Source organism: Lepeophtheirus salmonis, chromosome 2 (genome assembly GCF_016086655.4).
Source record: "Lepeophtheirus salmonis chromosome 2, UVic_Lsal_1.4, whole genome shotgun sequence".
Classification (NCBI taxonomy): domain Eukaryota; kingdom Metazoa; phylum Arthropoda; class Copepoda; order Siphonostomatoida; family Caligidae; genus Lepeophtheirus; species Lepeophtheirus salmonis.
In genome coordinates, this window is record NC_052132.2 from 1,017,870 (window position 1) to 1,089,958 (window position 72,089).

At 30.6% G+C, this 72,089-nt stretch overlaps 7 protein-coding genes and 1 long non-coding RNA gene across 10 annotated transcripts; 2 read left to right on the forward strand and 6 right to left on the reverse strand.

The window, feature by feature from the left end:
• The first annotated feature begins 1,960 nt into the window (after positions 1 to 1,960).
• Positions 1,961 to 2,919, forward strand: LOC121132272 (uncharacterized). 2 transcript variants are annotated; one of them, XR_005869292.2, is made up of 3 exons: positions 2,051 to 2,110; positions 2,155 to 2,654; positions 2,710 to 2,919. It is a non-coding gene; the product is annotated as an uncharacterized lncRNA (long non-coding RNA). The 2 variants fall into 2 exon arrangements; XR_011784410.1 differs by having other exon boundaries at positions 1,961 to 2,654.
• Positions 2,920 to 5,421: 2,502 nt separating this feature from the next.
• Positions 5,422 to 9,647, forward strand: LOC121132270 (chymotrypsin BI). Of its 2 annotated transcripts, XM_071894156.1 has the most exons (3): positions 5,422 to 6,664; positions 6,702 to 8,362; positions 8,589 to 9,647. In XM_071894156.1, exon 3 carries the CDS (start codon positions 8,690 to 8,692, stop codon positions 9,455 to 9,457), a length of 768 nt encoding a protein of 255 aa, XP_071750257.1. In that variant the 5' UTR covers positions 5,422 to 6,664; positions 6,702 to 8,362; positions 8,589 to 8,689; the 3' UTR covers positions 9,458 to 9,647. The 2 variants fall into 2 exon arrangements, with proteins under 2 accessions (XP_071750257.1, XP_040583570.1); XM_040727636.2 differs by having other exon boundaries at positions 6,702 to 9,647.
• A 7,648-nt stretch (positions 9,648 to 17,295) lies between these two features.
• Positions 17,296 to 18,144, reverse strand: LOC121132273 (chymotrypsin BI). Its single transcript, XM_040727639.2, has one exon. The coding sequence runs from the start codon at positions 18,122 to 18,124 to the stop codon at positions 17,360 to 17,362; it is 765 nt and encodes a 254-aa protein (XP_040583573.1). The 5' UTR covers positions 18,125 to 18,144; the 3' UTR covers positions 17,296 to 17,359.
• Positions 18,145 to 23,262: 5,118 nt separating this feature from the next.
• Positions 23,263 to 24,110, reverse strand: LOC121132274 (chymotrypsin BI-like). The gene has a single exon (XM_040727640.2). It carries the CDS (start codon positions 24,089 to 24,091, stop codon positions 23,327 to 23,329), a length of 765 nt encoding a protein of 254 aa, XP_040583574.1. The 5' UTR covers positions 24,092 to 24,110; the 3' UTR covers positions 23,263 to 23,326.
• Positions 24,111 to 27,648: 3,538 nt separating this feature from the next.
• On the reverse strand, positions 27,649 to 28,488 carry LOC121132276 (chymotrypsin BI-like). Its single transcript, XM_040727641.1, has one exon. It carries the CDS (start codon positions 28,465 to 28,467, stop codon positions 27,703 to 27,705), a length of 765 nt encoding a protein of 254 aa, XP_040583575.1. The 5' UTR covers positions 28,468 to 28,488; the 3' UTR covers positions 27,649 to 27,702.
• A 3,539-nt stretch (positions 28,489 to 32,027) lies between these two features.
• On the reverse strand, positions 32,028 to 32,865 carry LOC121132277 (chymotrypsin BI-like). The gene has a single exon (XM_040727642.2). The coding sequence runs from the start codon at positions 32,844 to 32,846 to the stop codon at positions 32,082 to 32,084; it is 765 nt and encodes a 254-aa protein (XP_040583576.1). The 5' UTR covers positions 32,847 to 32,865; the 3' UTR covers positions 32,028 to 32,081.
• Positions 32,866 to 36,401: 3,536 nt separating this feature from the next.
• Positions 36,402 to 37,241, reverse strand: LOC121132278 (chymotrypsin BI-like). The gene has a single exon (XM_040727643.1). It carries the CDS (start codon positions 37,218 to 37,220, stop codon positions 36,456 to 36,458), a length of 765 nt encoding a protein of 254 aa, XP_040583577.1. The 5' UTR covers positions 37,221 to 37,241; the 3' UTR covers positions 36,402 to 36,455.
• Positions 37,242 to 41,226: 3,985 nt separating this feature from the next.
• LOC121132279 (chymotrypsin BI) lies at positions 41,227 to 43,438 on the reverse strand. Its single transcript, XM_040727645.2, has one exon. It carries the CDS (start codon positions 43,397 to 43,399, stop codon positions 42,641 to 42,643), a length of 759 nt encoding a protein of 252 aa, XP_040583579.1. The 5' UTR covers positions 43,400 to 43,438; the 3' UTR covers positions 41,227 to 42,640.
• Between the last annotated feature and the right edge of the window lie 28,651 nt (positions 43,439 to 72,089).

Genomic DNA, 72,089 nt, shown 5'->3' on the forward strand with positions numbered 1-72,089 from the left:
CCAACCACCCAAACTGCAATCCCTTTGACTTCTACCTGTGGAATGCAGTTGAACAGGACCTGAACCGAACCTTGTGGAACACGGCGGCAAAGTTAAAGGAGCGCATCATCATAATGTTTAACAAGTTGCCCATGTGCCAGGTTGAGCGCGCCTGCAACAGGCTCTGGTCCAGGCTGGAAACGTCATCGCCATTGAGGGTCTCTTTTTTGCATACAATTCGAAGCCAGAAGCCACACCTTTCAAATATTATTTTTGATTTAATAAATTATTAAAGACTTTAAGCATTGTTTTGTAAATTCTTTGATAAGTGTCAAAAATATTACTTCGACCCTGTAGAATAATGTGAATTTCACTTTAAGTCGAAATTCCCGAATACGAAGATGATCTTGGATATTATCAATTTCTAATTAAATATTTAGAAGAATTGTTTTAATCCTCATCAGCATTCTCCTGATGCAATTAATCTCCCTAAATTATGAAATTGTATGTGTAGTATGGTCATCCCTATTTTTTACTCATTTTCAGAATATTATAATATTCAAACAAGGGATGAAATAAACTGAAATCAAAAAATTTGGTATTCGCCACAAACAATTTTGATTCTAAAATAAACAAAATCAAAACAGTCATTGGTTAATTACTAAATAAATAAATTGAAATGAATTCAGAAAAAAATTATTTAAAAGGACCATATGGATATTATCATGAATGGTCAGAGTCAGTGATTAGTTTCAGTGTATCTAATTCAAAAATACTAGAAAATATACAACAAAGTATTCAAACATAGTTATTTAATTCCCTTGCATAATAAATCAGAGGGCTCCGATGAAATACTAGTATTTAGATTTCTTAAAATTGTACGAAGATAAATTCTTTATAAGTGTGTACTGCTGTTGTTATTATTGACTTTCATGAAAAGAAATGTTGTCCCTTTCCTCAACTTTGAAAGTAATTCATGAATGGTCTATATTCGTAGTATCTGAATATATTCTGATCCTAAAGGATGATGGCTCTTCGTTATTTTGATGAGTCAGTCCTTGCTCATTCAAAAAACAGATTCCGAGGACTGAAGTTATTGGACATTAACTTCAAAATGAGGAGAGTCAGTCCATACTCATCCCCAATCCCTTTCCAAAGAAAAAAAAGACATTTTCCTTATTGCCTAACCATGTAATTGTAACATTGACAAATAGATTGTTTACTTTTAATGGATTTAAATGCAAATTGTAATTCAAGGACTACTAGCAAGAAGCACTTCATAATTTTACTTTTAATTAAATTATCAATTAATAAAAATTAAAATACCTGACTAAAAATTAAAATGACATTACTAAAGTCTCAAATAATAATGATTAATAAAATTAAAGGACTTTTGTCAACAGGGGATTCAACGTCTTACGTCTTTCTCAGCTAGTAGCTAGTATTCTTTCGGGGTAATCATAATTACTATTCAGAGAGGTTTATTATTTTCCCCAAATGTTCGCTACTTAATGTGTTTATAAAGAATATAACTAAACAATGCACATGCCCTTTTGTACTCTGAGTCCAAGAACGACTTAAAATGATACTCTAAAGGGCTCGCTCCGTGTTTTATGAGCACACACGAACGTTGGAAAGTTTTGAATATAATTGAATCAATTTAGAAAAGGAAAAACTCTCAACAGGAATTAAATTATAATTAAAAAAAGAAAATACCAATTACATGTTCTAAAGATGTCTTAAAGAAAATTAAATTAGTGGAATGAGAGAGTGTTTCTAACATTGAAATAAAACCCCAAGTTCTGTTTTAAGTTCTCAATTATAGTGTTAATTGCTTTAAATTGGACCTTAAAAAGGAAATGTATACCATCGGAGAGGATCTTCTTCTTCATCACCATTGTTAAGAGCTGTCCCTCTTACTTCCTAAAGGTGTGATTTAACACGCCACACATTGACCTACCTGCAAAGGTCAGGAGAATAGATAAATAAAAGGTAGGGTATATACTTTTAATTTTCCTCCAGAAGAAGGAATGCACTCCCGCCTGACAAGACAATAGATGAGATAGATGCGGAGGATGGATGCAATGGATGACTGTAAAGAAGTAGACATCGACTGTTGACACAAACTATGGTAATTCTGTAATAAGTCCTTCTTTTTATATGACCCTTACTCAGACAAGTTTAGGATCAACTTTGAATTAATTCCAGACAATGTTTTTACAATATATGGAGTAGGATTTGTTTTTACTTCCTCTCCAACCCTTTCAGGGCTGCTCACAGCTAATATAATGAAACGTCCTGACAGTTGAGCTGCTCTTCTCAGCAACATTCTTGAAATTGTCCGGGTTACCAGGTGAATTTTTTGTTTTTCTTTTTATTTAGCATACCCATGGATAGCATTTTGAAACTCTTTGGACAAATACTATACATTTATCTGTTGGAATGGCCAAGGTGCTAACCTACCCGCATTGAGTTCAAAAGGATTATTTAATAAGACAAGTCGAGAAACAAACATATCAACATCAATATTGAGGATTGGGAATATTGTCTAAATTGTAGTAAGCATAAGAGCACCGCCCCAGAGATTGTCAAAAAAAATTTGTTAAGTTTGAGAGACGACATATATGATGAGAGAAGTCATTCTGAACTATCGTGCCTCCTTATCCTGCTGATCTGTAAGAACTTTTACAGTAAAATAAATAATTAATGAAAACTTCATATTTTTATCAGGGAAAAAGTAAATGTGTATGTTTCACTTTATTACAATCATCCAATTAAACCCAAGTATGATTTGTTTTGTTTTATAACTTGTTGCCAACGGGAATCCACCTTCATTAATTAAAATTACAATAAACACATTTCTACAGAAATAAAGAGGTTTTGTAATACACAGTTTTCATAAAAATTCCGCGTTTTGAGAACAATATATTTTTTACATCATATTGACAGATTTTGTATAATTGGGAGTTCTGCGTTCACCTTTTTGGGATAAATTGATATATTAAAGAATGTTAACTATATTTTAGAGCCTTTATTTGATTTATGAACCATAATTAAAACCCGATATGTCCTTTTAAGTATAACTTGTCAATCATTAATTTTGTAATTGTGAAAATATATTTTTGCTTTTGGAAGGGCAAATTGCAGGACTTCCAAGTACGCCTTCTATAATAAATAAATAATAATAAATCTATGGATTTTTTACTGAAAGTATAGAATCAATATATAAAGAGGAAGAAAAAAAACTACTTAATGGCACACATGATGATTTCTTTTACCATAATTTAAAATGGAAATGTGCTCATAATGTTTAAAAGTAATGTCTTGAATCAGAATAAAATTCCAATTATATACAAAATGAATTGTGATATCCCATTTTTCAAAAATTGTCTTTGTCCTCATTTTCACAAAAAAAAGCTAGAACCAGATGGAAACGCAAAATTGGGGCCATATAGTTTATATTTACAAAATAAAACGCCCGAATTTTCAATTAACCTTATAAAATTCAATCATATGGCTTTATAAATAAAAAAGACTTAACAAATGCATTTAATACTACTTGATGCCAATGATAAACAGTAATATTTGAATTAAACCAAGATAGTATGTATTCACAATCCCTTAAATTAAGCTTACTATAGTTCTAAAAGAGCTTATAAAAGAGTCATAGATCTAGAAAAATGTCATCACTGGGGAAAGAAATGCACAGAATTGGATTCTCAGCATGCCTGAAAAGCTGTAATTCAACGTCAAAAACGAAAAATAATTATACATTAGATATTTTAAAAATAACAAAGAAATTTTTTATTAAACGATAACATGAAAAAAATGATTTGCCTCATTTCTACACTACCAGCCTCCAGGGGTCCAAGGAAGAGAAAATTATTGGATGAAGAAAATTATTTTAAAGTGAAGAGCCACTCATAATGGTTGAAGAAAATTGATTGAGCACTCGTGAATGAAGTTTATAACTCTTTTAAGAATTTAAAAATAACCAGGACATAATAAACTTGCCCCAAAATTTTTTTAAGAATTTGTTAAACCAAAACCATAAAGGAATAACGTTTCTATTCAGATTACCTTTAAGTTTCTTATGTTCCAAAGATTGGGAGTTGAAGCAAAAGTTTTCAGTTTAATCAAAACCAAATAAAGATGATTATTCAAACCCCAAAGCATTTCGACCCATAACATTGGCAAACACAATATTCAAAGGAATGGAGAGACTTATTTATTGGTATATTGAATCCTTACAACTAAAAGTTCCAATGTTCTTATTGCTATTGTTGTTTTCTTTGACAACTTCCCATGCCACATAATGGAAAAACATTTGGAACAGAATTAAATTGACTTTTCCACAATTCAATGATACAATCATTTTTTACTGAGCTGGGAAATCGTTTGTACGCAACAGGGAATAAAGATGTATTTCACTCCCACCAAGGGCTGTTCTCAAGGAGGGATTCTTTCCCTATTGGTATGGAATTTTACAATTCAGCATACAATTAGGCCTGAGCCAAGTACATTGCTCACAATTGGATTTGCTATGAGATAGCCCTTATTATATACTTACGGTCTATGGTTGATATAATCTAAAGACGAGTTAATGAAATGACACACCAAGTCTCTGGAAATGGCCTTCAATTTAGTGAGTCAAAAACAAAAGGAATGGTATGAACCCGAGCCTGCAAAGTGATATATCCAAACGTTAAAATCAACGAGAGAACAATAGAATTGGTAGATCTGGACAAATATCTTGGATTTATTGTAGACTTCAGACTTAGATTGGCATCCCATGTTTAATATATTATACAAAAAGCAAAAAAAGTTTTATTTGCCAGCAGGAATTTGATTGGACAAAAGTGGGGCCTTCGGCCTTACTATATTCAATAGATTCGGAATCCCTACCTGAAGCCTATTATTTGTTATGGAGCAGGGATATGGGCACCTCGAGTTATTGAAGTATACTTTTTTATCCAAATGATCAGGAGAATCAATAGGATTGCATGTCCTTTGATGTGTCGTGCAATGAGGTCTACTCCTACAAAAGCCATGGAAGTCATGTTCGAAATGGAAATACTCCATTTAAGCATTAAAAAAGAATACATTTAAGACAAGGCTAGGAACTATGGACGATGTTTCAATATCGTGGATGCCCTGCCCTAGATCTAAAGGAGCGGCAGAAATACTCCAAGAAGAATATAGAGTTTGCCTCGGCAAATTTAGTGAACCTATAGAAAAGACCTTTTATAAACCTTATTGGATCAGTATTGCCTGAATGTTTTCACAAACGGATCAACATTGATGATAAAGTTGGTTATGGAGGGTGTATTTCCATAGGAGACTTTCGACGGATATGGAAATCAGAGCTGGTTTAAGACTCTTTTCAGGCCGAGTTGGAAAGTATTTATCAAGCAACACGTGCTCTAAATGATATGGATGAATACCTCAAGTCCCCTGTCATTTTTCAACTTGACATTATGGAAGCTATTGAATGCATGGAACGGAAAGGAGGGTCCTTTACAAAACAACAAGGAATTATTTTGGAAGAGATTGGAATTTCAAAACGACCCATAAGTATAAAATGGGTTAAGGGGTCAGGACGGCAAGACTGGGAAATAATTTGTGGATGCCCTGGTTAAAATGGGGTGTCAAATGTCTTATCAATCACATATATAAGTTTTGCATACAACGTTGGAGTTTGAAATGAAAAAAATAGTAACTGCTAAATCAGAACAGGATTGACAGAATTATCCAATTTGTCTTCAAAGGAAACGGTTCTTTACAAGTCCTAATCATGGATAGAAATTGCAATCACATACAATAACATCTCTTACAAAATTTGTGAGCTTTGTTTCTGGATAAATTCCAATGAAAATGCATCTAAAAAAATGGGATTGGTGGATTAGGACTCATGCAGACTATGCAAATAAGGGTGAGAGTCTCCTATCCATTTTCTGACTGAAGGTGACAATCTTGCCTGGTCAAAAAGAAGCCGGGGGAAAAATTGTGTGGATATATATTAGAATAAAAATGTTGTAGAAAATTATCTGGGTCACATAACACTCTGAGGACGTTTTTCAAGACCATGGCTGCTCGTAACCTCCACAATAAAAAACCGTTACATTAATTTATTTTATTTTTTAACTAAATATTATGTATATACTTCATTTTTGTTTCCTTTATTATATTGTGTTGTTCTAGATGGTCAATATTTTTGTTGTCTGTGGTTGTTGTTGTTTTTTCTTCTTACTTTTATTTTTAAAAAGCTCCTGTTGTATTAATGTGCCTTTATTATTTTGTACAAAATAATTAAAATGTTTAAGTTAAATATATCCCACATCAAGGGTATATGCATCACAGGTTGCTGCATTAAATTGCAGTTTCCATGACCCATGAAGTGTGCCTGAGTGTGTATGCTCCTTGGGAAATGATAATGGAAAAAAAACTATTAATTACAAATTAACGGGCCTGCTAAAAACACACCAGATTTTCATCATTGTTCGTATACATACATATACTATATACCTGTCCCCAGGAATGTCCGGGGAGCAAGCCTACGTCTCAAGAAAATAATTTTTCTCCAGCGCACTGTGAATGAACTAAAATGATTCCACAAAAACTTTCAATTTTTAATTGAGGAGTAGAGAATAATGATGAAATGAGTCTTTAGATGAAGATAAGTAAGGTATTTTATTTGAATAATACTTGAATAAGAATAAAAGTGAAAAATTGTTGCTGTGTTTATTTTTTTACTCATATCATTGTAAAGGATAATATTTTTATAGTAAAGCATTATAATTTTATTCTTTTCGCGCTCTTCGAAAGTCCCATTGGTAGATATTTTTGGTGCTTGCTGCATAGCTGCTGTTTAATAAAGAGGGATAGACAATATTATTCAAGCATAAGTTTATTTTCTCTCACTTGATAAAATATTTTTTATTTTATTTCTTCTATAAAATAAACTTTTACTTAAAGAATAATAGTATTGTGAGGTTCATTGAAAAACTAAGCAGTGACGAATTCAATAATTAATTAAGGTTGAGTCATTAAAATTTATTCATATTAAGGAATTAACAATTTCTTATAAACAAAAAAACCCAAACACTCTAGCTTACATAGATGTAGTTCAGCAACCAGTTGCAATAGGGTATGTCAATAGAATAAAAACAACTAGAAATATGAATTGGCTACACTAATCATCGATGTAGCTCCCCTTGGCTGCAATGATAGCTTCAAGTGGGCAAGGAAGTCCTTTCAGCCATTGTAGATATAGTTCTCAGACATTGTCTCCCAGTGCTGGTTGACATTGTCCCTGAGATTGTTGATATTTTGTTGACAGACGGTGCAGACCTTGGACTCAACATCCACGAAAAAGAAATTCCAATGGGTTGGAATCTGGAGAGTAAGTGGGCCACATTTTATTTGGCCAGAAAGGCAACCACTTCTGGACCTTTTTTGATTTATGTACAGGTGCACCCTCCTGCTGGAACACCGCGTTCATGACCGGTTAATTGGTCTGGATCCATGATAACAACTTCTCCTCCAAAGCCTGCACGTAGTCGGCCCCTGTGCGCCTGTACCCGATCAGGAACCAGATGAAGGGAATGGCATTGCTATCTGTGAAACAAAGCACGGGGACATGACAAATGCAGGGTGCTTTGTGGTAGTGTGACTCAAGAGAGATTCATCCACAACCATAAAGGACAAATATCTTGTCATTTTGGCAGTTTCGTACGGGGTCCACTGTCCATGTCTTCTCATGACTGAAGATGACAACCCGACAAGCGTTGGCCTACTTGAGATCAATTAACACAGCCTTGCAACGTTGGAGATGGGTCTCTGTCATGGCTGGTGTTATAAGGGGTATCTCCACCCTCACAATAATCTTACCCCCAGCCTTTTTGATGGTCCTAAGAACAGTTCTGTCCGAAACGCCAAAGTCCATGGCGTGATCCTAAATCGACATCAAAGGGTTAGCCTTGGCAGCCTACTTGACTTCTTTCATTTTCAATTTCATTTTCCTACCCGAGCTAAGCTTCCTGTCCAACGTCTCTGACTTCATAACGGCATAGACGGTTGGCCTGAAGATCCCCCACTGCTTTGCAATCTACGTTAGTTTCTTGCTAGCGTCCAAAAGTGTGCACAAAGAAATTATTTCGTCACGTTCATAAGGTATTTTCTCGACTTCTAAGACACTTATGAAGAATTTTTTTTTGTTTATTTTTAGTATTTGACCGGAACAATCTTACAACATTCCCAAAAACCTTGATCTATGTAGTTAAAAGTAGTTGTTGAAAGAGGTTACAATAACAAAAACAATTCAAATGACGTAGTTTCCAAAAACGACATGTATCTACTCTTGTTACCATAAAAGACCGATAAGGTATAGTCTTAGTATTAATAATTTTTTTAGAACTCCAATGAAAGACTATAGCCTTATTAGGTTTTTTTTACCGATCTAACACTATGTAAAGCATATTAACTCTTAATGCGCCTGTAAAATTATTTATAGACCATTGAACTTATCGAAAATTTATTGAAATTTTAATTATACAATTTTATTAATCAAAAATATCCTTTATATGTAATATTTATGCTCTTACTTATAGGCATATTTGGATTTGTTTGATTGATCAAAACAGATAACAATATCTTTATCATCATTTTATTCTATATAAATATGCGTAAGTAATAATTAATTGATATAATCATGTTTTCATTCTTGTTACTGACAATCATTGGATCTGTTTTGGCTAATCCCAAATATCCACATATTTGTGGTTTGGAAAACAAACCTTTTGTGGATTCTAAAATCATTGGAGGACATGAAGCAGCAAGACATCAGTTTCCATGGCTAGCTTTTGTCACTACCGATGGTCATTGTACTGGTTCTGTTTTAGATGAGAATTGGATTATAACAGCTAAGCATTGTATTGGTTCTGTTGGTGTTGCTACAATTCGAGTTGGGGCTCATAGTAAATGGGCTACTGAGGTACATGAACCAAATATGCAAATCCGAACAAGTTCCGAATTTTACGAATCACCAACTGGAGACTTTGCTTTGATCAAATTGGAGAGTCCTTTGGAATTAAATAAATATGTCCGGCCAGTTTGCTTACCAACACGTGCAGATGCTAATAAAACCTTTGTTGGTGCATCAACGACCATAACAGGATGGGGTGTAAATAGTTTTGATAAGGCAAATTATCCCGAATTATATTTTGCTAAAAATGTAACAATCATTCAATGCAGTTATGAAGAAAATATTATCTGTACTGATTCAGATCAAGGAAAGGCTATTTGTTTTGGTGACAGCGGTGGCCCTCTTAACTACGAAATGGAAGATGGGAAGTATATGCAAATTGGAGTCAACCAACTTGTGACAAGTGGAAAATGTGTAGGAGGTGTCAATGGATATGCACGTGTATCAACTCATCTAGACTTTATTCAAGAAATAACTGGAATGGTTATCGAATAATGAATTTATTTTATTTCTTAGATAAAAATTTAATATAAAAAAACTAACAAACTCTAATTAATAAGACTATTGAGCCCTATATAGCTCCAAATTTATAAGAACACTCTTCCTGATATTACTACATGTACATGTTTTTTATTAATAATATAATACATTTCTGCGGAATTTAACACAATATTGATAAAAATGTTTACAAGGGTTACTATCATCATAATTATTAAGAGATCATGTCTGCTTGACTCAAGGTCAGTTCACTGATGGGTGCAAATAAGTTTTCATCTCTCCTCTTTTTATTGTGTACGATTTTTTCCTAGACATATTTTGTGTATATTTTAAGCAACCTGGCGGAACTGAAATTTGCATTAGAGCCTACAGCTCTGCAAAACTTGAAGATGAAACACATAAAAAATCCAATTATTTTTTTCCATGCGCCCAACAGCCCCAACTGCAATCCCTTTGACTTCTACCTGTGGAAGGCAGTTGAACGGGGCATTAACCAAACCGCATGGAACAGGATTGCAGAGTTTAGGCAGTATATCATCATCATTTTTAACAAGTTGCCCATGAACCAAGTTGAGTGCGCCTGTAACAGGCTGAGGTCCTGGCTGAAGAACGTCATTGCCGCTGATAGTCTCTATTTTGAGTAGAATTCGAAGCCAGAAGCCACACCTTTCAAATATTATTTTTGATTTAATAAATTATTAAAGACTTTAAGCATTATTTTGTAAATTCTTTGAAAAGTGTCAAAAATATTCCTTCGACCTTGTAGAATAATGTGATTTTGACTTTGAGTCGAAATTTCCAAATACGAAGATGATCTTGGATCTTATCAATTTCTAATTAAATATTTAGAAGAATTGTTTTCATCCTCATCAGCATTTTCCTGACGCAATTCATCTCCCTAAATTATGAAATTGTATGCGTAGTATGGGCACCACTCTTTTTTTAATATTCAAACTAAGGATGAAATAAACTGAAAACAAATAATTTAGTATTAGCCACAAACAATGGATTCTAAAATAAGGTAAATAAAAACAGTTATTGAGTAATTACTAAAATCTGAAAATTGAAATGAATTCAGAATACAAAAATATATTTAAAAGGACCATATGAAAATTATCAATAATGTATTAAATATTAACAAAAATAAAAAAGTCCCAGTGATAAGTATTCATTCCAAATTTTTACCCTCAAGTGCGTTGACCATTAATAGGAACCGGTGGTAGTCACTTGACGCTATGTACAGACTATAGGGTGAAATATAGGTTAACTTATTATACAAGCCTTACTTGGAAGTCCTGCAAATTGCATTTCTAGAAAGTAAAAATATATTGTCTGAATTACATGATTATCACAAATTGATAAGTTATAATTGAAAGGTCATATCGGGTTGTAATTATGGCTCATAAATTAATTAAGGTTTTAAACAATAGTAAACATTTTAGAATATATCAAATTATCCCAAAAATGTGAACGCAGAGCCCACAATTGACCAAAATATGTCAATGTAATGTAAAAAAAGTAATATATAGTGAAACATAACACCTTATTCTCAATATGTATGAAAACTGTAAATTATAAAATCTTTTTCTTTCTGATAGAAATATGTATATAGGCATGTTAATTCGGCCCTCTAATGTGTGCAACTCGACTGTCAAAAACTGGGAATCGTAAAGAAGCGGCCAGTATTGGTGAATACTCTATTATCTAAAATATCATCCATATCTTTTTGAAAATCCATTTCTGAAGCCCTTGGATCCCTAACATATTTACATGCTGATAATTTAATGATCCTATTAAACTTTTTAGTAGCTTGCTTGGCAGAAATATTTGAATCAAAAGAGTCGACTAGTCTAGTTTTCATGGTCCCTTGAAACCCTTCTTCTTCAAGAATCCATTTCGGTATTTTGAAACTTGGAGTTCCTAAAAGGATGTAGAAAATTCAATTTCAATTATTTTATGACCGGAACTAGGTTCCGGACAATACTTGGCAGTCTTAATTCTTGACAAAAATGATGGAGGTACGAGAGCATGATCAATTCCTGAAGAATGTATCCCCTTCCTCCAGGAAACTGTTTCCCCTGAAGGTGTTACCTTCATAACATCTACTTAGTTAACTTGCCAGATATGTTTATTTAGAGTAGGCTTATTTGGTAAGTATCCATCTTCGTCCTCCAGATCAACATTCAAGGAATGTCCTCATTTATTTGTCTATTAATAATGGACTGAAAGAAGGTTAACGATTTATCATTAGGGCTGTTATTACTGAGAATCAGTAATCAGCATTATAAAAAAAATTTGTACCAATCACTAGACTGAGAATCTTGCTTTTCGACCGAAGATTCATTCAATCTTTTTGACACTAATATTAAAACACTCCCTTTCTTATCTAAGCCGGTAAAATAACTTCTAAAACTCCTGGGAAGACACAGAGGGCAGAAAAAGTTACAAATTGGTTTGAAAGCGGTTTTTACATCCTGTAAACATATCACATGCCGCTTCATTTATATTAAACGCTTTATAAGGGCGTGACGAGATTTACGGGCCTTGCCACCACGAACATTTAAATAAATCAACCCACTAATGACCATATTTTTCTTAGTATCATTCGTTATAGTCTTGGTAAAAAATTCATTGACTTTCAACTGAATTTGAAACTTTTTACCCTAACTAATAGTATATTTAACTTAAAATAATCTTTTTTTTATATATATTTAGTAATAATAATGCCTAATTTTAAATTATTTCACAAAGGTCTTCTTTTTAAACTATATTTTTTTGTATTTCCTTCTTGCTAATATTAATATATATAAATCCTTTTTATTATCAACTCTTGAGCATACAAAATATAGCTAATCATGATAAAAATATGGTTTTTACAAATCCAATGACCATACTTATAACAAAACTCAAAACATCTATAAAGGTTATATCTGTTTGATGCAAAAAAAAAACTCAAATGCAGGAAACTAAAGTTTCATAAAAGTTGTAATTAATCGGTTTGACACGGTAAAGGCAGGGATAAAAAAATGTATAGAGCTAATTGCCCATAATTATGGTTGCTTTTAAAAGATTAAACATCCTCTTTTTAAAAATCCATCTTGTATCATTACGAAGTTTGGGAGCATTTACATTTCTGAACAAAAATATTATTACATCAAATTTTAATGACAACTGATTTGGAAGCATTCTAAGTAGCTACGGAGAATTAAAAATCTCAGTTGGATTGTGCCGTTTGTATCTAATACCTGGTCAACTACTAGATATATTTTTATGGAAATTTCACCTAAACGATCTTTATTGATTTTATCAACGTATTGATTCCTTGGTGCTCGAATTGCTACTTCTTATAATCATCTAATTTAGTGCTGTAGTGCTAAAAAAAAGAAACTTCCCTTAAATTTCTACTAAAGAAAACATTTATTTCCATAATGCTGACTTTTTTTTATGTAAGATTGATCCAGACCGGATATTCTTTTAGACCAGCTCAGACCAAACTTCTTTAAATGCCCAAATTAGTTCGGTCTTCTAAAAATCATAACGGTCTCAGACCGACTTAGGATTTCCAGACCGAAACCCAACACTAATATATATAATTTTTTTGAGTATTTATATAATAAAAATGTGTAGAAGTAAAAATTTAGTACAATATACAACTCAAAAATGAGATGAATAATTTTAAATGAAGGATTTACAGTACTGGGATGTGGATAATTAAATAAAATACCAATGATGTCATCTTTGACTATTTTAATACCAATGATGTCATCTTTGACTATTTTAATACAAATAATGAATAAGAAGTACTTTATTTTATTTTAATGAATAATAAGGGCACTAAGTTCTAAAAAAGCAAATATGAAAGAATAAAAAAAATAAAAAATATTTATTAAATAAAAAAGAACAAAAAATTGAATATTCCCACGACTACAAGGCAACCAATCCAGTCAAGTCAGAGCTTGTAAATATAGATAGACTAGAGTACTTTGTAACATTTGTCAAAATTATTACTTATTAAGTTATTCGGCGTACATGAAATTTGTATGAAAAACACATCCTTGGTGCTAAAGTCATATTCATTTTTTTAATATATATCATATTTGACCCGTTAGATTAAATGCAAGTTAGAATCAATATTCTCAAAGCTGAGTGTAGATTACATTTGTATTTTTTGGAAAATAATTGTCAATTTTTATAAAAAAATATTATTGTTAACCCTTTGGGTGTCTTGCAAATTGGACTTAAAGTAGCAAAATGTATCGTCAAAATAAAAATGGACAGAGTTTATTTGAAAGACCTTGTCAGGACCAATATATATCTTAAATCAAATAAAGTATAACCATAGAAAAAATTATTAAGTATTTTAGTTCATCTCCCACAAATTGGAATACAAAGCCTATAATTGTTTTGAATATTTATTTGAAATATTGTGTTGAATGCATATTTGAGGTAAATAAATAAATTGGGATTTTTTTATTTTCTTTATTTTTTGTGCAATATATGTTGAGCGCCCCAAAGGTACTTATATTTTTTTTTTTTCAAAGAAGTTCTGAGCTTTACCTACACATGTTCGTCAAAAATAAGTCCGTCAAAGGCAAGGAGACGGACAAACTTTGCTTGATTTTCATATAGATAGTATTAAAATGAAACACTGAACCCTGGTAATAGGTTTTCCATAAAAATATATATAGTTGCGCTCTGGGCCTCTATTGGTTAAGAGTCTGTTCATAATCAGTAATACTTAATAGTGTCAACTTATATGGTGGGTTTGCTAAAATGATGTCAATCTCTCTGATAAGAGGGCACATCTATAATTATAATTACTAAAGGGGAGCTTTGGCGTAACCTCAACTATTTAACAGATTTGGGCTCCGTAATTGTTTTTATAGAAAAAAAAATCCCCGTTATAACTTACTGCTGAGGGTATATCATTATCAATTTAAAGATCAAAAAAATTATCATATAAATTATTCTTTTGATCTATTTTTACTATCAGTAAAAACTTAAATTAAATCAGCCAACCAACAATTAAGGGTTTTCTTAAAATTAATGAATTTTGGAAATAGGATCCGTTGTTGCATTATGCTTATAATTCCCTAAATGAACTTCTTTTTTAATTTTTTTTTTAAATCATTAGTTTTATAAATTGGAAAATGTAGGAAATAATTATTTTTTAGTAGAATTCTGGAACTGATTGATTACGTCCAGAGCTGATATCTCATAACGTTAAATAGAATAATCTTTCGTTCAGACTTCAGATGTAGATCGGAAGTAGAGTTTGAAACGTTATTTATTACGCCTTCCTTGGTCATAACAGCATAGCACTAAAATACATAATCTAAGATAAATAACTTCACGGAACAAAAAAATGCTACATAGCCATGAAAGTGTGGGCTTTTTACACTAGATTGACCACCTTGTCTTAAATTATATTCAAATTTTAATAAAAGATTTTGCAAAAGAATAAAAAATGAATGGTTATGGTTATTCCATAGTAAAGGTATTTGCAATTTGTGAGATATGAGATATTTCATAGACAGTAATCAATATACACAAAAAATCAGGCTCCTAATTTTTAATATAAATTAATTTTTTTAAGGACCCTCAAGACAATAATAATTATATCCATAATGAAAAAAAAAAAAGTAGTAATCTTTGTAAACTAATAGTTACATAACGACACCTAAGAAACAAAAAAAAATGAACGACCAAATGCACAACATTTATTTTTTTTCTCCGTTCATCGTTCATTTGTTCAAAAATCAACGGAAAGCGTGAACACCGTTCATTTTTTCATTCAATATCCAAGCCTGAATTTCTATAATTTTTTTGACGAAAAGTAAGTTTTTCCTCTTGCAGCCTTTCTCCGCCATATGCCATAAATTGCCTTCGGAAGGTATGTAAAGAATTTATATAAGCTATTTTTTGAGTGTCTATATGTAATTTCGAATTTGAATATTTAGGAAATGGTAAACTATTCAATGTGAAAATGGGACAAGCAAAGAATAAGACTTTAAACTTATTGTATATATAAGTTTTATCTCTCCATAGCCTAGTTTTATTAGATTTATGAACCTAAAAAGTATTAAAAAAAAGTTTTTATCGTTCCACAGTCTTATTTTTGTGTTGTGCATAATAATTAACGTTTATAACTTAAAATAATAGATACATTCTTTCATTATCCTACTTTTATTGTCCCAAATATACCCAAATCAACAAAAAAAAAGGTTGTAAATATCACAAAATTTAAGGGATTGTCAATACATACTATCTTGGTTTAATTCAAATATCACTGTTTATCATTGGCACCAAGTAGTAATAATTGCATTTGTTAAGCCTTTTTTTTTTATAAAGCCATTTGATTGAATTTTATAAGGGTAATTGGAAATTCGGTCATTTCATTTTGTAAATATCAACTATATGGCCCCAATTTTGCGTTTCCATCTGGTTCTAGCCTTTTTTGTGAAATTGAGGACAGAGACAATTTTTGAAAAATGAGATATCACAATTCATTTTGTATATAACTGGAATTTATTCTTATTCCAAACATCACTTATAAACATTATGAGTACATGTCCATTTTAAATTATGGTAAATACAATGAGTATGTGCGCAATTCAGCTGTTTTAGTGATGTATTTTATATTATTGACTGGAAGTATTATTAACTTCGTTAAATGTAGATTACATCACTAAAAATGGCGCTTTAGGCTGATGGAATGGAAAACCAGTATTTTGATGGATGAGTCAAGTGCCACTTTAATCTGTTAAAATAAAGATTAAGATACGAGTAAATCTATCCTAAAAATAGTTTTTTTCTTCCTTTTTATATATTGATTCAATACTTTCAGTAAAAAATCCAGAGATTTATTATTATTTATTTACTATACAAGGCGTACTTGGAAGTCCTGGAAATTGCACTTCCAGAAGCAAAAATATATTTTCACAATTACAAAATTAATAATAGTCATGACCATACTACGCATACAATTTCATAAGTTAGGGAGATGAATTGCATCAGGAAAATGCTGATGAGGATTAAAACAATTCTTCTAAATATTTAATTAGAAATTGATCTGATCCATGATCATCTTCGTATTCGGGAATTTCGACTTAAAGTGAAATTCACATAATTCTACAGGGTCGAAGTAATATTTTTGACACTTATCAAAAAATTTGCAAAACAATGCTTAAAGTCTTTAATAATTTATTAAATCAAAAATAATATATGAAAGGTGTGGCTTCTGGCTTCGAATTCTCGGCAAAGTAGAGACCCTCATTGGCGATGACGTTCTCCAGCCTGGACCAGATCCTGTTGCAGACGCGCTCAACGTAGTACATGGGCAACTTGTTAAACATTATGATGATGCGCTGCTTTAACTCTGCCCCCCTGTTCCACAAGGTTCGGTTAATGTCCCGTTCAACTGCCTTCCACATTTAGAAGTCAAAGGGATTACAGTTGGGGCGGTTGGGCCCTCGGAAAAAAATAATTGGATTTTTTATGTGTTTCATCTTCAAGATTTGCAATGCTATAGGCTCTAATGCAAATTTTGGTTCCGCCAGGTTGCTTAAAATATACACAAAATACGTCCAGGGAAAAATATTACACAATAAAAAGAGGAGAGATGAAAACTTATTTGCACCCATCAGTGAACTGACCTTAAGTCAAACAGACATGATCTCATAATATGTAATTATTATAATAGTAAGCCTTGTAAATTTTTTTATCGCTATTGTGTTAAAATCTGCAGAAATTCATGATATTAGTAATAAAAAACATCTTCCTGTAGAATATGAGGAAGAGTTCCAATAAATTTGGAGCTATATAGGGCTCAATAGTTATATTAATTAGAGTTTGTTATTTTTTTTATTAAATGTGTATCTAAGAAAAACAATAGATTCATTATTCGATAACCATTCCAGTTATTTCTTGAATAAAGTCTAGATGAGTTGATACACGTGCATATCCATTGACACCTCCTACACATTTTCCATTAGTAATAAATTGGTTGACTCCAATTTGCATATACTTTCCATCTTCCATTTCGTAGTTAAGAGGGCCACCGCTGTCACCAAAACAGACAGCCATTCCTTGATTTGCATCAGAACAGATAATATTGTCTTCAAAACCACATTGAATAATGTTTACATTTTTAGCAAAATATAATTCGGGATAATTTGCCCTCTCAAAATTATTTACACCCCATCCTGTTATGGTCGTTGATGCTCCAACAAAGGTCCTATTAGCATCTGCACGTGTTGGTAAGCAAACTGGTCGGACATATTCATTTAATTCCAAAGGAATCTCCAATTTGATCAAAGCAAAGTCTCCAGTTGGTGATTCGTAAAATTCAGTACTTGTTCGGGTTTGCTTATATGGTTCATCCGCACCATTGCCAGTGCTATGAATTCCAACTCGAATTTCGGACCAATTATCATTTAATACACAATGTTTAGCAGTTATAATCCAATTTTCATCCAAAACAGAACCAGTACAATAACCACCGGTAGTGACAAAAGCTAGCCATGGAAACTGATGTCTTGCTGCTTCATGTCCTCCAATGATTTTTGAATCCACAGAAGGTTTGTTTTCCAAACCACAAATATCTGGATATTTGGGATTAGCCAAAACAGATCCAATGATTGTCAGTAACACTAATGCTCTCATGATTACACTAGTTAATTATTATTTACGCATATTTATATAGAATGGGATGATGATAAAGATATTGTTATCTGTTCTGATCAATCAAACAAATCCAAATTTTCCTGGAAGTAAATGCATAGATATTACGAACAAAAGATATTTTTCATAAGTAAAATGTTAATATTTAAATTTCAAGGGATGTTCGATATTTGAAATTTTTGTAACTTTGTGCGAAAAGGAATTTTTTTTTCTTTCTCTCGTCTCTACCACATCCCATAAACTTGCCTTAGGAAGGTGTGTCAAGAATTAATTAAAGCTGATTTTTGAGTTTCTATATGTATGTAATTTGTTAGGCATATTTCGAATTCCAATATTTAAGAAATGGTTAACTATTGAATGTCAAAATGGGACGAGCAAATATTAGGACTTAACCCTTATTTTGTATACAATTTTGATCTCTCTATAACCTAGTTTTATTAAATAAATGAATCTAAAAAGTATTAAAAATAATTTTTCACATCTTTCCACAGTCTTATTTTTGTGTTGTACATACTAATTAACGTTTATAACTGAAAATAATAGATAAATTCTTTCATTATGTTTTAATTATATTCTCAATGAAATGTAAATAATTTTTTGAACATTTTCTATTAGAAAACACATACTTTTAAATTTGAGTCTGTGAATATGCAGGGATTCCATCATTGTATGTTTTATAATGGTACTTATCTTATCAATGATCAACTTTTTCTTGGCTATACAGCTAAGCTATATTTTATTAATAGCTATATTTTCTAGGAAAAGATAAAACATTAGTTGTCATGATTTTACCTGTGTGTACACTAACTCCCAATAAAGCATGCAAAATATCGCATCTTCAATAACAATTATTAATCAATGTGAATAAAAAATTTTACTTGTATAAAAATCTATTACTATTTCCAAATTTTACAAATTGTATGCAACATGTTATTCTCAAAATACGGAATATCTATGAAAACTGTATATCACAAAACCTGTCTGTTTCTGATGTTTGATTAATTTCACTTAAGTTCACCAATACTTAATTTATTGCTCAATAATATTTATTTTATTCATCCAGAGTGACATGGAATAAATCAATTAGTATAATATTATAATAGCACCGTATTATAACATTTATTAATACGGTCTAAGACAAACTCGCTAATCCTCTTTATAATTCCCTTTTCTAATTCATATTTAATATAAATACATTCTCCTTTTTCGTTTTTGGATTTTTAATTATTTTGATGCATGTGTGAATGTATAACCCATAACTAAAAAAAAACTTTGAGACACGGGGAATCGATCTTGTTTTATGAAAAATATCAACTGATTTACGAAAAAACAAATGTGCCCTCTAGGGACCAGGAGTTTCGCTTGACCAGAATGAAACTGAGAAGTAGGTACGTAACTCGGAATTGTTAACAACATTTATTTTATGTCCAACACCCCTATTTGTCTCTGTTTTTGAAATAAATACACTGATTGTGCGTTTTGATCAGCGGACAGACATACAAAGATACACGTACTATAATATTAAATTATAGGTGTCTAGAGTGGACCCATGTCAGGGGCATCGGCAAAATGAAGAAATTTGAGAAAAAATAACTTCTATCGAAAAGAATTTGGCCCCCAAAAAAAAAAAAAAAACAATAACATACAAATGGAGGATTTGTTTTCCTAAAAAAAAAATCGATTTTCCCTAATAAAAATAAAGGAGATGAAAGTAAAAATCAAATTAAGGACTTTTTACTAAAAATAAGGATAATCAAGGAAAATAATGGATGCCCTTGCAAATCATTTTATTATGCCCAGACTAAGATAAACTTGCTAATCATCTTCTTTCCTTTATGACGAATTATTTTATTATGTGTAAACTAAGAATCCTAAGATAAATTTGATAATCTGTGGACAAACATCTACTATAGTTAGGGATGGGCATTGAGCGAGTGCGTGTAAAAAGCGGAGCGAGACATATGGTCAATTGATTCAAGTTACAGTTTTGATGATATAATATCACGTGATTCTACTATACAAATGAGAATTTTCTATATGTCAAGTTACATTACAACAGTTAGTTAAAAAAGTAGTCGTAATTTTCAAATTCAAGAATACTTTATTTTCTGCGTGAAACTCATAAAAATAAATTTCGTATTTCTATATTAAAGATCTATTAACATTGAAATATCTCCTAAATTTTTTCCCTTAAAGTCACTAATATTGTTAGGCACTCATTGTTATACAATGAATAATCAAAAACAAATGGCTCAAAAGACAAAAAAATCGTCTTCATCCTATCATACTTCAAATACACTAAAAAGACTTAAAATAATCATATATATATTCCACATCTACAAGTTCGAATCCATAGATCCTACCCAAGTGTTTACCCGAAGAAACGGATGTTAGACAAATACTTTGCCCACCATTTGAAGCTAAAACCCCATTTGAGACCATTCAGGGAGTTGTTCTTCACTGTTTGTAAATCCAGATACAACTGCTAAAATCCGGGCATCTATTTTTGATGAGACAAAAATACGGCAACACTTCAGATATGATCTCCGAGAGATAAGACCAAAACCAGATAGAGGAAATCGAAGAAAGATACTTTTAACTTAATCATCTATCTCAAGAGAGCAGATTCGACTCCTTCCTTGCAAAGGAGGTTAAAAGATTGCAACATTGAAGAGATCCATTCACGATGAGTAGGGAATTTCAATATTTGTAATATAATTATTGTTTACTTTATTTGAATTTGTACGAAGCACGGTGTTATATAGAAATATTATGTACTACAAAGGATGACATCTTTATTGTTACATTAAAATTGGTGAATATTATATAAATAATTTATTAAATAATTTAGTTACATCTTTTATAATATATGCTTATAATAATAAGTTAAATATGTATGGGCAAATATAAAAAAAAATTACAACGGTAAAATAATTATATTAATTGAAACTAGAAGTCATAAGCAGAGAATTAAACAAATTTTAAAGGACAAATGATAGAAGTTATTCATATAGAATAAAACAAATAGATCCAACAAATTATTAGTGATATTACACATATGAAATGGAACATTTTTATACAGAAATAAATATACTTATTAGCATATTAGAATATGCACTGGCAATTCAGACATAGCTATCAGAGAAAAAAGGAGAGGCATATTATCTTTAAGAGTCCAGAATTATCTGCTACTCGTTTTCCAATGTCAAAAGAGGAGCACATGTAATAAAGAAATTAAGGGTCAAGGATTATTTAGGAAATGGTAAACTATTCAATGTGAAAATGGGACAAGCAAAGAATAAGACTTTAAACTTATTGTATATATAAGTTTTATCTCTCCATAGCCTAGTTTTATTAGATTTATGAACCTAAAAAGTATTAAAAAAAAGTTTTTATCGTTCCACAGTCTTATTTTTGTGTTGTGCATAATAATTAACGTTTATAACTTAAAATAATAGATACATTCTTTCATTATCCTACTTTTATTGTCCCAAATATACCCAAATCAACAAAAAAAAAGGTTGTAAATATCACAAAATTTAAGGGATTGTCAATACATACTATCTTGGTTTAATTCAAATATCACTGTTTATCATTGGCACCAAGTAGTAATAATTGCATTTGTTAAGCCTTTTTTTTTTATAAAGCCATTTGATTGAATTTTATAAGGGTAATTGGAAATTCGGTCATTTCATTTTGTAAATATCAACTATATGGCCCCAATTTTGCGTTTCCATCTGGTTCTAGCCTTTTTTGTGAAATTGAGGACAGAGACAATTTTTGAAAAATGAGATATCACAATTCATTTTGTATATAACTGGAATTTATTCTTATTCCAAACATCACTTATAAACATTATGAGTACATGTCCATTTTAAATTATGGTAAATACAATGAGTATGTGCGCAATTCAGCTGTTTTAGTGATGTATTTTATATTATTGACTGGAAGTATTATTAACTTCGTTAAATGTAGATTACATCACTAAAAATGGCGCTTTAGGCTGATGGAATGGAAAACCAGTATTTTGATGGATGAGTCAAGTGCCACTTTAATCTGTTAAAATAAAGATTAAGATACGAGTAAATCTATCCTAAAAATAGTTTTTTTCTTCCTTTTTATATATTGATTCAATACTTTCAGTAAAAATCCAGAGATTTATTATTATTTATTTACTATACAAGGCGTACTTGGAAGTCCTGCAAATTGCACTTCCAGAAGCAAAAATATATTTTCACAATTACAAAATTAATAATAGTCATGACCATACTACGCATACAATTTCATAAGTTAGGGAGATGAATTGCATCAGGAAAATGCTGATGAGGATTAAAACAATTCTTCTAAATATTTAATTAGAAATTGATCTGATCCATGATCATCTTCGTATTCGGGAATTTCGACTTAAATGAAATTCACATAATACAGGGTAGTAATATTTTTGACACTTATCAAAAAATTTGCAAAACAATGCTTAAAGTCTTTAATAATTTATTAAATCAAAAATAATATATGAAAGGTGTGGCTTCTGGCTTCGAATTCTCGGCAAAGTAGAGACCCTCATTGGCGATGACGTTCTCCAGCCTGGACCAGATCCTGTTGCAGACGCGCTCAACGTAGTACATGGGCAACTTGTTAAACATTATGATGATGCGCTGCTTTAACTCTGCCCCCCTGTTCCACAAGGTTCGGTTAATGTCCCGTTCAACTGCCTTCCACATTTAGAAGTCAAAGGGATTACAGTTGGGCGGTTGGGCCCTCGGAAAAAAATAATTGGATTTTTATGTGTTTCATCTTCAAGATTTGCAATGCTATAGGCTCTAATGCAAATTTTGGTTCCGCCAGGTTGCTTAAAATATACACAAAATACGTCCAGGGAAAAATATTACACAATAAAAAGAGGAGAGATGAAAACTTATTTGCACCCATCAGTGAACTGACCTTAAGTCAAACAGACATGATCTCATAATATGTAATTATTATAATAGTAAGCCTTGTAAATTTTTTTATCGCTATTGTGTTAAAATCTGCAGAAATTCATGATATTATTAATAAAAACATCTTCCTGTAGAATATGAGGAAGAGTTCCAATAAATTTGGAGCTATATAGGGCTCAATAGTTATATTAATTAGAGTTTGTTATTTTTTTTATTAAATGTGTATCTAAGAAAAACAATAGATTCATTATTCGATAACCATTCCAGTTATTTCTTGAATAAAGTCTAGATGAGTTGATACACGTGCATATCCATTGACACCTCCTACACATTTTCCATTAGTAATAAATTGGTTCACTCCAATTTGCATATACTTTCCATCTTCCATTTCGTAGTTAAGAGGGCCACCGCTGTCACCAAAACAGACAGCCATTCCTTGATTTGCATCAGAACAGATAATATTGTCTTCAAAACCACATTGAATAATGTTTACATTTTTAGCAAAATATAATTCGGGATAATTTGCCCTCTCAAAATTATTTACACCCCATCCTGTTATGGTCGTTGATGCTCCAACAAAGGTCCTATTAGCATCTGCACGTGTTGGTAAGCAAACTGGTCGGACATATTCATTTAATTCCAAAGGAATCTCCAATTTGATCAAAGCAAAGTCTCCAGTTGGTGATTCGTAAAATTCAGTACTTGTTCGGGTTTGCTTATATGGTTCATCCGCACCATTGCCAGTGCTATGAATTCCAACTCGAATTTCGGACCAATTATCATTTAATACACAATGTTTAGCAGTTATAATCCAATTTTCATCCAAAACAGAACCAGTACAATAACCACCGGTAGTGACAAAAGCTAGCCATGGAAACTGATGTCTTGCTGCTTCATGTCCTCCAATGATTTTTGAATCCACAGAAGGTTTGTTTTCCAAACCACAAATATCTGGATATTTGGGATTAGCCAAAACAGATCCAATGATTGTCAGTAACACTAATGCTCTCATGATTACACTAGTTAATTATTATTTACGCATATTTATATAGAATGGGATGATGATAAAGATATTGTTATCTGTTCTGATCAATCAAACAAATCCAAATTTTCCTGGAAGTAAATGCATAGATATTACGAACAAAAGATATTTTTCATAAGTAAAATGTTAATATTTAAATTTCAAGGGATGTTCGATATTTGAAATTTTTGTAACTTTTTGCGAAAAGGAATTTTTTTCTTTCTCTCGTCTCTACCATATCCCATAAACTTGCCTTAGGAAGGTGTGTAAAGAATTAATAAAAGCTAATTTTTGAGTATATATGTATGTAATTTTTGTTAGGCATATTTCGAATTCCAATATTTAAGAAATGGTTAACTATTGAATGTCAAAATGGGACGAGCAAATATTAGGACTTAACCCTTATTTTGTATACAAGTTTTATCTCTCTATAACCTAGTTTTATTAAATAAATGAACCTAAAAAGTATTAAAAATAATTTTTCACATCTTTCCACAGTCTTATTTTTGTGTTGTACATACTAATTAACGTTTATAACTGAAAATAATAGATAAATTCTTTCATTATGTTTTAATTATATTCTCAATGAAATGTAAATAATTTTTGAACATTTTCTATTAGAAAACACATACTTTTAAATTTGAGTCTGTGAATATGCAGGGATTCCATCATTGAGACCATTCAGGGAGTTGTTCTTCACTGTTTGTAAATCCAGATACAACTGCAAAAATCTGGGCATCTATTTTTGATGAGACAAAAATACGGCAACACTTCAGATATGATCTCCGAGAGATAAGACCAAAACCAGATAGAGGAAATCGAAGAAAGATATTTTTAACTTAATCATCTTTTTTCAAGATTGCAGATTCGACTCCTTCCTTGCAAAGGAGGTTAAAAGATTGCAACATTGAAGAGATCCATTCACGATGAGTAGGGAATTTCAATATTTCGAATATAATTATTGTTTACTTTATTTGAATTTGTATGAAGCACGGTGTTATATAGAAATATTATGTATTACGAAGGATGACATCTTTATTGTTACATTAAAATTAGTGAATAATATATAGATAATTTATTAAAGTATTATAATATATGCTTATAATAATAAGTTAAATAAGTATGGGCAAAAATTAAAAAAATTACAACGGTAAAATAATTATATTAATTGTAACCAGAAGTCATAAGCAGAGAATCAGACAAATTTTAAAGGACAAATGATAGAAGTTATTCATATAGAATAAAACAAATAGATCCAACAAATTATTAGTGATATTACACATATACAAAATGAAATGGAACATTGTTATACAGAAATAAATATACTAAAACTTTACACTACATTGACCACCTTGTCTTAAATTATATTCAAATTTTTATAAAATATTTAGCAAAAGAATAAAAAATGAATGGTTATGTAGAAAATTGCACTCTTACCTGAACCAGAATACCTATTTCCTACACGCCCATTCCATAGTAAAGGTATTTGCAATTTGTGAAGTATGAGATATTTCATAGACAGTAATCAATGTACACAAAAAATCAGGCTCCTAATTTTTAATCTAAATTATTTTTTTTTTAAGGACCCTCGAGACAATAAAAATTATATCAATCACGAAAAAAAAAAGTAGTAATCTTTGTAAACTAATAGTTATATAACGACACCTAAGAAACAAAAAAAAATGAACGACCAAATTAACGCCATTTATTTTTTTCTCCGTTCATCGTTCATTTATTCAAAAATGAACGGAAAGCGTGAACACTGTTCATTTTTACATCAATATCCAAGCCTGAATTTCTATAATTTTTTGACGAAAAGCAAATTTTCCTCTTGCAGCCTTTCTCCGCCTATGCAATAAATTGCCTTCGGAAGGTATGTAAAGAATTTATATAAGCTATTTTTTGAGTGTCTATATGTAATTTCGAATTCGAATATTTAGGAAATGGTAAACTATTCAATGTCAAAATGGGACGAGCAAAGAATAAGACTTTAAACTTATTGTATATATAAGTTTTATCTCTTTATAGCCTAGTTTTATTAGATTTATGAAACTAAAAAGTATTAAAAAAAAGTTTTTATCGGTCCACAGTCTTATTTTTGTGTTGTTCATACTAATTAACGTTTATAACTGAAAATAATAGATACATTCTTTCATTATCCTACTTTTATTGTCCCAAATATACCCAAATCAACAAAAAAACAGTTGTAAATATCACAAAATTTAAGGGATTGTCAATACATACTATCTTGGTTTAATTCAAATATCACTGTTTATCATTGGCACCAAGTAGTAATAATTGCATTTGTTAAGCCTTTTTTTTATAAAGCCATTTGATTAAATTTTAGTTTCCATCTGGTTCTAGCCTTTTTTGTGAAATTGAGGACAGAGACAATTTTTGAAAAATGGGATATCACAATTCATTTGTATATAACTTGAATATATTCTTATTCCAAACATCACTTATAAACATTATGAGTACATTTCCATTTTAAATTATGGTAAATACAATGATTATGTGCGCAATTCAGCTGTTTGGTGATGTATTTTATATTATTGACTGGAAGTATTATTAACTTCATTTAATGTAGATTACATCACTAAAAATGGCGCTTTAGGCTGATGGAATGGAAAACCAGTATTTTGATGGATGAGTCAAGTGCCAAATTAATCTGTTAAAATAAAGATTAAGATACGAGTAAATCTATCATAAAAATAGTTTTTTTCTTCCTCTTTATATATTGATTCCATACTTTCAGTAAAAAATCCATAGATTTATTATTATTTATTTACTATACAAGGCGTACTTGAAGTCCTGCAAATTGCACTTCCAGAAGCAAAAATATATTTTCTCAATTACAAAATTAATAATAGTCATGACCATACTACGCATACAATTTCATAATTTAGGGAGATGAATTGCATCAGGAAAATGTTGATGAGGATTGAAACAATTCTTCTAAATATTTAATTAGAAATTGATAAGATCCATGATCATCTTCGTTTTCGGGAATTTTGACTTAAAGTCAAATTCACATCAACTTGTTAAACATTATGATGATGCACTGCGTTTTAACGCGCTGCCCCCGTGTTCCACAAGGTTCGGTTCATGTCCCGTTCAACTGCCTTCCACATGTAGAAGTCAAAGGGATTACAGTTGGGCGGTTGGGCCCTCGGAAAAAAAAAATAATTGGATTTTTTATGTGTTTCATCTTCAAGATTTGCAATGCTATAGGCTCTAATGCAAATTTTGGTTCCGCCAGGTTGCTTAAAATATACACAAAATACGTCCAGGGAAAAATATTACACAATAAAAAGAGGAGAGATGAAAACTTATTTGCACCCATCAGTGAACTGACCTTAAGTCAAACAGACATTATCTCATAATATGTAAGTATTATAATAGTAACCCTTGTAAATTTTTTTTTAGCGCTATTGTGTTAAAATCTGCAGAAATGTATGATATTATTAATAAAAACATCTTCCTGTAGAATATGAGGAAGAGTTCCAATAAATTTGGAGCTATATAGGGCTCAATACTCATATTAATTGGAGTTTGTTATTTTTTTATTAAATGTTTATCTAAGAAAAACAATAGATTCATTATTCGATAACCATTCCAGTTATTTCTTGAATAAAGTCAAGATGAGTTGATACACGTGCATATCCATTGACACCTCCTACACATTTTCCATTAGTAATAAATTGGTTGACTCCAATTTGCATATACTTTCCATCTTCCATTTCGTAGTTAAGAGGGCCACCGCTGTCACCAAAACAGACAGCCATTCCTTGATTTGCATCAGAACAGATAATATTGTCTTCAAAACCGCATTGAATAATGTTTACATTTTTAGCAAAATATAATTCGGGATAATTTGCCCTCTCAAAATTATTTACACCCCATCCTGTTATGGTCGTTGATGCTCCAACAAAGGTCCTATTAGCATCTGCACGACTTGGTAAGCAAACTGGTCGGACATATTCATTTAATTCCAAAGGAATCTCCAATTTGATCAAAGCAAAGTCTCCAGTTGGTGATTCGTAAAATTCAGTACTTGTTCGGGTTTGCTTATATGGTTCATCCGCACCATTGCCAGTGCTATGAATTCCAACTCGAATTTCGGACCAATTATCATTTAATACACAATGTTTAGCAGTTATAATCCAATTTTCATCCAAAACAGAACCAGTACAATAACCACCGGTAGTGACAAAAGCTAGCCATGGAAACTGATGTCTTGCTGCTTCATGTCCTCCAATGATTTTTGAATCCACAGAAGGTTTGTTTTCCAAACCACAAATATCTGGATATTTGGGATTAGCCAAAACAGATCCAATGATTGTCAGTAACACTAATGCTCTCATGATTACACTAGTTAATTATTATTTACGCATATTTATATAGAATGGGATGATGATAAAGATATTGTTATCTGTTCTGATCAATCAAACAAATCCAAATTTTCCTGGAAGTAAATGCATAGATATTACGAACAAAAGATATTTTTCATAAGGAAAATGTTAATATTTAAATTTCAAGGGATGTTCGATATTTGCAATTTTTGTAACTTTTTTGCGAAACGGAAATTTTTCTCTTTCTCTCGTCTCTACCACATCCCAAAAACTTGCCTTAGGAAGGTGTGTAAAGAATTAACAAAAGCTAATTTTTGAGTGTCTATATGTATGTATTTTTATAGGCAAATTTCGAATTCCAATATTTAAGAAATGGTTAACTATCGAATTTCAAAATGGGACAAGCAAATATTAGGACTTAACCCTTATTTTGTATACAAGTTTTATCTCTCTAACCTAGTTTTATTAAATAAATAAAGTTAAAAAGTATTAAAAATAAGTTTTCACATCGTTCCACAGTCTTATTTTTGTGTTGTACATACTAATTAACGTTTATAACTGAAAATAATAGATAAATTCTTTCATTATGTTTTAATTATATTCTCAATGAAATGTAAATAATTTTTTGAACCTTTTCTATTAGAAAACACATACTTTTAACTTTGATTCTGTGAATATGCAGGGATTCCATCATTGAGACCATTCAGGAGTTGTTCTTCACTGTTTGTAAATCCAGATACAACTGCAAAAATCTGGGCATCTATTTTTGATGAGACAAAAATACGGCAACACTTCAGATATGATCTCCGAGAGATAAGACCAAAACCAGATAGAGGAAATCGAAGAAAGATATTTTTAACTTAATCATCTTTTTCAAGATTGCAGATTCGACTCCTTCCTTGCAAAGGAGGTTAAAAGATTGCATCATTGAAGAGATCCATTCACGATGAGTAGGGAATTTCAATATTTCGAATATAATTATTGTTTACTTTATTTGAATTTGTATGAAGCACGGTGTTATATAGAAATATTATGTATTACGAAGGATGACATCTTTATCGTTACATTAAAATTAGTGAATATTCTATAGATAATTTATTAAAGTATTATAATATATGCTTATAATAATAAGTTAAATAAGTATGGGCAAAAATTAAAAAAAATTACAACGGTAAAATAATTATATTAATTGTAACCAGAAGTCATAAGCAGAGAATCAGACAAATTTTAAAGGACAAATGATAGAAGTTATTCATATAGAATAAAACAAATAGATCCAACAAATTATTAGTGATATTACACATATACAAAATGAAATGGAACATTGTTATACAGAAATAAATATACTAAAACTTTACACTACATTGACCACCTTGTCTTAAATTATATTCAAATTTTTATAAAATATTTAGCAAAAGAATAAAAAATGAATGGTTATGTAGAAAATTGCACTCTTACCTGAACCAGAATACCTATTTCCTACACGCCCATTCCATAGTAAAGGTATTTGCAATTTGTGAAGTATGAGATATTTCATAGACAGTAATCAATGTACACAAAAAATCAGGCTCCTAATTTTTAATCTAAATTATTTTTTTTTAAGGACCCTCGAGACAATAAAAATTATATCAATCACGAAAAAAAAAAAAAAAAGTAGTAATCTTTGTAAACTAATAGTTATATAACGACACCTAAGAAACAAAAAAAAATGAACGACCAAATTAACGCCATTTATTTTTTTTCTCCGTTCATCGTTCATTTATTCAAAAATGAACGGAAAGCGTGAACACTGTTCATTTTTACATCAATATCCAAGCCTGAATTTCTATAATTTTTTTGACGAAAAGCAAATTTTCCTCTTGCAGCCTTTCTCCGCCTATGCAATAAATTGCCTTCGGAAGGTATGTAAAGAATTTATATAAGCTATTTTTTGAGTGTCTATATGTAATTTCGAATTCGAATATTTAGGAAATGGTAAACTATTCAATGTCAAAATGGGACGAGCAAAGAATAAGACTTTAAACTTATTGTATATATAAGTTTTATCTCTTTATAGCCTAGTTTTATTAGATTTATGAAACTAAAAAGTAATAAAAAAGTTTTTATCGGTCCACAGTCTTATTTTTGTGTTGTTCATACTAATTAACGTTTATAACTGAAAATAATAGATACATTCTTTCATTATCCTACTTTTATTGTCCCAAATATACCCAAATCAACAAAAAAACAGTTGTAAATATCACAAAATTTAAGGGATTGTCAATACATACTATCTTGGTTTAATTCAAATATCACTGTTTATCATTGGCACCAAGTAGTAATAATTGCATTTGTTAAGCCTTTTTTTTTATAAAGCCATTTGATTAAATTTTAGTTTCCATCTGGTTCTAGCCTTTTTTGTGAAATTGAGACAGAGACAATTTTTGAAAAATGGGATATCACAATTCATTTGTATATAACTTGAATATATTCTTATTCCAAACATCACTTATAAACATTATGAGTACATTTCCATTTTAAATTATGGTAAATACAATGATTATGTGCGCAATTCAGCTGTTTAGTGATGTATTTTATATTATTGACTGGAAGTATTATTAACTTCATTTAATGTAGATTACATCAATAAAAATGGCGCTTTAGGCTGATGGAATGGAAAACCAGTATTTTGATGGATGAGTCAAGTGCCAAATTAATCTGTTAAAATAAAGATTAAGATACGAGTAAATCTATCATAAAAATAGTTTTTTCTTCCTCTTTATATATTGATTCCATACTTTCAGTAAAAAAATCCATAGATTTATTATTATTTATTTACTATACAAGGCGTACTTGGAAGTCCTGCAAATTGCACTTCCAGAAGCAAAAATATATTTTCTCAATTACAAAATTAATAATAGTCATGACCATACTACGCATACAATTTCAAATTAATTTAGGGAGATGAATTGCATCAGGAAAATGTTGATGAGGATTGAAACAATTCTTCTAAATATTTAATTAGAAATTGATAAGATCCATGATCATCTTCGTTTTCGGGAATTTTGACTTAAAGTCAAATTCACATCAACTTGTTAAACATTATGATGATGCACTGCTTTAACTCTGCCCCCGTGTTCCACAAGGTTCGGTTCATGTCCCGTTCAACTGCCTTCCACATGTAGAAGTCAAAGGGATTACAGTTGGGCGGTTGGGCCCTCGGAAAAAAATAATTGGATTTTTTATGTGTTTCATCTTCAAGATTTGCAATGCTATAGGCTCTAATGCAAATTTTGGTTCCGCCAGGTTGCTTAAAATATACACAAAATACGTCCAGGGAAAAATATTACACAATAAAAAGAGGAGAGATGAAAACTTATTTGCACCCATCAGTGAACTGACCTTAAGTCAAACAGACATTATCTCATAATATGTAAGTATTATAATAGTAACCCTTGTAAATTTTTTTTTAGCGCTATTGTGTTAAAATCTGCAGAAATGTATGATATTATTAATAAAAAACATCTTCTTGTAGAATATGAGGAAGAGTTCCAATAAATTTGGAGCTATATAGGGCTCAATACTCATATTAATTGGAGTTTGTTATTTTTTTATTAAATGTTTATCTAAGAAAAACAATAGATTCATTATTCGATAACCATTCCAGTTATTTCTTGAATAAAGTCAAGATGAGTTGATACACGTGCATATCCATTGACACCTCCTACACATTTTCCATTAGTAATAAATTGGTTGACTCCAATTTGCATATACTTTCCATCTTCCATTTCGTAGTTAAGAGGGCCACCGCTGTCACCAAAACAGACAGCCATTCCTTGATTTGCATCAGAACAGATAATATTGTCTTCAAAACCGCATTGAATAATGTTTACATTTTTAGCAAAATATAATTCGGGATAATTTGCCCTCTCAAAATTATTTACACCCCATCCTGTTATGGTCGTTGATGCTCCAACAAAGGTCCTATTAGCATCTGCACGACTTGGTAAGCAAACTGGTCGGACATATTCATTTAATTCCAAAGGAATCTCCAATTTGATCAAAGCAAAGTCTCCAGTTGGTGATTCGTAAAATTCAGTACTTGTTCGGGTTTGCTTATATGGTTCATCCGCACCATTGCCAGTGCTATGAATTCCAACTCGAATTTCGGACCAATTATCATTTAATACACAATGTTTAGCAGTTATAATCCAATTTTCATCCAAAACAGAACCAGTACAATAACCACCAGTAGTGACAAAAGCTAGCCATGGAAACTGATGTCTTGCTGCTTCATGTCCTCCAATGATTTTTGAATCCACAGAAGGTTTGTTTTCCAAACCACAAATATCTGGATATTTGGGATTAGCCAAAACAGATCCAATGATTGTCAGTAACACTAATGCTCTCATGATTACACTAGTTAATTATTATTTACGCATATTTATATAGAATGGGATGATGATAAAGATATTGTTATCTGTTCTGATCAATCAAACAAATCCAAATTTTCCTGGAAGTAAATGCATAGATATTACGAACAAAAGATATTTTTGATAAGTAAAATGTTAATATTTAAATTTCAAGGGATGTTCGATATTTGCAATTTTTGTAACTTTTTTGCTAAAAGGAAATTTTTTTCTTTCTCTCGTCTCTACCACATCCCAAAAATTTGCCTTAGGAAGGTGTGTAAAGAATTAACAAAAGCTAATTTTTTGAGTGTCTATATGTATGTATTTTTATAGGCAAATTTCGAATTCCAATATTTAAGAAATGGTTAACTATCGAATTTCAAAATGGGACAAGCAAATATTAGGACTTAACCCTTATTTTGTATACAAGTTTTATCTCTCTAACCTAGTTTTATTAAATAAATAAAGTTAAAAAGTATTAAAAAAAGTTTTAACATCGTTCCACAGTCTTATTTTTATGTTGTACATACTAATTAACGTTTATAACTGAAAATAATAGATAAATTCTTTCATTATGTTTTAATTATATTCTCAATGAAATGTAAATAATTTTTTGAACCTTTTCTATTAGAAAACACATACTTTTAACTTTGATTCTGTGAATATGCGGGATTCCATCATTGAGACCATTCAGGGAGTTGTTCTTCACTGTTTGTAAATCCAGATACAACTGCAAAAAATCCGGGCATCTATTTTTGATGAGACAAAAATACGGCAACACTTCAGATATGTTCTCCGAGAGATAAGACCAAAACCAGATAGAGGAAATCGAAGAAAGATATTTTTAACTTAATCATCTTTTCAAGATTGCAGATTCGACTCCTTCCTTGCAAAGGAGGTTAAAAGATTGCAACATTGAAGAGATCCATTCACGATGAGTAGGGAATTTCAATATTTCGAATATAATTATTGTTTACTTTATTTGAATTTGTATGAAGCACGGTGTTATATAGAAATATTATGTATTACGAAGGATGACATCTTTATTGTTACATTAAAATTAGTGAATATTCTATAGATAATTTATTAAAGTATTATAATATATGCTTATAATAATAAGTTAAATAAGTATGGGCAAAAATTAAAAAAAAAATTACAACGGTAAAATAATTATATTAATTGTAACCAGAAGTCATAAGCAGAGAATCAGACAAATTTTAAAGGACAAATGATAGAAGTTATTCATATAGAATAAAACAAATAGATCCAACAAATTATTAGTGATATTACACATATACAAAATGAAATGGAACATTGTTATACAGAAATAAATATACTAAAACTTTACACTACATTGACCACCTTGTCTTAAATTATATTCAAATTTTTATAAAATATTTAGCAAAAGAATAAAAAATGAATGGTTATGTAGAAAATTGCACTCTTACCTGAATCAGAATACCTATTTCCTACACGCCCATTCCATAGTAAAGGTATTTGCAATTTGTGAGGTATGAGATATTTCATAGACAGTAATCAATGTACACAAAAAATCATCTAATTTTTAATATAAATTATTTTTTTTTTTTTTTAAGGACCCTCGAGACAATAAAAATTATATCAATCACGAAAAAAAAAAGTAGTAATCTTTGTAAACTAATAGTTATATAACGACACCTAAGAAAAAAAAAAATGAACGACCAAATTAACGCCATTTTTTTTTTCTCCGTTCATCGTTCATTTATTCAAAAATGAACGGAAAGCGTGAACACTGTTCATTTTTACATCAATATCCAAGCCTGAATTTCTATATTTTTTTTGACGAAAAGTAAATTTTCCTCTTGCAGCCTTTCTCCGCCATATGCCATAAATTGCCTTTGGAAGGTATGTAAAGAATTTATATAAGCTATTTTTTGAGTGTCTATATGTAATTTCGAATTGGAATATTAAGGAAATGGTAAACTATTCAATGTCAAAATGGGACAAGCAAAGAATAAGACTTTAAACTTATTGTATATATAAGTTTTATCTCTCCATAGCCTAGTTTTATTAGATTTATGAAACTAAAAAAGTAATAAAAAAAAGTTTTTATCGTTCCACAGTCTTATTTTTGTGTTGTGCATACTAATTAACGTTTATAACTTAAAATAATAGATACATTCTTTCATTATCCTACTTTTATTGTCCCAAATATACCCAAATTAACAAAAAAACAGTTGTAAATATCACAAAATTTAAGGGATTGTCAATACATACTATCTTGGTTTAATTCAAATATCACTGTTTATCATTGGCACCAAGTAGTAATAATTGCATTTGTTAAGCCTTTTTTTTTTATAAAGCCATTTGATTAAATTTTAGTTTCCATCTGGTTCTAGCCTTTTTTGTGAAATTGAGGACAGAGACAATTTTTGAAAAATGGGATATCACAATTCATTTGTATATAACTTGAATATATTCTTATTCCAAACATCACTTATAAACATTATGAGTACATTTCCATTTTAAATTATGGTAAATACAATGATTATGTGCGCAATTCAGCTGTTTTAGTGATGTATTTTATATTATTGACTGGAAGTATTATTAACTTCGTTTAATGTAGATTACATCACTAAAAATGGCGCTTTAGGCTGATGGAATGGAAAACCAGTATTTTGATGGATGAGTCAAGTGCCAAATTAATCTGTTAAAATAAAGATTAAGATACGAGTAAATCTATCCTAAAAATAGTTTTTTTTTCCTCTTTATATATTGATTCCATACTTTCAGTAAAAAATCCATAGATTTATTATTATTTATTTACTATACAAGGCGTACTTGGAAGTCCTGCAAATTGCACTTCCAGAAGCAAAAATATATTTTCTCAATTACAAAATTAATAATAGTCATGACCATACTACGCATACAATTTCATAATTTAGGGAGATGAATTGCATCAGGAAAATGTTGATGAGGATTGAAACAATTCTTCTAAATATTTAATTAGAAATTGATAAGATCCATGATCATCTTCGTTTTCGGGAATTTTGACTTAAAGTCAAATTCACATCAACTTGTTAAACATTATGATGATGCGCTGCTTTAACTCTGCCCCCGTGTTCCACAAGGTTCGGTTCATGTCCCGTTCAACTGCCTTCCACATGTAGAAGTCAAAGGGATTACAGTTGGGCGGTTCGGCCCTCGGAAAAAAATAATTGGATTTTTTATGTGTTTCATCTTCAAGATTTGCAATGCTATAGGCTCTAATGCAAATTTTGGTTCCGCCAGGTTGCTTAAAATATACACAAAATACGTCCAGGGAAAAATATTACACAATAAAAAGAGGAGAGATGAAAACTTATTTGCACCCATCAGTGAACTGACCTTAAGTCAAACAGACATTATCTCATAATATGTAAGTATTATAATAGTAACCCTTGTAAATTTTTTTAGCGCTATTGTGTTAAAATCTGCAGAAATGTATGATATTATTAATAAAAAACATCTTCTTGTAGAATATGAGGAAGAGTTGCAATAAATTTGGAGCTATATAGGGCTCAATACTCATATTAATTGGAGTTTGTTATTTTTTTATTAAATGTTTATCTAAGAAAAACAATAGATTCATTATTCGATAACCATTCCAGTTATTTCTTGAATAAAGTCAAGATGAGTTGATACACGTGCATATCCATTGACACCTCCTACACATTTTCCATTAGTAATAAATTGGTTGACTCCAATTTGCATATACTTTCCATCTTCCATTTCGTAGTTAAGAGGGCCACCGCTGTCACCAAAACAGACAGCCATTCCTTGATTTGCATCAGAACAGATAATATTGTCTTCAAAACCGCATTGAATAATGTTTACATTTTTAGCAAAATATAATTCGGGATAATTTGCCCTCTCAAAATTATTTACACCCCATCCTGTTATGGTCGTTGATGCTCCAACAAAGGTCCTATTAGCATCTGCACGACTTGGTAAGCAAACTGGTCGGACATATTCATTTAATTCCAAAGGAATCTCCAATTTGATCAAAGCAAAGTCTCCAGTTGGTGATTCGTAAAATTCAGTACTTGTTCGGGTTTGCTTATATGGTTCATCCGCACCATTGCCAGTGCTATGAATTCCAACTCGAATTTCGGACCAATTATCATTTAATACACAATGTTTAGCAGTTATAATCCAATTTTCATCCAAAACAGAACCAGTACAATAACCACCGGTAGTGACAAAAGCTAGCCATGGAAACTGATGTCTTGCTGCTTCATGTCCTCCAATGATTTTTGAATCCACAGAAGGTTTGTTTTCCAAACCACAAATATCTGGATATTTGGGATTAGCCAAAACAGATCCAATGATTGTCAGTAACACTAATGCTCTCATGATTACACTAGTTAATTATTATTTACGCATATTTATATAGAATGGGATGATGATAAAGATATTGTTATCTGTTCTGATCAATCAAACAAATCCAAATTTTCCTGGAAGTAAATGCATAGATATTACGAACAAAAGATATTTTTGATAAGTAAAATGTTAATATTTAAATTTCAAGGGATGTTCGATATTTGCAATTTTTGTAACTTTTTTGCTAAAAGGAAATTTTTCTCTTTCTCTCGTCTCTACCACATCCCAAAAATTTGCCTTAGGAAGGTGTGTAAAGAATTAACAAAAGCTAATTTTTGAGTGTCTATATGTATGTATTTTTATAGGCATATTTCGAATTCCAATATTTAAGAAATGGTTAACTATCGAATTTCAAAATGGGACGAGCAAATATTAGGACTTAAACCTTATTTTGTATACAAGTTTTATCTCTCTAACCTAGTTTTATTAAATAAATAAAGTTAAAAAGTATTAAAAATAAGTTTTCACATCGTTCCACAGTCTTATTTTTGTGTTGTACATACTAATTAACGTTTATAACTGAAAATAATAGATAAATTCTTTCATTATGTTTTAATTATATTCTCAATGAAATGTAAATAATTTTTTGAACCTTTTCTATTAGAAAACACATACTTTTAACTTTGATTCTGTGAATATGCGGGATTCCATCATTGAGACCATTCAGGGAGTTGTTCTTCACTGTTTGTAAATCCAGATACAACTGCAAAAATCTGGGCATCTATTTTTGATGAGACAAAAATACGGCAACACTTCAGATATGATCTCCGAGAGATAAGACCAAAACCAGATAGAGGAAATCGAAGAAAGATATTTTTAACTTAATCATCTTTTCAAGAGTGCAGATTCGACTCCTTCCTTGCAAAGGAGGTTAAAAGATTGCATCATTGAAGAGATCCATTCACGATGAGTAGGGAATTTCAATATTTCGAATATAATTATTGTTTACTTTATTTGAATTTGTATGAAGCACGGTGTTATATAGAAATATTATGTATTACGAAGGATGACATCTTTATCGTTACATTAAAATTGGTGAATATTCTATAGATAATTTATTAAAGTATTATAATATATGCTTATAATAATAAGTTAAATAAGTATGGGCAAAAATAAAAAAAAATTACAACGGTAAAATAATTATATTAATTGTAACTAGAAGTCCTAAGCAGAGAATCAAACAAATTTTAAAGGACAAATGATAGAAGTTATTAATATAATTAAAACAAATAGATCCAACAAATTATTAGTGATATTACACATATAAAAAATGAAATGCAACATTTTTATAAAGAAATAAATATACTTATTAGCATAGTAGAATATGCATCGGCAATTCAGACATAGGTTTCAGAGAAAAAAGGAGAGGCATATTATCTTTAAGAGTCTAGAATTATCTGCTAATCGTTTTCCAATGTCAAAAGAGGAGCACATGTAATAAAGAAATCAAGGGTCTAGGTTATATAGGTAGAATATATTGGAATGTATGAGTATTGTTTCCTGCATTGCACGAATCTGTGAGAATACATTCTCCAGACAATCCAGATTTAGATGATTGATTAAAATGAATTTCAATCCATTATCCTTGATACTTTGAAATAATGATTTATTTTTGAACGAATGTAGATTACGAATATATCTGGAGGATTTGGGTTCATCTGAACTGTGAGATGCAAAGAGAAAATGGAGTGAGGGGACTGCATCACTTTTTAATTTCTTCCTGGCCTTTAAGTAAAGAAGAGAGATTCCATTCAAAATCATTGGCTGTAAAATAACTATCACAAATCTTAGCATTTTTAATATTAATCAGATTTTTTTCCCTGCAGACTGAGATCCAAAGATGCTGGAGCATCAAATTTGTCTAAGGTTATACAAAATACTGATTATCCCGTGGATTGGGACAGTAGGGCCGGGCACAACACGCTTTGAACCTCGAGATGATAACATTTTTGCTTAACAGATCCAAATTAGAGCACTTCACTTCAATGAAAGTATCTGAGCTTCCGCAACAGTGACGTCATTCCATCAGCTAACGCCAATAAGACTACCTTAGAAGATCCTTGGTGCCTCACCTTTATGTATAGTTACCTTGTCTAAAATGAAGGTTACTATATATAAATGTATCCATAAGAGATTTATTTGCTTTTGTTTACAATTGTACAGACTATTTTGATGATATCATCGCGGAGTCAATTGAAGATTAATTTCAAATTAAAAAACTAATTGTAATCCATACAGATTATACATCAAAAACCCCACCTTATAAATGGAATTGTGATTGAGATCAGTTTTTTCTGTGTTATATACATACATAAAGGAAACTGAAGGACTCTTATAAATGAAATATTTTTATTCGAGTAAGAGACGAAGTAAAGTTGACTTAAGAACAAAAGAACTCCAGAATATTAATGAAGGAGCAGTGGATGGACGATGAGAAATCTTTATGTGCCTCACTTGGGCTTTCAGAGGAGTATTCTGTCTCTTTATGGAACTCATAAGTTCTTATAGCAGTATACTATTATTCCATAGAAGATCTGGAGAGGAATTTATGTATTTCTGAACAAAGAGGCAATTATTCACGAGGTCAGAAGTCACTATCACAGACCTTGAAAGGGAAGGGGCATCTGCACAATGAACGATCCTTTCATTAAAGAAGATGAGATCCACTGAGTGAAGCACACAGAGACGAGATCCCTTGAACAGAACATGAAGAAAGGATCAGAAAAATTATTATGAATTTAGAAATTGAGGTAAGTGTATAATCTTTCAAAAATATTGGTATACCTTTCGCAAAAAAATGATTAAATAGAAGAAAAAGTAACATGGAAGTATACTCTCTTCATGTTCTGTTCAAGGGATCTTGTCTTTCTACATACATTGATTCAATGGAGGTTTTTTAAATATCAGTTTGAATCATTCCGAAAAATGGTAGAAAAGTATCTTTATTTGGGGGGGAAGGGGGTATCTTAGAACCGATTCAATGTTCTATCCTAGATATAGACTTTCTGAGTTTGAATTTGATTATGAAAAAAAATTATAGTTATTATTCTATTAGTAAATTTATGTCAACCTTAAACCTCTAACTGTGAAGATCTCCTTATCCTATTCAGTCCTCAAAGCTCAGATCAATCGGGTTCTTGTATTTATCAACCAATAAGAATAATGTTTCATTTTGGAAGGATCTTGAAACCATGTTTTACTTCCATTCGTTAGGATCCAAAATCCTCGCAGTAATATCAAAAAGGATATGGTTACAAAGAACCAAGTGGTTTACCGAACTACAGTTATGGAAGAAGATGTGAAGGGTAGAAATTAGCATAGCACAATCTCTGATTTGTGATAAATTACTGAATTATTTAGATATACATAATATTATATATCTTATACAGAAATGCATGCAGACTTTCATGGATGAGATCCCCCTTTTGATCTAGTTCTATAACTCTAGTACAATCCTGTTCATAGCCTCTTGGTGAAGAAATGGACTGGATATTAATATCTATGATTCTTTGGAACGGACCATAGTAGTGGTATTCTGTGATTCCTTCAAAATGCATTGAAACGTCCGTATTGAAGTTTGAACAGTTGTGATTGTATGTGAGGGGGATGAAGGACCTATTCTAGAAATCTATTACAAGTCCCACCATGTTTCTAGCTAATTTTACAGGGAAAATTTTTACTGGAAATGAAATTACTAAGAATGAAAAGACAGGAGATGAATTTGCTGGGAATGAAATTACCGGTTACAGTACTATAGAGCGCATATTTTGGTGTCATATTTTGAAAACACGGAACCTCTTCAAATATTCAATTCTATTATCTACCTCAGTAAAATTGAAATTTGTCCTAGGAAAGAATAGGGTTGTATTCTTTACAAGTAGAATGATTAATTCTCCTAGTAGAGACTATGATCGTAATTTGTCCTTATTAAGTTAATTCAAAAATTTCGTTTGCTTGTTTTAATTTATTACTTAATAGGTCGTCGTGGTGTTAACTTCTCCCTCTGAAGTAAGTAGTCTTTTCTATATTTGCTGTAAATTGTTTTAAAAATACAATGTAAAAATAGTACCTATGAATTTCAATATAATTATTCTATTTTTCAAAAACTAATGCTATGTAAAGGGCTCTTCTCTCAATAATAGTCCTCATACATTTTATTATATTATTATTAAAAAGAGGCTCAATTCAGTAGTACCATAAGTCTTGCTTCTGCCTTTCTTTGCACTCTTTTTTTCATTACAAACATGTTATTAAATAAACAAATCCTCACAAATTATCTTCTTAAAAAGGGTAAATTAAAACAAAAAAAACTTTTGGTAGATTGTTGCTTAATATTAATTTTCCTTGAATTGAAATTTTATTAATAAAAAAAATCTATAAATGGAATGACATAAATTATAGACAAAGGTAGATTTAATAAATTATTTTCGAATATAACGACATTTTCTATGGATAGAAGTATTTCATAATACTAAGAGATATTGAAAATGCTAATTAATTATGGAGTGGTCCATTCAAATCTGAACATTTTGAATTTTAAAATTCCGACCCATTATATACTATGTAACAATATTATTTCAACAAAATTAATACTTTAAATAGATTTGTGTCTAAGTTATCTTAATAATTAATGTAGCTGCTTGTAGTGGCAATGATGGCGGTTTGTTGAAGGTCTGGCGCCCGCTGCAGATGGATTCTTCTGCCATGGCATTCTAGTGCTAGCTCACTGTGGCGTGGAGGGCCTTGTTGTTTGGATGATGGACATTGCGCTCCTTCTCCTCTGCATTTATCAAAAATATGTAGACGAAGGGACTGGTATATTTTTTTTTTGCGGCAAAAACAATAAAGGAACTGATAATTTCCTTTTGGATTTCAAGAACAAAATATGCTGATTTTTCAAAAAAAAAAAAAAAAAAAAATCAGAGTTGTAAAAAGCCAAAAGTGTCAGAAGACTCATTTCAAAGAGTATGGCAACGACGGAGATGGGGTTCTTTAATTGCTGGTGTCGAAGATGATCTTTTCACCCACATAAATTTCCTTCCATCAACCTTATTAATAGCTCTCCTTACAGTCTGGTGTAGAATCCGGATATCACGATAGTGTTTTCTTCAGAGAGTGTACCAAAATGGGACATAGATAGCTTGCACATCTTGAATGGGCTACCTTTAATTATTAAGTACTTTTAAGTACCAAAGCTGAAAAACCTCCATAAGCAATACCGTAAGTATGAAATAAAAGGGTGAGGGAGGTATGTCCTTATAATTATTTTTCAAAGAGTACTCCCTGAAAATCTAAACCACTCCTTCTCCTTGAATATTTGTATAATAGTATATAAATATGGAGTTATGTACAAAATTATTTTGTGGGCTATTTTTGGAGATATCTTTAAACTATTATTTAATAAATATTCCAGTTATTTCTTGAATGAAATCTAGTTGTGCACTTACGCGTGCAAATCCATTCACACCTCTATCACATTTGCTACTCGTCACAAATTGATTGACTCCAATTTGCATATATTTTCCATCTTCCATTTCGTAGTTAAGAGGGCCACCACTGTCACCAAAACAAATACCCTTTCCTGAATTTGCATTGGTATAGATGATATCCCAGCCCCACCTAACAACTTTTACATTTTTAGCAAAGTATAATTCGGAGTAATTGGTCTTATCAAAACTGTTAATACCCCATCCTGTTATGGTCGTTAATGCGCCAATAAGAGGTTTATTAGCATCTGCACGTGTTGGTAAGCAAATGGGGCGGACATATTCATTTAATTTCAAAGGACTCTCCAATTTGATCAAAGCAAAGTCTCCAATTGGTGATGTATGAATTTCGGAACTATTTCGTATTTGCATATTTGGTTCATCCGCACCATTTGCAATGCTATGAGCTCCAACCCGAATTCCAGCCCAAGCATCATTTTTTAAACAATGTCTAGTAGTTATAATCCAATTTTCATCCAAAACAGAACCAGTACAATAACCACGGGTAGTGACAAAAGCTACCCATGGAAACTGATGTCTTGCTGCTTCATGTCCTCCAATGATTTTTGAATCCACAGAAGGTTTGTTTTCCAAACCACAATTATCTGGATATTTGGGATTAGCCAAAACAGATCCAATGATTGTCAGTAACACTAATGCTCTCATGATTACACTAGTTAATTATTATTTTCGCATATTTATACAGAATGGGATGATGATAAAGATATTGTTATCTGTTCTGATCAATCAAACACATGCTCTTAGAAGTATATACAGAGACTTTACAAACAAAATATATTTTTGATAAGTAAAATTTTATGTTTATAACTTCAATAGATGTTACATATCAAATGTTTATTTATTGTAATTTGATTGACTTTTCCGCCAGATGCCTTAAATTGGTTTTAGAGAGATAAGTAGTGAATTAATACTGTCTTATTTTGGAGGGTCTATATATAATTTTACAGGCATATTACGAATTAATATACTTTATATTGTGTTGGATGGGTTTAAATAAGCTAAAAAGGATGCCGTATTATCAGTGCAGTTTAATAAAATTTGTCAGTCCTAAGATGGGTATTTATGAGTCTTTTATAGGAACTACAGTAGCTAAAATTACGTAGTTAGAAACTACGTCATTGCAGTTGTTGAAATTGTCTTAACTTCTTTCAAAGAGAGAATATATCTAAAGCTTTAAGTTGGAGGTTTGTGGCTAGAAAATATTATTATACGTTCTAGCTATCATTTATTATTCTCTTCCTTTTTATATTCCTAAATTCTCGCTAGAAGTGAAGAAAATTAAAAGATAATTAGTACCGTAGTAATGAAGGAACGACTAGTCGGTCCTTAGGACCGTTGAATGGTAAAAAAGGTAGGTCCAATAATAAAAAAAAAGACCAATTAGGAAATGAGTCTTTGGACCAATCCAACACAAACAATATATGTACAATCTACTAACACATTTTGAGTAAAATCGAATGAAAATAAGCAAGTTCATAATGTTGTATTAAGAGCTTAGTTAAATTTCGTACGGGTTTTTTAATACAGATATATTTTGATTTTGCTAACTTAATCACGAATTAATCAGCCGATTTTTTCCAAGTTAACCCTAGAAACACCAGAGAAAACTATTACTCAAAATTTAATATATATTTTATTTTTTATGTTTGACAATGAAATTTTTATTTATTGATGGATTTAAACATACAAATTTAAATTCAATGTAGTCTTTCCACATTTTCATCATTCAATAAATTGAGTAGTTTTTTTCTGTTATATTTCATTCCTGTGAATTAATAATCTAAAATGAAAATTAGCGAGAATATTATTAATATCATAGATTGTAGAGGATATAAAATTTCAAAATTAATAATTTATTGCACAATATTTATATAGAGAGGATATTTCAGTTTCTGGGATGTAAAAACACCCCTATGAAGTAGTAGAGGGTTAAAAAAACTCGTTCGTATGATGATATCATTAAATTAATAGCATATAGCTATGTTTTTGAATTATTGAAAAAAATATTTATTTGACAATTAATTTCGTTTACTATTGTAATTGATAATATTTGCAACTCAGTACTTTAAAGTACCTAGTCGAAAGTTGGAGCTCAACAATCCTTATAATAAAATAAATACAGGTGCATGACCCATCATTACAAAAGCAAGCTGTACTTTGGGAGTCCTGCAAACTACACTTCCAGTAGCAAAATATATTGACAGGATAAAAAATTTGTAACTTATTCGTCAAAGTCATATCGGATTCAAACTATGGCTCTTAAATCAAATAAAGATTCTAATTAACATTCTTGAATATCCCAAATTATTCCATAAACATGAATAAAAAACCCACAATTGATCTAAATATGTACTTATGATGTAAAATAATATATTATTGTGAAATGCAACACCTACATAATTCTGAAAACACGGAATATTTATGAAAAATATTTATCACAAAACCTTTTCTGTCTTTGTTTCTGAAAGAAATATGTTTAGTAATTTTTGTATTGTATTGGGTAAAGCCTTAAACCAAGCAGCGAAACGAAGATCTACGTGATCAATAGCTGAAAAATGTATAGGTGCAAGGAATTTTTTTTTCTTCGCTAGATGTACTGGTTAGTTATTATTTGGAACTATAATTAGGAGTTATGATGTTATTTAATATATTTTACTTTTTAGAAGATGTTCATTTGAAGTTTGGTCGACGGACTTAGCTTTACTATGAAGATTTTTGTAATATGAAGTTTTGATTACCCCCAATACATTATTAATTCTTGTTCAAAGATTATTATGTTTATTCTGCGTTATTTTTTCATATACAGTTAATGTAAAAATATATATTATATATTAAAATATGAAGTCCAAATCATGTCTCGAGTCCAAATTCCCGCCTCTGGCAATCATTGACCATTGTATCTTAAATTATACATTTTTTATATTAATAACGTTTAGTACATCATAAATGTATTATTGAAAACTCCGGCCTCTTCCGTTTGGTGGGAAAAAGGAATAATCAAAGAATATAAATAATTTCTTGTTTCCACACAGCAATTTTAGAGTGTGAGCTAGGTGTGCTTCATGAATCCTGCACTCTATTATTATTACGGTTGATAATTTTGGTAAGAATACAAAAGCGTGCGAGGAGAAGAGAAGAAATACTTATGGCATCATTGATTAAATAATATACATCTTCTTCTATCAAGAACGTTATCATTCCTGCCTTTATTATTCGATATTAATATAATATTAGATGCTGATAGTCCATAGAGAACTGAATAAAATGCCTAAAATAACGTCGCCTTCTGTCTGGATTTATGAAAATGGAGGCCACGGAATTTGGAAAATACTTACTGGATGAGAAATAGATGGCTTGTCAGATTTGTCGAAATAAATGTGCCTTTAGTCCCCTATCTAGAATTACACGCCACTCATTATCTTCATCTCATAACAAGAGTATGGATATTCATCTATAAAATCAAGTTAACGATGAATACACCAAGTCAGACTTTAACTTTGATCTCACAAAAGATGATTATTGCATGTAATATAACCTTATCGATTGCTAATCATCCTATGTTCAAAAAATTTATAGAGAAATACAAGGGTAAACCCGTCCCTTCCTGAGGAACAATCATTAATTAATGGAGGATGTTGGTAATAATGTCATTTATAGAAATATCCCCATTGTAAATTCTGAAGTTCAGATAATTTTCAGCATGTTTAGAGTCATCCACACCAAATTACGAAATATAACGCTGAATTTTGTACCATTTAACAGTAAGTATTCATTTTTTTAATAAATCTAATCATAAAATATCATTCTATTTTAGCTGAAATTATCAAGAATTATGATACCCAACTCATTAAATGGCAAAAACAAGTGCTTAAATGGTCACAACAACGGGTGTAGTCGCTTTGGATGGTTTGCAACTAGTTAGTCTGAGACTAGTTTCCTCACCTAAAGACTTGGGCATGATCATTAGGTTTTCCAATATTACATAGTCAATAAATATTACTTTTTTATCACTTAAGGATTAGCTATGGTTGATAGGCTCCAAGAAATGGTGTTCAGAAAACTCATAAAAGGCAAAAACTACCGTTTAAATGGTCAAAACAACGGGGTAGTTACATTGGGGGTGTAACATTATAATTAGCAATTGTGCATATCCTTCATGATAATAGTATGTTGTTACACAAGCATAAATACGGGGGGGGGGGAAGGATTTTTTTTTATGCCTTAATAAGGAGTAATATCGCCGGACATTACTACATAATTAGCTTTTGCAATAAATCTTTACGATGGATTTAATTCTAACATTTTTTATTAGTATATTTATTGTCTAACTTTATGATTTACAATATTAATAATTATTATTTAGATCTCATCCGTTGAGATATATCTATCCTGTACACAATTGTCTATAGCAACTTCCACATGAAGAAGAGGGGTGATTATCTTTTTGATTAAACTACACGTTTCGCTTGTGTTTTGCAACCTAAAGTTATGACATATTTAACTGGATTCCTGTGTCAGAACAAGAAATATTATTTGAATGAATCTATTATTTCAATATTCTGTTTTTATCATTTCTTGTTATTATTGGTTATATGATTACAATTGTTTAATTTTGTATATTTAACATAAATGTATGAGGGTTTATTTTTTAGTATGTAGATTATATTTAATTTAAGCCTTCTTTTAAACTTGGAACTTCAAATATATTTCGAAATACTCTACTTTGTCGTTTCATTAGCTATTATTCTGAGAATATGGTTCATAATGCATTACAATTTCATGCAGTGCTACGTTTTCAAATCTCCTATAATGGATAAAAAACGTCTAATTATACGTAGTATATATTCATTAAACATTTTGCTAATAAATACTTTTGTTATACCCTCAAAAATCATAATAAAGCAAACAGATGATAATCACATCAGTATTTTAAACAATGATACCATAATTCTTTCTCCCCCCCCACCCTTTTCCTTGCCCGCGTTTTTCTCTACAGAATTTTCAACTTTAATTATTATATCCCATCCTACATTAGTAGCAAGAAATATGACAGAGTGACGTCATATGAAATGCGACATCTTGCGAAAAATTGTTAAAACGCTGCACCATTGTATCTTCTTAGGCAAACGGTCGCCTTTTAGATTTAAAGCTTTAGTATGGGGTGAAAAAATCTTCTGAGATAGATATTAAGGTATGTAAGATCTTATTGATTGAATAATAAATGATTCTGTACAATATCAACACACACATAAAATCCCTCCTCCAAACAATATCTTTAAAAGAGTCAAATAAATTTAAAAATCAAAGTTAGAAACTATTGATTTCCCTTTTTTTTTTATTTAAAAAGATAGAATAAATTTTTTATTAAGAGACACAGAGATCGTGAAATAAGATTCATGCACACACAGCAGAATTTAAGGAATTCCAAGAATACCTTCTTCTTCTCTCATCATTTAATGATGAGAGTATAGTTTGAAAGAGATAAGAAATAAAACCAAACAAATTTATTGAGGCTTTTTGGTATTTTATTTTTTCTTCAGAAGTCCACAGAGATTCATTTGATTAGATGAAGGAGAGTAGAAGAGCTTAGTGAATAAGTATTATATGAAGTCAAACAGTGATGTGTGTAGACTCATTCATTTTCTTAAGAGGGGGTAATTTGAATAGATAAATTATAATAACGTTTTAACTCATCCAAATATGGTTGAAATAATTTAGGAAAATTTAAAGCATAATGATTAATAAGCTCAATTTATGAGTCTATAGAAATGGTTGAATATGGATCAAAGTTGGTAAAATAATGCTGTAGAATATTAAACAGGTCCACACTACAGAGGGCTGGTTCCTGATACGGGCAATTATGGCAACCCCCCCAAAACTGCATTCGTTCAGAGGCTACATAAGCACCTGCAAAAAAAAAGTACTGAAGTTTCTAAAAGAACAGGAACACAATTTCTTGATGATCCCTCTTCCTATCCAGATATAAATTTTACAGGGTTGATCTTATCTAGTGGTAGACATTTTATTATTTTCAATTTTCCTAGAGTAAAATTTGAAAGATATATATTATGACGACATTTATTTAACAAAATCATATGTAAAGAGTGCTTAGCAACAACTTTTATTAAATATCTGAGCCCTCAGCTCTAATAATTCTCTCAATACTCTTCTTAAATCCCTTGCAGACCTTTACGATGTAGTCAGACTCTAGCTTTGTCGACTCCTTTCTAGATGGAAGCATCTAGAGACTCGACACTCATGTAAGGTGTAGCACACACCCTCATCTCCAGACGCACCTAGATGAAGAAGTCCAAAGATTTCAGAAAAGACTGGGTCTTAGCGGTGCGATGTTGTAGAGCTCAGTCTTGAGGGACAGCAATGTTGTCCCTGAAATTTTCTATGGCCTGAAGTACCACTTTCTTAGCCACAAGTTCGATGTTAGCATTTTGTGACAATTGTGGAATACATTTTGGATTTATTAATCATTTAAGTTATTACTAAATAAGATCAACCCTGCATATACCAGGTATGCACCTATGAAATGAGACTTTTTTTTTAATTTTGAACGTTTATTGTGAAAAAATGATTACAAATATAATTTGTAAAGTATGCACCTTTGCTATCCACACAATTCCCCCATTTGTCAGGCAATTAATGGATGCCTTTACAAAAAAAATTGTTCTTCTTTGGGTGTAAACCAGTCAATGATCCATTTTTTGTCTTCAGTATAAGGATCAAAGCGTAAATCATTGAGTGTGTGGCCCATCGATGCAAATATGTGATAATCGGAAGGTCCCAGGTCTGGTGAGTAAGCCGCATGAACAAGTGGTTCCCAGTTGTACAGTTCAACAAGCTGCGATGCGGTGGTACATTGTCCTCAAGGAAAATTACCTTGTGTTACCTGACTTCATATTTTGGGCGTTTTCGGTTTATAGCATGGTTCAAATCGGCCAATTGTTGTTGGTAGCGATCACCATTAACGATTTGATTGGATGGTAGAAGGTCATACCATATGACAGCACACTGGTCCCAGAACACACAGCATTACCTTCTTTCAGAAGCGATCTGCCTGTAGCGGAAGGTTTGGCTTTGCCGCCACGGTCAACATATAACTTAGAACATCTCCACTGTAAGCTTCCTCAAGCATTTCATGGGCTTGAGAAGCATTTTTATTCAGTTGGTAATAGAAAAGCAATGATTTCCACACAGTGTAGTTTGTAGCTACAAAATTAGACCTTTTTACTTGCGAAACTATAGAAGTAATTAATTAGATATTCTTGACACATGTCGAAATTAGCATTTAGATTTTTTGACAGGTGTATAATGTCTTACTGGTGACACCTTGGGACCAATAGAGGAAAGTCTCATTTCATAGTCGCATACCTAGTATATTGGAAATCTTCTTATTTCTATTAAAAAATTCAAAGCTATCCCCTTACTAAAACATATTTTATTAGCGATATTATCATGCTGTATCGAATAAAATACTATTTAGGGTTTTAATAGCATGAAATATACGTAGTTCATTTTAGAAATTATAGAGCGTTAATATGCCAAAAATAGTCTGGGTGTAAAAATGGCAGTTTATATATCTGTATTCATTTGGTTGATTACAGACTTATTTCACTCCGTTTTTCTGTTTCTTTTTTGGAAAAAAAGTTTCGTCATATAATAGACATATATATGCAATACATTTAACTTCATATGAAGTTACTGTACAGGTGTTCACAATTTTGAAACACAAACGACGTCATTAACAATTCATCTTTAGATTCGGTCAATAAGGAATTTTTAAGGAGATTGATCCTGACTAACTTTTTTGTAAAACCAATCAAGATAGAATTCTTCTTTGGAATCGATTTGAACCCAATTTTCCCAACATTAATAATTACCTATTATTTTCCAATAAATGTAGTTTTTCTAATTATTTTAACGTGTTTTTACAACCTAAAATTCCCACCTCCAAATTTGTCGAAGTATTTTATATAAATAAAAAAGGGTAACTGGATCGTTCACTATATTATTATATAGTAAACGGTAAAGATAGTTCCTTTAAAGATATAAAATGAAACTGATGCCTAGAACAAAGCTAAAGATTAAATCCTACAAGTAAAATTTTGCATAAAAGTTGCCGTGACCAGGTTACGAACCTGGGTTACTGCGGCCACAACGCAGGGTACTAACCACTATACGATCATGGCTGTCCAAACGACTTGACAATTACGAGTGTTACAAATTTTTTTAATACTAATATTCAGCATCCGCTCACTCGTGACACGCCCTCGGAAACTTCTTATGTACAATGCTTTAATATATGTAATAAGTACATATTAAGTATATACATTACAGATACTACTTATATATTACGTACTTTAAACTGAGTACTACTGCATCATTTCAATTTCTATTTAGTTAAAATAGCATCTATAAATTTGATATAATTATAAAATAAAAATTAACTATAAAAATTATATTTAGTATATTTTTCTCCCGTCTTTTTTTGCAGGAAAATGTAATATACATTCGATGTCGATGTTTGGTTCATTTTTTTTTTTTTTAATTATTGGATATGCAATGAAAAAAAAATTAGTCTACACTATAGATCAAATGTCACTTTCAAACAATTGTAAATCCATGTACTCAAATCTGAATGCGATTACATACACAAGCAAATTACTTCAAGTTACATCTTGTTAATCAACTAAGCTATTTGATGGATGTAAAGTGTCGTGTAATTAATTGTTCAACCAACACAGGATAAAAATTCTAACTTACATGTGATGAAAAAAGTTATCTCGGTACAAATAGAGAGACTAAAAAGGAAAGAGGAGACAAAATGGCTTGCAGTAAAAAGTAAAAAAAAAAAATATATGTAGATGAATGATGTTTAGAATTCACGTAACTTTGATAAAAAAAATATGGAATATATAGGTCTGTTACAAAAGAGGGAGTGCTCTAATCTTTTTTCTCCACCCCGTTTTAAGTTCCTGGAAAAGCTGATTGATCAGAAGTGTCGTGACGCATAAAAAGCCATAAATATGTACATCTTGTAATAATAAATTTGATGACTTTTTCTTACAGACATTACAAAAAATTTACCCTAATAATGTTCTAGAGGGTTTAAAATATAGTGTCATTGCAAAAATTCAAGAAAAAGTCTCTATATACAACTTCATATAGTAACTTAAATGACCTTCAAATTGGCTTCGACGTTATGGGCCGAAAATTACTCTTCAAATGAATAGAGAATTCTTTTTTAAAACCTATGGAAGCTTGAACATTTTTATATTTATTAGTGAAAAAAATATAAAAATTAAATGACAATATCAGTTTTTATGAGATGAAGTAGTTTGTAGCCGCTAATGAATAGAGGATGTAATGAACTGCAATAAATAAATAAAAAATTTGAAAAAAAAAATATATATATGATAATATGGTCGGATATGTGAAGGAGCCAGATTTGGGAAATTTTGCACAAAATTAATGTTGAATAATCCCCTTGAATAATGCAACATAGGAGACATACTTTTTTTTCCAAATTTTTCATAACTTTGATTGAATGTTTTACAATTTGAAACAGCGTATTTTATACAAATAAAGAAATTGTATATTAATTTAATAATAAATAAAAGCCCTTGTCAATGAATGTTGCCGGCAAGTTCTTGAATATCCAGACTTTGAAAGCCATTTGTCTTTATCCAAAGCACTTTTGTCATTTTTAACAGAAAGTATTACAAATTTTGAAAACGAAAGAAAGAACATTGATTATTCTCTAAATTTACCTTTTGAAGCCGAAAAAAAAGATTAAAACATTTTTTTGAAAAAAAAGAGCAAATAATTCAAAAAAAAAGAAGTCATTTAATTATTTCATATAAATATTGATCTTCCATTTATGTAAAAGGTTGGACGTATGTATAATCAGTAATGGTGATGAAAAGAGGATTCTTTCTAACAGGACTACTTAATATCTCGATAAAACTCAAATACAAGACGTTGAAAACGATTAATACTGATGGAATGTAAAAATTAATGTATGAAAATCTTTCAGATCTTGATTTCTCGTTATAACTTTGCATAATTTATTAATTATGGAAGCACCATTGCTCATGGACAGCACGCTCGAGAGTTATTCTCTTGAACTTGATGTGTGTACATTCGCGCCCTGGTGATTTCTAGAGAAAGAAATATACTTTACGTATATGGATTTCACCAAAAGATTCTTAGATTAGATGGAGTAATTGTAATAGTTTAATGTTTACTTATATTTAATCAGTGTAACTCTATCTAACCAATGAAAGGAACATTAAAAAAATATATCAATAAGTGATTGTAAATATTTAACAACGCTAATTATTATTTTAAATTATCATTTTATTTTTCATTAAATATAAGTTGCTCAATTTTGAAAATTTTCAGTGCTAATTTTTCTCAATTCGAGCATTCTTTTTTTTACTCAAAAAACTCGCTCGAAAATACTCATTCTATTTATAAAATACTTTGTAAAACTGTGTTTTGAAAGGTTTAATATATTGATATGCTCTGTTAATTATGTTCTCTTCTAAATAAACATAACATTTTCATTCAGGCAACAAAGTGTCATTTTTAATCATATTTTACAGTACGATGTTTTTAGATTACCCTTTTTGGAGGTGTTTGATCCATCCTAAAAGTTTCTGAAGTAACCCCCCTGCACCAAAAAAAAAAAAAAATATGTGTAAAAGTCTGTTTCTTTTTTGTTATCACATGTGGAATCCAAAAAGGTCAAACAGATCAGTCTGAAATTTAGCAAGTAGACGTATAAAATAACCAAGCATGTTCTTTTGATATTTTTTTGACCATTCACGATAATGAAGAACCTCATTTTGCCCAAAATAAAACCAATATATCCTTCTACATCCCTCACTCGGTATCTTTTGATCTGTCATTATTCATTTTGTCTATTGCCTCTATTTATTCCTGTAACACAGGTACTTTCAAGTATTATTAATAAATTGAACCAGGTTGTAGCAGCAATTGTATAACAGTGTTAATATTAGTGATGGGAATTCCATCTCTTTCGGCTCAGCTCACTAAAACGATTTTTGTTTTGTTTGTTGTGATAATAGATATATTACAATTACATAGGTGTCCTCAAATGGGCGTTCGCATGGGGTGAGTTGGAAGGACAGAGTCCCTCACTAATATACAAATTCTGAAAAATTTAATTTAAATTTACAATTTTTTTCAAAAAAATTACATTTAACTTTACAATTTTTTTCAAAAAAATTTAATTTTCTGTCAGTACCTATCAATTTTTGAATTAAAAAAAAAAATATATATTAATTTTCAAAAAATTCAAAATATGACCTATAATTTTTTTGTAAAAAGCTTTGGATTTTGGATTTTTTTTTCCAATGTATTTAGTTTTTGTGAATAACAACGGATTTTGGATTTTTTTTTCGAAAAAAACTAGATGTTTGAAACTTTATTCCAAAAAATTTTACTTCTTTTATTTTTATGAATTTTTGAATTATTTGTTAGAAAAAATAGAATATTACTTTCGAAATTTTTTTTCCAAAAATTTATCTTTTTGTAAGCACCTAGCATTTAAAATAATTTCAACAAAAATTAATGTTTGAAAAAAAAAAAAAAAAAATAAGAACAGGCACATAGAGCCTGTTCTTATTAGTGATACGTTCGTGAACGACACACCAATAGTGTTGATGATGAAAGCTAGCAACACCCCTACACTTGAGAAAGATCCCCTGAATGAAAAAAGGTTGAGAAACCCTGATCCAGTTAAACGTTCAACTTTTTTTAAGGCCATGACGATAGCACACAATTGTATAATGATGTATTTTTAATTCAAACTTTAATTACTTTGATATCATCTTAATCCACTTTACTCATTAAAAAAAAATAAGAATACTTTATCACTGATCCCTATCAAAACAAATCATCTATATCCAACTTCTTGTACTCGACTTTGTAATGTCTTTTTTATCATGCATGTGTTTATAATTAATTAATTTTTTTATTGTCTAGACCTGATGGTTTATTTATGTTAATAAAGCAAGGGCTGTTTTGGGGGGGTACTCTCAAAATGTTATGAAAAGATAATCAAACACTAAATGACATCTATCCACAGGTGGTTTTTTTTTTGTTTTTTTAGTGCTTGAGGTTTTTTTTTTAAAGTTTATTTTCTTGTTCCTTCTCGTCAAGATAATTCTTCTTTAGAACAACAAATAAATACAAGGAGTAATACATAGAATGATAAGAGAATCTCTGTCACCTTTTACATAATCTTTTTATTTTTGGGTGAAAAAATAAGGAGACACAACCTGAACAAATAGTCTCAAATATCAGCATGGGGGCTGTAAAGATTTTTATGGGTAGGTTTTGGATCAGGGTAGAAAAATTATCATGTAAAATAATAGATAGAAAGTTGTGCTTCATCTCTCGTTGCCATCAGACCTTTTATAGGGATGGATGATTCATTAAGGTCGGAGTTGAGGCTCAATTTGCATTTTGTTTGTCTCACAAGTGAAATCAAATGAGATGTTAGAAAAATGAACGATGCTTTTGTGTTGTACATATAAATCAAATTGAAAGAAAATATGTGTATGAGTCTTTGTCACTTCCAAACAAAATAAGATGTATTTTATCTTTACCCACAACATATTGGTGAGAGGGACACAATCAAAAGCTCTAAGCCTTTTTATTAATGTAGATTAGGATGACAATATTTTCGATTTTCGTTGAAAAAATCAAATCTAATTGTACAAAAAACAAATGAAAAAAGTTTGAACAGCCTAAAGTTTTGAAAACTTTACATTTTGAAAGAAAAAACTGAATAATTGCTTGAATATTGTCCATATACTTCAAACTAAAGTTTTTTAAAAATAGACTATAAAAAATATTTTATAATTACTTCAAATAAAAATAATATTTATATGTCCAAATTAACGACAATTGAAGTTGATTGAAATTTAGTGCATGGGCCACTTTTATTTCCTTAGCATATAGCATCAAAGTCCTTCTATAGAACTGATAAATATCAAAGTTTGGAACTGCAATTAATTAACATTAAATTCTGCGAAAAAATGTAATTTTTTAATAACTATAGCCTTATTGACTTTTTATGACCTTTTCATTGAAAGAGATATATAAGTAAATATGGAAATACCAATAATATTTAAGAATTAATATAAGACCTATACCTAAAAAGAGTCAAGATTCATTCTTCTGTCAAAGTGACGAACATAACCATAACTGATGAAGATTTTGGCTCGCTTAAAGGATACATGTTGTAAGAATACAATAACAATTTTATTTATTAGTTCAACATTATCCAGTATCTTAAATAAAGTCACTTGAAATCAAATGACATCATTCATATTTTATCTTTTTTAAAACTGTTCACCTCACCAAAATAGTAATCTTGAGATTATTTTAATATATCACACACGTGATTTTTATGTGCTGATATTGCATACTTATATAATACTTGGAAATATTATCCATAATGTTTTTATACCAAACATAAGATGTGTAGTTCTAGGAAACATTTCAAAATTGTTATTTAATTGGTAAAATTTGTTGTTTAGGTCATGGAAAAAAGTACAACGATTCACTCTATTTTAGATACTAGGTATTTGACAATGTTTTGGTAACGATCAGGAAAACAAATATTATATTTTTTTCTTCAATTTGTAAGTTTCAAGTTCCCAAGTTAAGCTTTTTTTTATGCGAAAAAGTTCAAGTAAATTGGGATATTTCTGAAAAAGAACAGAAAAAGTAAACGTGTGTCTGAATTATTCCACGCACAAGTGGCCTAAAAACGACTGTACCCATTGTTGGCGTATCCTTAGCCAGAGTCTACAACCTCAAGAAGGCCCTGAAAGGTGTGAGAAGACACACACTAAGCGGTGGATAAAATATAGGGTTTTCGAATAAGCGTTTTTATTATGATATTCAAAGACCAGTGGCATTTTTTTAGATTTCAATTTAAAGAAAAAGGTAATAATAAAGAAATTAATAATGGAAAGAAATATCAGCCTAATGGCTGCCACAGCTACGCTTACAGGACCGTATCCTTTTTATGAAAATTTCCATCGCAAAATGGCTGTTGACTTTATCTTTCACGTGGCCCCAAAGGAAGAAGTTAGAAGGTGTTAAATTGCAACATCCGGGTGACCAATTGAGATTACCTTTTCTTCTTTCCGGTTAAAAAAAAAGATCGTTTGACTTCTTGTTTCAACTGAACTTTATAAGTGTTATAACCCAGGTCATTATACAAAATACGGTGTAATAACGTTTGTGGAATGTCCAACTCCAAAGAATGACGAGGAATGAACAAACGTAGGTTGTCTTCAACACTTTGGGCTACAGCAGCAATATTCTCAGTTGTTCTTGAGGGATGTGCACGGGTTTTATTCTTCACATCACTAACCTGTCCCAACAGTTCGACTTTTTCCACCAATTTCTGTACTGTGGTCCCACAAGATGCTTCACGACGAGCCAAAAATGTTTTAGTTTTACAAACAGTCTCTGCTAGGTTTTCCCATTTTTATAGTGAATTTTAATAATTCCATTACGTTGTTGAAATGTGTCAAGTTCAATTTTTATTAATGGCATCGTTTGTAACTGCCAAATTTAGAGCTTCAAAAGTGATATCAACAAATAAAGTCGAAAACAACATTTATTGATTCCAAATATGTAAGTAATATCTAATATCCGTATTAATTTATCGTCAACAAAAGTAGGAAGATCATTTACAGCTCCAACACTTTTTACTTAGACACGCTAAAATTTTCCACAACATATTTAAATCTGTCTGCTATTGTTCCAATCAATTTAAAGATGATACTAATGAGTAGTTTTCTTATTAAGATATAGCTTGTTCCGACTGTCTTAGGCCACGGGGACAGTTTCAACACTTTAAGAAAATCAAGTTTTAGGAAGAAATCAAGTATCAATCGTTATCATGCATTGGAAAAGTGAGGAACGTGTGTTTGCCCCTCGAAAATAAATATTACCAAAAGTAGGTTTGTAAGAATATTTTATAAAATTCAACTAATTACAGCTCCTAAATTTTTATTAGTGCAATTTATGAAAATAATTTAATTGCTTCTATTTCTAAGAAACAAAAAATTTGATTTTTTTCAATTCATTATCTTAATTTATAATTTTTTCAAATTCTTTAAAACTAAATAACTCAACCAGTAATGAAAATATAATATGTTGACATTCGGTGATGATTCATGTTAAAACTCTAAATTAGTGCTATTTGAGTGATTAGAACTAGATTAATTTTGGAAAAAGCCACATTTTTAGTACCTTTGCAAAACTGCAAAGGTACTAACTATTTAATTGCCTAATTATCCACAAGTAGGAATTAAGATTTTTAACTAAATTTTACATTTTTGTGTATAATGAATATCCCTCTGAATTTTCCAAATTAAGAGTGAAAAAAAAAAAAATTGAACTATTACTGTGTATAAAGAACGGAAGTTCGGTTTATTCAGTCTATTGAGAATGGAAGACGTCACCAATCTGATATGATTGTCAAATCTGTGTAAAAGAAAACTTTGAATGTATCGCAGGTATCTTCAAACCTGGAATTTCTTAGAGGTTGTTGAAAGTTTTCGGTCATATCTACTATTTCTTCAATTCTCCGTCTCACGCTTGACGACTATGGAGGTGACAACCCTGGCCACTTTTCCCTCCCAGAATTTATGGTTCGTATATAATTTCTTATAAGAAAATAGGTAATGTCTTTTAAATTTGTCGTCAATCTCTTTTCCGGTTGCTCCAGATTCTGTGGATCCTTTTTTGGGTTGACATCCGATCCTCCAAGGATGGGAGAAGAAACTTAATTTAATATGTTTCTTTCTCCTCTGTATAGTCTACATAAGCAAGGGTATTTGCAGGATTGAGTGGGGGGGGGGGCTTGTTTTTGCTAATTTATTTTGGAAAAAAATTCAAGAATTTGAAAAAAAAACCTCAAAAATCCACAGCTATTCACAAAATACTTAACTTTCTAAAAAAAAAAATTCAAAACTCCACCGCTATCGAGAAAAAATTAAATTTATTGCAAATAAATCTGAAATATTTAATATTTTGGAAATATATTTGAAATATAAAATTTTATGGAAAAAAAATTTGAAAATTAAATTTTTCTCCAAAATTCACAGCTGCACACAAAAAAATAAATTTTTCGCTGGAAAAAATTTAACAATAGAATTATTTTGCAAAAAAATTCAAAATCTACGTTTATTTACATAACAATTCAAAAATCTACACCTGTTCACAAAAAATTAAATTTAATGGAAAAGTATTTCAAATATTAAGTTTGTTTTGCAAAAAATTTCATAAATCCACATCAAAAGTGTAAAAAAGTTAAATGTTTTGGAATATTCAAATATTAAATTTTCTAGTAAAAAGCAAAAATCCCTAATTTTTTTTTTTTTTTTTTTTGGGGGAGTTACAACCCCTTGACCTAACCCCCTCCAGACGCCCTGATAAGTATAAAAAACACGAAAAAAAAACCCACCTGTGTTTAAATATCTTGATGATTAATTAAAGTTACGTTCATTCTTAAAACTACAGGGTTTTGTTTAATCAAAGTTGTGTAAATTAGAAACTTGTTGTATTGCTTTTTGAAGATTGGAAGTTCTGCTGTTCCACCCCGTACAACAGTAAATAAGTAATAATAGTATTCTTCATTGAATGACCTAGGTATTTGATGGTCTGCAATTCTTTTTTTTAAGTTATAGATACCTACGTAGGCTACTTTTCAGAGAACAAATGTGAAAAGTGGAAAGGAACAAAGCCATAAACTTAGTTGTTTGACGTTAAGAATTAGATCGTTAAAATAACTGTGGACAATTTATTTAAACATGAACATAAAACACTTAGATTTCGTGTTATTTAAATCTTTTGCCAGGACTCGTTCCCACGGACACACGAATGGACGACGATGATTCTTTTATTTTTTTCTTTCCTTCAAAAAAGGGGTGAAAAACATAAATGTATTTATACCAGTCTTATAAATAAAAGTTTTCTACATACAGATGTATTAGGGTTGGTCTGTAGCCTGAAAAACCTAGACCGATAAGAGACCAAACTAAAGTAGTTCGTTTTGGACCGTTCACGATGAAAAATTGTGTCTACCTAAATTTGTCACAAAGAAAAATTCACTCTCATTTTGGTGTTCCAAACAATCCAGTCTAGATTGGTCACATTTAAAATTCTGTGTAGACATAAATTATAAATGAATTGTTGATGCCGTCTTGTGTGCTTCAGAAAGGGGAGAAAATAGTTTCTACGGTTTGAGATGGCAATCTGTACCAAAATATGGATTCAAATCATTTTATGTATTGAGACTGACAAAATCCTTGTCTTTATTGGGACGTAAAAAAAAATTGATTCTCGATTTGAAAATATAAAATCTGTACCAAAATGTCAGTCGAAATCGGTATCTTTTTTTTTTACCAAAAAATTCGTTCCACCCTTTGAAAATTATTTAATTTTGGTTTATCGTCTGAATTTTCAGTCTGTATCAAAATATCGGTCTATCTATTGAGATTGAAATTTTTTTTCCACGATTTGAAAATGATTAAATTTACGTCGACGGTATGAACTTACGGTCTTTAACGAAGTATCAGTCCAAATCAAACTATATATTGAGACTAAAAAATCAATCAAAGATTTGGATAGGATTAAATTTGGAGTAGGAGTAGGAGATTGAGATCTTTACCAAAATATCAATCCAAATTGGTCTATATTTTGAGACCGAAAAAATTGTTCCACAGTTTGAAAATGACTAAATTTTGTTCTACGGTCTGTATCAGAATATCCCTCTAAATTGGTTTATATGTTGACACCGAAAAAATTGTGTCCCAATTCGGAAAATAATTAAACTTTAGTTTACGGTCTGCTTTTTCGGACTGTACAAAATACCGGTCCAAATCGATCTATATATGAAGTTCCACTATTTTACAAATATTGAATTTCAGTCTAACGTCTGAGATCGTGGTTTGGACTGAAAAAAGTCGGTCCAGGCCCGTCTCACAACACTAATATACATGTATTTTGTCTTTTTCTTAAGATATGTGTGAATTGTATATAGTGTTTTCTTTTTTCTTCCTATTTTTCTTCATAGGAGTGATAAAAATTTCAAGTAAATGGTTCTTGATTTTGATCTAACAGATAGTTAAGTTTTTTCTTGTTTATCATCCAGGTCTGGTTTATGATTGTAGAATATAGAATAAGGTTCATCTTTTTTTCATTCTCTCTTAATTTGTTAGATTTTTTTTTCCTTTTAAAGAGGGAGTTTCAAAATAATGTGTAGAGTGTAATTATAAAGTTTCCAATTTGATTTATTTATCTACTACTTTTTTGAGGTCATAGGCCAATGGGGGTCTTGTTGTAAACAATAAAAATAACAATAACAAAATGATTATCAATTTATCCATCAGCCATAATTTTTGTAGTCACCAAACCAATGTATCTTCCCTTTAATCAAATGATAATGCTGAACGATCGTTGTCTTATTAAGTGTAATTATAAATTAAGTCACCTTAATCTTTTATTTAGCCCCTCCGTTACTTCCCTGCTGTGTTAGTCATTCAGCCCAATGATTAAAATACACATGAAATATCTTTTATGAGTCATATTTTTTATTTGACTCAAGAAGGACGTGTTCATTCGGACGTGTTCTTAAAATTAAGGACGAAAACGTACAAGACATGTAACACTGCACACTTCTCTCAGCGAGGTTCCATCTCTGTAGTTCGTCCAAAAAGTACTCTGAGTTTTGCTTTTCAAAATAATGGTCCACGATGATGGTTGCCTCTTCATATGACGAAAATCATTGCAGTCCACTGTTTAGACTGTATCTTTGTTTCGAGCGTATAATGGTGTATCCAAGTTTCATCTACAATAGTTAATCGGCGCCTAAACTGTCCCAAATGAGCGATACTCAATTTTATCGATTCTCATAATAACACTCACATCAGCTCACTCAAACTAATATTACATAACAACTGGGCGTCTAAAATGGTTGAAACTTTGTGGAGTGACTGTCAACAGATGCTAGAAAGATGTGGTTGGCTTTAATTACGAGTGTTGGCATCTTGATGGTAAGGACTGAATTTTTAAAATAATAGCGTAAATTTAAAAAATATCATAATTCGATGAATAAATATTGGTTTAAAAAATTAAAAATCTGAGGCAAATATTAACAAATTCTACATGTCTTTTTCCTATATTTTCTGTATATTATATATATATATATTAGTTTGAACTTGTAAAAAGTGACGTAAATAGTTTGACTAGCCCAAATAAGAGATAATTTCGATCCTACAAATGAAGTTTTTTTAATTTTTTATAAGAGTCTTTCGAATCTCAAACTCTCCCCTAAAAAAAAGAGTCATTTGATAGAAAAATGTACATTTAATTTTTTTTCCTCGTGAGATTGGAATATAATTGATTATATGTCAAATCACCTATCATTATTAAACAATTAGGAACAAAGTTTTCTAATTAATAGTAATTTTCTTCTAGAAAATGGGATTCAACAATTTAAAATCAATAGTTAATATAATACAAGAATATAACATATGATATCTATAGAGATAGATATACAAACTCCTACATATTTTTATGAAAGCTTTGGTATAAAAAATATAATTTATCTAATCATTGTTTTCAACCCTAAATATCTTAAACTTCATATTTTCTGTTTTTGCTTAAAAATTATCACAAGATAAAAAAAAATACCACTTTTGAAAAAAAAAAAAAAAAACGAACGGAGGATCAATAGAGATGAGAAAAATTGAATATGTTATATTAAAAAAATACAATTAAATGTGTCATGCTGACAAAGTTTATCAAATCTTTCTTTTTTAAGCCTATTTTTGTGTAATGCAGGACATAAATAAATAATTCATCATTGTTGATTCATCATCGCGTGTACTTTTTAAGCCAACGGCAAGTTTTAGTGTTAACAGAATACAATATTCGGCCCCATAATGAAACTCAGGATAGTGAAAATATAACAAGTTTCATGGAGAACTGATAAAACCAAGGGTAAATGAAATGATAATGCGTATGAGGAAACAGTTGATAGAGACGAGAGATACTCTGGAAACCAGTTACTTCAGTACGAGCAAATAGTTATTGCATCAACCCCTTATAGTTATGAAGAATTCGTTAAAAACTGCATGTTGATGGCTGCTGAACTTTTCCCAGCATTAGCCTGTCAAGAAATACCGTGAGAGACAGGATTTTGGAACTATCAGTAGATTTGAACCATCAACTGAAACACAGAGTGAGGTGTCCTTTTTGGCATTTTCTGTAGCAAATGAGTAAAAATATTGTTCAAATTGCACATAACTTCAACTGGATATCATTTATTAATTAACAATATAATCTCACACAAAATTAAAACTATAAATAGATGTATGTCTGAGAGCTCTCTTAATCATTAATGTATCCGTCCTAGTGGCAATGATGTCTTCCACGCGGTGGCAGAAGGCCTTGCATCCACGGCGGGGGTTAGTCCTCTTTCCTGGCGTCCCAATGCTGGTTTACAGTGGCTTTAGAGATATACGTCTTTGGATGACGGACACTGCAAGCATTTCCCTCGACATGCACCCACAAAAAGTGTAGTCGAACGAGATATCGTCAGGGATGTAGGGGGGGGGGCAAAAGTGTCAAAAAAGAGTTCCAAATACTCATTTCAAACTAATTCAAAAGAGGTTCGCAACGGAGGAGATATGTGTCTTTCATTGCTGGTGTCAAAAATGGCCTCTTCAACCTCACAAGACTCATGTCCATCTTTTTTTATAGCTCTCTAGAAAGGCTTATGTGAAACCCGAGATCTCTTGGTGGGCCCTTGTGGACTTGAAAGGATTGGCCTGGGATATTTTCTTTAACTCCTCCAGGTCCAGTTTGGCCTATTGACAGAGCACTTCTTCCTCTCCAATGATTCAGTCTTGCTAACTGCGTAAACGTTGAACCTGGAGACGCCAAACTGCTTTGGGTGCGTTAATAAAAAATTGTCGATCACGTTCAAGTGTCATTTAATCGACTTGTGCATAAGTAAGAGCTTAAATTTGTTTTGTATTGTAACCAATTGTTTATGCTTTAATAATCGAAATATGAATTAATTTCAATCACTTAACCTGCATGCATTATTGAATTAGTAAGTGCTTAGATTTTAATGAAACCCCTTGTAGGTTTATGCTATTTTTTAATGATTTTACTGACTTGAGATCAGAATAAGTAGCATATGGGTGGGTCTTTACCAAAATGAGTTTTATATACCTAATTTAGCTATCAATGCAAAATATGTTCAACCCTCGGAATATGTTTCTTGAGTGATCAAGGACTGAGTCACAAAGAAATACACAACTCCTTAATCCTTCCCCTCATCCTTACTGAGTGCATAGTATTTACCCTACAAATTAATTAAACGCATTAATGCAATCAAGTCGATTATGTTTTCATGGGAAAAGGAGTATGAATGTGAAGTATAATATGTATATAACATACAACGGCTGGGAAATCATCTGAGTTTCCTTCTACCTCACCCAAAACACTCCTTGCTGTGTTGTTCTCTATTATTTAATGAACAGGAGGGATCCTATTAGAGATGAACAAAGGGTACGATGAATTGATGGTGCGGAGTCGTCTCAAATAATAATAAATTTAATGTTTAAATATATGGTATGTATTATATTGTAGGTGAGTAAAGGTCGACATATACCTATAGAAGTACATAAATATGTTTTTTTTCCTTCTTTTTCTTTTCTTGATTATATTTACCTACTTCGAGTGATTTGCTACGACTGACTTCCATCCCTGACTATTGGATAATGTGTAACATGAGACTATTTTTCTTTCATCATCCATCCAGCCTCTCCTTCTCATTGTACTCGTATATTAATAGAAATAAAAAATAAATATGGATGAAAACAACAGGAATAATTATATTTGCTCATTATCCGGCCATCAGTGGAGTATGCATTAATTAAGAATAACAACGAACATAATATCATCATCCACTTAACACTGATGAAAAAAATAGCATAATTTATTAATATTATTGTTGAACAACTTACAATAAATGAACATTCAGCTGAAACTTGAAATATAATAGGTACAGTACAACGTTTTGAGCCATTTTTCGCTTCATTTTGACAAAAAATTAACATTGTTAGGATTATCTGATCTATATCGTTCCAAATGGTTGTATATCTAATATTCAGTTCGTGGGCAATGGAATACCCAGTCTTGGAAAAGAATGATGGTTGAACAATTCATTACAGCTTTAGATGACATTCTAGAGATTTATTTTTTTTAAAACTTGTTTATTACTCATTAAAGAACATTATTTATGAATTTGAGCACCTTCAGCCTCAATCAAATGCTCCACGCGACTCCGGAACGCTTTGCACACATTGACAACATATTGCTGAACCTTTGATCACCAATCTTTCTAAAATGATTGTTTTATGTATTCAATACTCTGGTGACGTTGTCTACAACCTTTGCTTTCAATTCTTCACCAAATGTTCTAATAAAGGGGATTCAGGTCAGGGCTCTGTGGTGGCCAGAATTGGCCATTCAATCCTGCACGATTTGTGGCAGAGGACTACATCCTGTACCGGGTGCCAGGCCTTCCACCGCCACCTGGAAGCTATCATTACTGCTAAAGTCCCCTATATTAATGAATCAGAGAGCTGAGACTATACATCTATTTGTAATATTAATTTTGTTGAAATTCTAGGTATTGTTAATTAATAAATGATATCTTATTTAAAATTCAAAGTGTTTAGATTTTAATGGACCATTCGCTACGGGGATTGCAAGCAAAACCTGGACTAGTTATTAACTCTCATTTTCTCATTAATATGAGGAGGTTTTGTGAATAATTTTTCAACATTCCGTCCCTGGTCTTTCGATCATAAAAGGATAAAAATTAACATTTCCCTAGTTCTTCATAATGAGTGAGCTCGAAGCAAAAAGGCAGCTGGGCCTTGTTTTCAAGATTGTTAAATGAAAAAAAAGGGAAAAGGCCACTCAATGAAAGAAGGAAGTTTGACGGCACGATTTGAAGAGAGATTTTGAGTGAATGTCCAGTCTGGAGAAGAGGATACAAGAAGACCCTACAAAATCCATAAATCTTTGAAAAGACAAACAATGTGCGAAATGGCGTAAGTGAACTGCTAAAACTATCGAATGAAAACATTATTTATTGTTATTTTTTTAAAAAGTCCTTGAAAAAGAAACACCCTCCCAAGTTTGCCACATTCACAATAAATGGACATCCTTACATAGGAGTATTATCTTAAAAACAACCAATATCTTTTTATTGAATGTAACATATCTTTTTTTTCTTCAACTTGCTAGAAAATACACATCATTAAAGATCAAAAAGTTGACACGCGTCCCGTCACAATTTTCTTAAAAGATTAATTATCTTATATATACTATAGTCATATTCCATGGAGGCATTTATTCATTTTGCTATCTTTCAATTAATGCTTAGTCAAGAACAAAGAAGCCATCCTTCCTTCATCATAAAGAGCTTAAAAAAATACACTGGGGAAAAAACCCACCTTTGCTACGTCATATATATGAAAATAAATCTGCTACTGAGGATGTGATCCATAATGTATTTATGAAGAAAAAAAACATTAGACGAAGGGTTTTTGTATGACTATATATATATGTATGGGTCCATTCATCATTCCCAATTAGTCATTGACACGCGTAGGGTTGACAATGTCGGTAAATAACCGTTTCTATAGCTGCGTGTGCTTATAATAATGAAGACACTTTTAAGACACATTATTCAAAGTCCCTAAGGCTATGAGACTCTGTGTCACCATGGTTTTTGTAAGAGAAAAAATATTGAGGATTCATGATTTGTTCAGAAATATATGATAATTTATGCACCTACATACATAGACATTAGTGATACGCAGGCTACCCGCAGTTCGGGTTGTGTATTTTCAACCCACAGTTCCAAGAAAAATCTGTTCTTTTATCACTTTGTATTTAAGTTGTTTTTTTTTACATTATATGATAGTTAAAAAAAAAAAAGTCCCCATTCAAGAGCTCTAAAGTCTGCGCAAAGGGATAGATGATCACGCAAATCCATTCTTTCTCACGCTTTTATACCACGTATTGAATTTTGCAGACATTTTTTCAAACTTTTGCATAAGGATAATCTCAAGTCGCCATTCACAGCCCCGTAATGCTCCTCGCAGCCACAGAGAGGTAGTTGGCGAGGCGATTCATCGATTTGGTAGAGTCCTCCTTGATCTTCTTCTCCAAGGTGGGCAGGAACAACGGATCCCTCTTTAAATAGTGACTTCCATTTCCTGCTTTCCTGGAACGGTCTTCTCAATCATTTTGTTGAAATCCAAACTACTCAAACACTTGACATTTTCCATAATCTTCGCTAACTCAACTTCAGAATCTAGAGGGATCTCATATGTGCTTCCTTTTGGGTTTTGCTCACTCATGATGATGAAATATTTATAAGAATTTGTTTATGCTAAGAGGATGACTGAACGAGAACGTCAAAAAATAATCACTAAAGCTTCCTATATTACGGTAAAAATTAACATTAATTAAGAGTCCACGTTGTATTGTCCAACCATGAAAAAAAAGGGAACCCTTAATTTGATGACATGACCTATTTTTGGAGATAATATTGAAAGAAACGGTTGAGGTTGATTATATAAATAGTAAGGGTATTGAAGAGTTTTGAAATTGCTGTGGTATTCAAATTTTTCAATGAAAGTATAATAAAGTTAATGGATTACCTATCATTTTCTTTCATACTAAATCATCCAACAGTTTCAAAAAATTATATATGAATATAAAAGCAGAATATATTTGCTTTGTAGATAAAAAATATCAAAAATAGAGTATCAAATTATGTTTGAGAGTCTAAGGGCGTCTCACACTTTTTTCAATAACAAAATATACTTTAAAGTTATAAAGGAATCAGAAGTGAGCCTAAAAGTGTCCAGTCCACGATCCATAATTATTTGTGCAGACAATTGACCATACGCTACGAAGTAAGGATTATAAAATGAATTAATATCAGTGGAAATGGGACTAGTATCACCATATGATAGAATAAAATAATTTAAACTGTAACATAGTAATACGATTGTTTTACTATTTTTGGAGAAAATAACTATTTAGGACTATTTAGACTTTATTTTAGATTTGTTAGTATTAAAAATCAAGGAGACGGAAGAACTAAAATCAATGGAAAAAAAAATGGAGTAGGGTGTGAAGTGGAGTGTACTTCAGTAGGAATACATTCGAGAGTTTTAATGAAGAAGCTGTGGATTGAGCTGTAGATTCTTTCACTATTCTTCACGGGGTATTATAATCGAACAGTTTATGTCTTTATGTTCCTCCACAGTTCTTATTTCTCATAGTAGTATTCGGAGTAACGAATTGTTTCGGATAAGATGAGGAGAACTGATGTATTTTGAGCCTATGGACGATGATTTACTATCTATAAGTAGCTCTTCCGCATCTTCATGTTAAGGGCCATCTGGATAATTAAGGATTTTATCAAAAAGGAGATGACATTCATCGAGTGAGATATAGGAACATCGTTCTAAGGACATGCTCCTCAAACTCACGTTTATAGAAGGAGGTGTGCGGCTATGAAAAGATATGAATTCACAAAAATGAAGGGTAGGTGAAGATATATATATACATATATTCTTGCTTTTTACTAGAAAATGTAATATTTGAAACTTTTTTTTCCAGAAAATTAATATAATTTTGAATTCTGTTTCAAAAAATTGAAGTTTCTCTGAAAAACTAAGTATTTATAAATTTTTTCTCCTAAAAATCTTACATTAAAATTTTTTTTTTCCACAAAAAATTATTTTAAAAATTTTATTTTATCAATTTTTTAAAGAACAACTCTTGATTTTTGAATTTTTTTTGTAAATAAATGTAAATTCATTTAAAAATTTAATATCTAAATAATATAATTGAAATATTTTTTCAAAAATTTGAAATTTTTTTCCAAAAATTTAATTTTTCAAATTTATTTCCATAAAAATTTTAATTTTTCGAATTTTTTATGAAATCAAAAAACTAAGCCACTAATATATAATCCTGTGGGCGCCCCTGATAGCGAAATCGTATTTTTTAACTATTATTTTGAATATTAAAGAATCAGAATGAGGATTTTTTTTTTAATCGTCCTATTACTATTTATAATATTAGTGTCTTATGTTTGTATAATTAAGCTAAACGTTAGAGATATAATTTTTTAATAAAATTGTAAGCCTTTCAATTTTTCTTTTAATTAAACACCATTTTCGTAAATTTTGATAAAAACATGGATTATATTCTTATAAGACTTTGTTGATTACGCTCCCAAGATGGCCAGCATTAACAATACTGATATCTCATGAAAACTCTCTACCTATTCACAACCAGTGATGGGCAAGTTAACGTATTTTTTTAACTAGTTAAGTTAAAGTTGAGTTACAACTAATATTATTCTTCGAAAATTAACTAGCTAAGTTAAAGTTAATTCGAGTTTAATTTTTGTAACTAGTTAAGGTTAAGTTAATTAACTTTAGAGTACTTTAAGTTAAATTAACTCACCCAACCTTGATTAAGTTCAAATAAATTTGGATATTAAAAAATAACTATTTAAGTTCGGAATTAAGAAATGTATTAGTGCTTTATAATAAAAATTATTCTGTCTATCTCTATGACTGGGATTTTCTCTACTTCCAATTGAACGATCAAGGAAAAACGACAGTTTCAAACTCCCGACAACTTCTGTTTGGAAGCGAAAAAGCAATGCAAGATAAATTAACTAATTAAATGGAGGCCAAACACGGCAACAATTTTAGATTTTTGAGTTTATATGTAATTTTAAACTGTACGTTAAATTATAAAAATATCGGAGATAACATAACAAGGATTTTGTGTAGAATGACTCAGTTCCAAAGTTTGATAAAACAGATAGTCGTGACGCAGTGTTTAACTGAATTATCGGAGAACTAACGGTATTTCAATTTAAAAAAAAAAATAGTAATTCAACTGACAATAATAAAAAGTTATTTTTAACTAATTAACTTAATCAATTTGAGTTAAAGTTAAGATAATGCAGTTTAAAAAATTAACCAGTTAAAATAACACTGTTTAAATAATTAACTAGTTAAGCAAAAAGTTAATTAACTAAACTTATTTACTTATTTTAGTTAAGTTAAATTGCAGTAACTTGCTCCATTATGTTTACAATACCCTTGTACTACGGATTAATTAGACTTTATATTTTATTATATGCAATTTCATAGGAATGTTCAGACATGATATCTGGTTAGTTTGTGATTTATGATCAAACATGGCTTTTATAACTTTGAAATAAAATAATTTATTTTTTTTATAATTGTTCAGACTCAAAATCTTATTTATCAAGTTACCTTTTTCATTATTATATTAAATTTATATCATTCTTTTAATATTGTATTTAACTCATAAATTAAAAAGGAAACTTCCTTCAAGGTGTCACATAAATCCATTTCAAGAAAAGTGGAGTTAAAATTAATTATACTTCAAGTTGCTGTTTTTATTTTTATTAATTGTGATAATCAAACGCTTGAAGTTTGATATGGAATATATTTGCAAATGAGGCATTTATCTATTCATAAGTTAAACTTTAGTAGAAGGTTTCAATTTACCAATTTAAATTCAAGAATAATGCATTTATAATCATTTAATAAGCTTACACATAAGTAGAAGTAAAAAAGATATTCATACATGGGATTTCGAAATTAAACTGAGAGCTGTGCGTCAAAAGATCAGACACGAATCACGAAGGGATAGTGTCAATTGCGTCACCCATAAACATTCAAAATGGTAGTTTTTATTGTAAAAATTATCTCAGTCATGTACGCGGCAAAGACTAATAAAAAGACAATACGTCAAGGGATGGACAAGATAGTTAAGAGATCAGTAATCATTAATTATGGACAGTTCTGATGAGAATAAGATACTGTTTAAATAAATTTAAAATGAGTAGAGTTTTGAAATTTTGGTATTGAACTTTTTTTTAAATAGTGATCCTATGAATATTTTTATTCCTTGAATTAGTGTTGGATGATTTAAGTATTGGTTTTTTTAATGTGCCTTTTACTTGAATAAATTTATGTATAGAAAAAAAGAAGAAGAAGATCGGACAAACCTTTTGTACTCAATTTAAACTACTTAACACGCTGATACCAAAGATGCATAAAAATAAATACTGAATATGAAGATACAAATAATCAAAGATATTTTTTTGTTTTGCTTCCCTACACTGCAGTACGTTTTAAATAAGGACTGAGATTTTTATGGGTCCCATATTTGAGGGAAAAGACACCAGTTGAACGAAGGAAACATTACGAAATGGGTCTTCAAAGTTTATAATAGGTAGAGTCAAATGAAATCAATTATTTTTCGAACAAATAACTTTAGTAATGTTTATCTCGCTTTATATAAGTGCAAGTGGTTTATACTAGATGGCGTTAGAAAGAACAAACAGTTTTGTGATTATTTGAATCAGTTTTTGTTTGAGAGTTCGTCAAAAATGTAGACAAGAAAAGAGAAAATACGCCATATTTTACCATTTTTCTTTGAATATGGTGAATAAGCAAGCCAGGACGCTGAAAATGTGAATAGTGTTGACGGTCTTGAGTTGATATTGTAAAAGGCAATCATATAATATTTTTGGTTAAGTGGATTCCGTTACGGTAATGTGATTTCAAAGATGCATTGTTCCGTTACGGTAATGTGATTTCAAGGATGCATCACACTCTGGAAGGCCAATTGTCGAAAATGTGGATAAAATAATGGAAATCGTCGAGAACGACCGTCATGTAACTAACACTGTTTTAATTGCCAGGGAGAAAAAAATTAATGCCAAAATATAATTATATAATGAAAATAAAAAAATGATAAATTTCTTTTTATTACATATACCTTATATCATTTAATAAATAATGCTTACATTTGAGGTATTTAAATATAGTTTTAGACGCCTTTATACGTCCTCAAAGTGCTGGATATCATGATTAAAATATGAATTTCCAAATAAAAACACGAGTATTTTGTTTTTTTTGAAAAAAAAATAAATGCTTATTTTATCCTTATTTCCGTCTAACTCCTCGAAAAAAGTATTAACACAAATTTCACACTAAAATCGATAATTTCAGAATGTTTTGATACGTTTATACTTCCACAATGCGATATATTTCATAAAAAAAGTAAGAACTTCCAACTAAAAACACGGATTTTGGACTTT

Coding starts and splice junctions, on each gene's coding strand:
- LOC121132274 (XM_040727640.2), bottom strand. CDS start 24,091: ATGAGAGCATTAGTGTTACTGACAATCATTGGATCTGTTTTGGCTAAT.
- LOC121132278 (XM_040727643.1), bottom strand. CDS start 37,220: ATGAGAGCATTAGTGTTACTGACAATCATTGGATCTGTTTTGGCTAAT.
- LOC121132276 (XM_040727641.1), bottom strand. CDS start 28,467: ATGAGAGCATTAGTGTTACTGACAATCATTGGATCTGTTTTGGCTAAT.
- LOC121132270 (XM_040727636.2), top strand. CDS start 8,690: ATGTTTTCATTCTTGTTACTGACAATCATTGGATCTGTTTTGGCTAAT.
- LOC121132279 (XM_040727645.2), bottom strand. CDS start 43,399: ATGAGAGCATTAGTGTTACTGACAATCATTGGATCTGTTTTGGCTAAT.
- LOC121132273 (XM_040727639.2), bottom strand. CDS start 18,124: ATGAGAGCATTAGTGTTACTGACAATCATTGGATCTGTTTTGGCTAAT.
- LOC121132277 (XM_040727642.2), bottom strand. CDS start 32,846: ATGAGAGCATTAGTGTTACTGACAATCATTGGATCTGTTTTGGCTAAT.